This window comes from Amblyomma maculatum, chromosome 2 (genome assembly GCF_055883805.1).
Source record: "Amblyomma maculatum isolate TAMU_Amacu chromosome 2, ASM5588380v1, whole genome shotgun sequence".
Taxonomy (NCBI): domain Eukaryota; kingdom Metazoa; phylum Arthropoda; class Arachnida; order Ixodida; family Ixodidae; genus Amblyomma; species Amblyomma maculatum.
In genome coordinates this window covers 87,006,776-87,078,864 of record NC_139345.1, presented here as the reverse complement: position 1 = coordinate 87,078,864, position 72,089 = coordinate 87,006,776, and the positions used below count along the sequence as shown (strand labels likewise).

The window sequence follows — 72,089 nt, the reverse complement described above, 5'->3', positions numbered from 1 at the left end:
GCCACGTCACCTACCTCTCTGGAGATATGGTCTGGCTTTGGCGTCCACTAAGGAAGCGTGGCTTAAGTCAGAAACTGCTCGCGCATTATATCGGTCCCTATGTTATCCTCGAGGCAATTAGTGACCTCACCTATCGGATTGCGCGCCTTACCAAAAGTGGCCGACGTTCTTCACGAACTGAGCTTGCCCACGTCGCGCGTCTGAAACCCTGTCATCCTCGTGCTGACGATTAACTCGCCCGGAGGGCTTCGCCTGCGAAGGGGGAAGTGTTACGGACTTGTTCTCAAACAGAGCACGGAGGAAGAAAGAAGGAAGAGGAAGAAGAAGTGTGCGCGCCCGTTCGACCTTTGTCTTGTGGCACTTGTGTCGTCCCCGCTAGCCGTGTGTATACCCAGCGTACTGAACCGACTAGAACGTCTCGGTCGCGACGCTAAGGGCGTAACAATATATTTCAATTATTATTGTACTCAAATCCCTGTTTTATTGCAATCCTTAGTGTTAAAATTCTGGTTCTATTATAATTCTTTTTCTACAAGCATTCCATACCTCTTCGCAACAGCTAGCTTCTTTTATTGATTTTTACTGAGTCATTCCTACTAGAGCCTCTCCATCGTCTCATCTACAAATGGAGTCCCTTGTGGATCCTTCTCCACCTGGCCCCTGTCGACGTTGGCAAAATCAGCATTGAAAACCTACGCCCCATATCCCTCACGTCGTGCGCAGGCAAACTCATGGAAAAGGCAGTCCACGCACGTCTCTCCAACTATCTAGAGAACAACGAGCTACTGCCACACACGATGTTTGGATTCAGAGCACATCTGTCCACCCATGATGTGCTTCTGCAACTCAAACGCGAAGTCATTGATCCAGCACGCAGAAACAGTGACCGAGCACTTCTATCCCTCGACCTCAAAGGAGCGTTTGACAATGTCAAACATTCCACAATCCTCCAAAATCTCCAGACCACCAACTGTGGCCAGCGAGTCTACTCATACATCTATGATTTCCTTAAAGACAGAACAGTCAACATCAGCATCGGCACTAAACAAACAACGCAAGTGAAGATGGGCACGAGAGGCACTCCGCAAGGGGCAGTATTATCCCCACTTCTGTTCAATATTGCACTCCGCAATCTTCCACCTCTTCTAAATCAGATACAGGGCATACGACACGCCCTGTACGCTGACGATATAACCATCTGGACAACTAGGGGTAGTATGGGAATGATGGAAGAACAACTACAAACAGCGGCAACAACAGTTCAGAATTATGCACGAGCGTGTGGACTAACCTGCTCTCCCGAAAAATGTGAACTCCTAGTCTTCCGCCAGCGCAAAAATCAGGCCACGATCGACATCCACGTTGACAACTCACCCATAAAGGAAGTTCAGACCGTTAAGATACTGGGTCTATGCATCAATAACAAGGGCAACAACCACCTCGCCATCCAGAAACTCCGCCTCGTGAGCGAGCAAGTCGGCAGGATGATCGCCAGAATAACGACGCGGAAATCAGGGATGCGCGAAGAAGATACTCTCCGACTGGTGAACAGGGAATGGCGGCCGTTGCGGTAGTACACCAAGATAAAACAGTGGATGGACTAATATTACACAGCCATGACACACTGGCTGCGGAGGAAGTGGCAATTGCCCTAGCTGCGACACACACTACCTCAGAATACATTCTTACAGATTCACAGACAGCATATCGCAATTACCTCAGGGGCAGGATTGCACCGCTAGCAGCTAAAATCCTGCAAGATAGTTACACCCGTGGCTACCAACCCATGGATAAACACTTAGTATGGGTACCAGGTCACCAGGGCATCCCAGGGAACGAGAGCGCACACGCCTCAGCCCGAGCATTTCTCCCCCGGGCACCCAATACGGATCTCGTGGAACCTCCTATCCCATTGCTAACTTACACCGAAATACTTCAGCACTTAAGATTATCTCGCCGGGTCTACCCTCCACCGGCAAAGACACTAGATAAAGGGGAGGAGATACACCTCCGCAAGCTACAGACCAACACTTTTAACAATCCACGCAGACTACACGCAATAGATCCAGAGTCATTTGACTCACAATGCAAATTCTGCGGGGAGAAGGCGGACCTATACCATATGGTGTGGGCATGCCAGCGAAATCAGACTGTCACTATTAATAACCAGCCAACGCAGGAGGGGTGGGAGGCAGCTCTGACCAGCTCGGACGCAAGGGTTCAAAAAGAACTCATCGGAAGAGCGCGGACAGCAGCCTACGCCAATGGGGTTCCGGACTGAGGACTCCAACCGCCGCTACAACCTCCTAATCATTTTCATTAAAATATTTTTACCACCAAGTGACAGATGTAGAAGGGGAAATCTCCAAACTCCCCTTTCCGCAGCAGCCAGGTGGACACTCTACACAAATGCCGACGCCGGGTGGTTTTCGCTTTTGTGGCATCCTGAATGCCATCGGATGAAAAAAATTGTACAATTTTCTCATTCTCAAAATACTGCAAACAAAGCAAATCCGCGCCGTAAATGCGCCTTGTCGTCAGACATTGCTTTCAGAGAATCTCGGATGACGTTAACTTTGTATCACTTTCTTTTAAACTTTCTTTCTTAACTATACATATAAAAACGCCATCCCGTTTATGCAGCAAGGTCTCGCGGTTTTCGCTTTTCATGCCACTGCAGGTCTCGATGCGCTTAACCGGACAAATTTGCCTAGTCGCCTTGCGACAAGACGATGGCGGAGAAATCTCCCCATTCAAAAACTGTCTCCAAAGCTCCGTTACGTAACAGCGCTCCACGAATAACCACCTGTCGGCGCACAGCTCAGTCTTCAAAAAATCTGACAACAGCTGACGCAGGTAAAGCCTTCGCCTCGCATTAGAGCTCTGTTTTTTTTTTTTTTCTGGCCCCGTCACGCAAAGCAGTTGTGTTCTGAAAAGAAAGAAAGAAAGAAAGAAAGAAAGAAAGAAAGAAAGAAAGAAAGAAAGAAAGAAAGAAAGAAAGAAAGAAAGAAAGAAAGAAAGAAAGAAAGAAAGAAAGAAAGAAAGAAAGAAAGAAAGAAAGAAAGAAAGAAAGAAAGAAAGAAAGAAAGCTGTTTATATTTAGACCGCACTGGGTCCCGTGCTTGCTACTAGAAAATTCGATGGGCACGCGCGAGTCACCGAGTGTCGATGACGCACATCGACGGGAAAAACCTCTGCGAGCTTATTCATCACCCTCCGCACGCGCATTATTAAGCGAGATATCAACCTTGGGAGCGACTTAGCGGTCCCCGATCGGGCGGCGGTTAGGTAAACAAATGTCATCGGCGCGGTACCTCACAGTACCCACGCGCCGTTCGCATTGTCCCCACGCCCGCTGACTGCCTATTCAGCGGAAGGCGAACGCTCCGGGGAGCTTTTACTTATGACGTGCAAGCGATCGACGTGAGTGGGACGGCTAGTAAATGGATTTATGCGGGAGGCGAGGAACGTGGCCGCCGAAAGCAAGCGACCGCGTCTTAGAATAGCGCATCTTCTCACGCAGTGGGCCATTTTTGTAATAAATGGCCCAGGCATTTGCATTCACTTTCGATAAATCGGTACCCTCGCTTTGGGCCGTTCGTAATCACGATAAATAATGGAACGTGTGCGCTTGCACGAACTTATGCACGACCGCCAATGCAGCACCGCGCAAGCATCACACGTGCAGCAAAAGAATATGCTAAAAAAAAGCTTTCCTTCCTCGATCAACTTTGCCTAAATGAACCCGACTTGACACGCGTGAGACGCGTCTTACGTGAGTGGAATTCGCAAATACTGCACAGATTAAAAGCCATTCAAGCGAGTATTCATCTAACATGACGCATCAGAGCCAGTTACCTAAGTGAAGCATTACCACACGCATGTAGCACTTACGCGGCCTCTGGAAAGAAATTTAAGTTCATTATAGAAGTTACGAGGATCATTTGCTGAAAACAGGCTCCGACGTATTCGGCAATCTGTCAGGGCATGAAGTTGGGCTAGGTGGTTATTGTTCAGCAAAACTGAAATTCGCGCACAGTAGGCGTGAGCTGGTCGATGTGCTTCGTTTTCCTAGTGTATTTTGCCTCGCGCAATAGAACGTCGGTTGATTGTAGCGCTGATATCGCGTTCTGTTCTTTTTCCCTGTTCTATGCGCAATTTTCAGTTATGTTGGGTAATATTTGGCAGATTAAAAGAAGTCTAAATTGTTGGTGTTGTGAAAGACCGAAGTTTCAGAACCTTTGTCGCACTGTTTTTAGTTTTGGGGCAGTTCCAATGTGTGTTTTTAGTCTTTCTAATAAAATTAGCTGTTCTGCTGATAATTCTATTTGCGGCCAGCCACACAGGTAGAAACGCAAAAACATATTTTGTGTTACTTATTTCAACAATAAGCTTTTTATACTGTACAACCCCGTGAAAAATGGAATCAGGAGGACATCCAATGGCATAGGTTACTGGAAAGTTTACATGTTCGTAATTGGATAACGGGGAAACAATGCACTGTGTTGCGTCTGAGACTGTAAGCTCTATCATTTTTGCTTGGCGGAGTAGAGCTCCTTATTCCGCGAGTATGGTGGTTAATTTCTGAAGCAGATCCATAAATCCTGAGTTAAAAATAATTTTGCAAGTCCGTCATTATAGTTTTGTTTTTTGTTGTTGTTATTGTTTGGTTTCGTTTTTTTTTTTTTTTTTTAACTGCTATGACGAGCGCGTTATCAACGATGCTTCTGCAGGCTTGCTGTGAATCCGAAAATACAGTGTGAGGCGGAGGGTCTGTCTGTATTGATAACTATTGTATGATCTTAAAATTATTTGGGTAGAGTGGCAATTTTATCCTCATTTAGAGTTTCTACCCAATTTCAGCCAATGAACTTGTTCGAAGCTGTTGTCTTTGTCTACTAACACTGCGCGACATTTGCCAACAATTGAACCAGCATGAAAGAAAGCAACAAGAATGATTTTCATAGCCTCTGCTAAAAATCATAGGAATGTACCCGTAAGCATTCGTCTTTCCACGTCTTTCTGGATCCACACTCTTATTCGTGGTGCAAATTCTATGAAATCCCTCGAAGTGCTCTACAGACAGGGTTTGTGCAAAGGTGTTTTATTTTATGAAAGTCCGTAACCAAGAACTGTTAAAAATTGGTTTCTTTGCTAAGATTTCACCCCAGATGAAAACTGGCGTCGTTTAAAGGCAGTAGTAAATTTCATCTAGTGCTGTACTCAAACGGATTATTAGCTGCTGTTATGAGCATGTCCAGGATGACTTGTTTGCTTTTTTTGCTAGTTTCTTGGCTCTAGCTATGTATCTCCTATTAAGGCTCAGATACTGTACACATTATCGCAATCGCGACGTTCACATCGCTTCTATATAACTTGGATGGCATTAGCCTGCTTCAGCTCTTTGGCCTTTAAGGATACCATTTTTCATTACAGAGGTGATATGTTTGCCTAGTTTGAAAGGGCGATATTTTATAATGATTGTCTGACTCTTGCGCAGCGTCAGCCGTAGAATGTTCTCACACGTTTATTGATATTTTATCGAAAAATGAATGACAGTTAAATATTAGCGATGAAAACATCTCTGCGTCTTTTCCCCCAGCAAGAATGAAAAATGGTAACTTGAACGAAGCATCTAAATTGCACTGTTTCCTAAATTTACTCTAGAGGCTCCATTCATTTAAACACAAAAAAGTGACCACTTTAACATAAAAATAAGGAAATGATCATTCTACTGCTTTGTAACAAGGCTGTGGGCTACTTTATGTCACGTTGCAAATACCAAATACTGAGAAAACAAATATGCCTCATTTGGTTCAAATAGTTAAGGCGCACAAACAAAGGGCGGGAAATGTCTGACCGCTATTTCTTTTTTTTTTTCGAGAATGATGCATATTCAATGTTTCGGAAGTTTCTCTTTCAAGTTACCTATAAGGAGTCATTAATGCGCCATCGACTGATATAACTTACTTCGATCACTTTCGGCGAAAAAATAGTGCGGCAAAATATTGAGGAAAACTTGGCAACGCATCTATGTGCGTTCAGATAACTGAAAAAATCTACCAGTAAATATATTTCCGAACATCTAATTCTCAGCTTACATAGCGTTCTTGCCTAGACGAAGTGAAGTCCACTTGTCGAAACGTTAGCTCTACTTGCGAACTGAGGCCCCCTCTCAACCCTTGTTCAGTGCTCTTTCATACTGTGTAGTTCTACCCTGGATACCTTTCTTTACGAGATTCGATTTTTTTATTGTCATCATCACCAGTAGCTTCACTACGGTGAATGGAGGATAAATATCATTCCCCTTGAAGGCTCCGCCTTCTAAAAGCTACGGGTCCGCGAGCGATGGTCTCGCCTGACGAGTGAAAAACCAAGTCTTTCTTAAAAACACCGGTTTATTCCGGATCAACAGAAAAGTATTAAATAAAAAAAAAACAGCATTGGTCAGAACTGCGCTGAAAATATGCCGTCGAAGTGCACGACAATGGACTATACAGAATAAAACGGAACGTGAGCCAGGGCTTCACCGCGGCAACACAAAACACACTGCGGAGCGGTTAGGGCGAGTAGTAGGGCCAAAGCATTGAAGACGGTAGACAAGCATGATTCTCGCGTGACAGCACTCACGCTAATACTCCTAAGACATTCTTGTAGGCACCGCTTCCGTCTTCATCTGGCAGGACCCCGCTCCGTCCGTGTACACATCCCGCCGGCCTGGGACGCTGCCTCGCCCCCCTTCGCTGGCCGGCCGCCCGGCTAAAAAGCCCCGAGCCATACTTCCGACGCGCTTATCTACCCTCTGTCTCGCGCCGATAACATGCCGCCCCCGCACCGGACAGCTCGCTCATGCGTACTTGCGCTGCCCGGGCGGACACCAACACAAACAGGAAAAAGCGTGCGCAGTTTGAAACACTAAAAGGGGCTGTAGGGCCCCACACCCTATATCTCAGATATTCACCCGGTTTTGTGCTAGGTGTAGCTATACCTTAAGCCCGCAGGCTTCCATATCTCGTCCCCCACCTAACTTCATGCCGGGCCCCGTGCTACGTTTACCTTTTCTTTGAATCCAATGAGTAACAGCTTGCCATCGGTTGTATTGCCTCTGCACTGCCTGCCCTGCCTATGCAATGTTACTTGTCTTCATTTTATGGGGTCACATTACGCACAGCCGGCCGGGAAGGCGAGCTTCTATGCCAGCAACGCACAAACGTTTCTCTTACGCAACACTCCCAACCCGTGGCGCAGAGTCGCAGTCACGGCAGGTTCGGACGAAATAGGCAACGACAGAGTGCGCTAGGTAACAGTTTATTACCCTATACCGCAAGGTAAATCACAAACTGCGGAAGAATGCTCTATCCGATAAAAATACAGTTAGTTTGCGTGACCAAGTCCTCGTGGTCGTCGGCTGGGCAGGGGAAGGGGGGTCCGCTCGAAGGTAGTCCCAAGTAGCCAGAGAGCAAGAGCGAGCCGTTTTCGCAACTGTCACTTATTATATAGTGCCTCGAAAGCAGCTCACCTGCGTCGGGAGTCTCCGCGCGCAGCACGTGACCGCGGTAGACAGTTTTTGGCGTGCCGATAGCGTCTCCGAATGGGCCTAACGGATTTTATTGAACTTAAAACCGCGAAATAAAAAGACCCGCAATGAGAGAGACCGCCTTAGTTTCCATTTTCGGTTCTAAATAGGAGAAGCGTGCCAATTACAGAGCAACTTTGTGCTCTGAATTATTAACTGCTATTTCCTCAGGTTATTCGAAAGAGCTATTTCCGGATGAGCTGTGCAAGTCACAAACACAAAAATTTGGTGTTCACGAAAATTAAGCCAATTCTGACAAGAATTACCAGCATGCATAATACAGAAGAGTAAAGTTGCAATACTCATCTGTGTCGAAAAACAAAAGTGGTATTCGGTAGCAAGGCGATATCTCGTGCTATGCTTAATCTCTCTACTGTAACCACGTTCGCATCTGGCTAGGAAGGAGTGCGGGATAAACATGTGCCCCACAATTCATTTTGTGCTGGAATGTCAGTAACTCGCGCTTATTTTTTATTTTTCCTGGCTGATTGCGCTCTTTTCTTTTGTCTTTACGTTACGCTTATATTTGTTGATTCGCTTCGGGACTGTTGAACATTGCTTTAGTTTCCCCGTTATACATTTTTGGCCCGTCGATCTGCTCTACTTTGATTAATAACGGTAGCTAGCAAAATTAACACAGGAGAAGAAAACACGCAAGACACGTACGAACGCTCCACTAGCGACTAGGTTATCGGTAACAGGTTTTGCGTATTATAACGTTCTAGGCGTTTGCGCGCTACAGGGAGTACTAAACAAGCCCGTGCGTAGGTAACACCAGAAACGCATCTTATCTTTTTTTTTTTCGAGAAAAAGTCAACTTCCGAAGTGTACATAAAAATTGAATTGTCACTAATATAGATATCGCCCCTTTTCTTTTATGTGAAAGGTAGGAGTTGGTTTTTTTACCGTTTAATTCTTGCTCCTGTCTAGAATTCCTGCGCTGTCGAAACGTGGCGCGCCCTTCCTGCTCAACTGGTAGACTTGAAACAAGTCCACGCTTTCTTTATTTCTTAAATATATTTGGTTCTCCCCCAACCGGTCATTGATACACTGCGCAGTTCGGCCTTCCGTATGTTTTGGTTAAAGCGGGGCTGTATATCTACGTCAGATGGTCTATAATAAAATGCTATTTAAGTCTCTATGCTAATGAATATGTGCGGAATAATAGAGGCACAAATTAAAAGATTGTTTTACAGGTAATAAAGTGCACGTACGCGAAAGAGGATCCGCATGGGATGCCTACAAACGAGAGTCATTAGAGCTATAGCGTCATACACTTAAATTTCGAGCTTAATTGACCCCTCCTCCTCGTATCTTCCCCTTTTTCCTATCTATAGTTTTCTTTCTATAGCCACATATCTCTGGTTCTGATAGTTTTGCTAGTTTTCTGATCATCCTTCTATGCCTGCATGCATAAGCAGTATATATTTTAGCTTTTTCATGCGTGTTCTCTGTTTCTTTGTACTAGTAATAGTAAATGGCAATATGCGGCACACATATGCCTGTTTCAAAATTATTTTTTTTTTTTTGCTGAGAAAAATTATATGAGAGCTGGAGCCATAAGCTGTGGCAAAAAAAAAAAGCAAAATAAAGCGCAAAGAAATGCACAAAGATATGCGCCTAGTGACGACATGCTGACGGCACGCGAATAACTATAACTCCCATGCACCGTGGAAGTAATTCGAGGTAATTGTAGCTAAATATGGGACCACTAAAGCAAGCGCGGCCGTATAAGTGAAGAAAGAGGCTTATGAACCGATAATGGCGCGTGGGAGGTGCTTTTCATCGTGTAAGCCCCGTAATGTGCCTCTTCATCAATGAAAACACGTGCCTTCACGTAGTATGCCGCGTGCAATCCACCTGTTCTCTACTATAAATGTTCTCTGCTATCTTTCACACGAGCCGTAACGCGCTGTTCGCGACCGTTGTCACACCCTTTCTCCAGTCTCGTGTTAGAGCGCGATATCCCGCCGGGTTGCTCGATTAAAAAAGCTGCCGCGTGAGCTGCTGTTGCTCATCGGCAAACAAACAAACAAAAAAGAAGCAAAACCTTCCCGCTGGCCGCGTGTGTGGATATGGAGGTGACAGCGTGGAACAGCATGGAGTGGAGCACTGTTCTATAAGAACAACGTGGCAGTGGAGAGGAGGAAGAGAAGGAGGACTAAAAGCTCGTGGCACGCCTCTTCACAGGCGAATGACAACACGCAGTGCAGTCCCTCCACCATCCGCCATCTCTTGCACAGTGGCGCCATGGCCGACTGCCGCAGGTACGAAGAGACCCGCTTGCGATCAATCGGCACGTTTTCAGCCCATGTAGGGCCGATGCTAAAAGTAGTCACCGCAATCCGCGACTGCAAGGCGCGCGACAGATACGCTTGTTGCACGGGCTGGCTGCGAATTCGCATGTCTTCTTGCTTTCGCCATCTTCATTTTTCCTCTTCGCGGCCTTCCATACAGCTGTTGGAACACACGTGGACTGCAGGATTCCACTCGACACGTGTTTGCTCTCATTAGTGGCCGTCACGGGCGAAGGCCGAATTGACGTTGCGATGCTCATCCCGATGTCTTAGTACGTGGTGCTAATGCACTGACTTGCTTTTATGAACTGTAATTGTTTCAAGAATAATGAATCATCAGTCAGAAAGCTGTTCTGTGTCTCGGTATAGGTACTGACGCGCACGCAGTCTGTTCCATGCATAAGGACTCTTTTCTTTACTCATGGCCTGTCCATGGGAAATGCTTTGGTGGTAATTCTCGAATAGTAGCAGTAGTAGAAGCGTTGCTGTTGTGCAGACATTTAAATATAGAGCATGTATGCTACACGACTGACATGTATTACTTATCAAAAAAGAACTTAGGCTTGTCTTCTTGTCTATAACATTCTTGTCTTGTAAAAGAACATTCTTGTATATAACATGGCACGCTCAAATGTCAGTGCTCGGAAGAGTGAAAGTTTGATTTGCACCATGTGCAATGTGATAGCACAGCATCAACAAATTAAACAATTAGTCTCTCTGCGCTGACGGCCCTTCCCCACAAAGTGTTATTTGCATATTTTTCCTAATGGACAAAAACTATATGGTCACGGTGATTTTTGTCTTAAATATATATCTGAATATTGCGTCTTTAATTATCACGCCTCCTTGAAAATTACAGTGAAATCTCGTTCTTACGATCTCATTTATTACGTCTTTCGGCATAATATGATTTTTTTTTTCTCCTTCCCGGCCGACACCCTGTACAAGGGATGCATTTTCGTACGGCTAATGCGATCGTATTTTCACGCGGGTGCGGATACTACGATCGCGAAAATAAATGAAAAACTCGCATCGTTTTAGCAGCGAAGTGGTGATAGTAGCCGCAGTACCTGTAACGCTTACGGCCGATATCCCAATGCTGTTTATTCGCGTAATTAACCGCCCTCTCATGTTCAAACAAGATTTTTTTTTTTTTCAAATTTTTGGCACACCATCACGTTTAGACGTTCTCCGCGGTTTTTTCGCGAATGCGGAGTGGCTTTTTGTACGAGTTTCAGAAAAGCTTGCTACAAGAACTTCAGAAAACTTAAGTCGAGCACAAAATGACAGGTTATTCAAAGTCGGTAGTAGAAATAAGTTCTGTGCTCATTATGTGTAATTCGCAACCTTTTGGATCCTGCTTTGGATAATCCGTTTTATTTTTAAATTCTAAGAAAACTATATCGAGAGATTCCACCGTATTCCTACAGTATTTTGCAAAATGTAGGTGAAGATTCTGGCCATCCGGTAATCAGTTGGACCGAAGGATTATTCCGACCCCATTTAGCAAGCAAGGTCAGATAACTTTTATTAAGGAGTTTAACATGGGCCGATATGTCAGCGAAACAGCGGTCTTTCTCAGTCCGAGGTTGAACCCCGAGCGTAAGAAAGTATTTGTTTCTTGTGCCGCGCATTCCAGCGCGCTTCTCCATTGTGGACCGTGTGAAAGGCGCCTTCGCCCACAAAGTGGAGAGCCGGTTTTTAATAGTAATAATAATAATAATAATAATAATAATAATAATAATAATAATAATAATAATAATAATAATAATAATAATAATAATAATAATAATAATAATTTGTTCACAGGAAGGGAAAGGCGCAGTATCTGTCACACTTACTCTGTGGACACCTGAACCGCGCCGTAAGGGAAGGGATGAAGGTGGGAGTGAAAGTGGAAAGAGAGAAAGGGGAGCCGTAGTGGAGGGCTACGGAGTAATTTCGACCACCTGGGGATCTTTAACGTGCGCTGACATCGCACAGCACACGGGCGCCACTTTGTTTCGCCTCCAACCAGTTTTTACACATAATTACGTTTTAGTAGCAACCGGCCCGATCAATACGGTCTTCGAATTCAGATTTTTTTCAGAACCAGCAGTATTGACGAAATCTTGGTTTCAATCAAGGCATCAGTTTGTCAACGGACGCGATACTGCTTACGTCTATGTTGCACCTCTGGCAGGTGGTCGATGGAGAGCTTTTTCTTATATTTTTTTCTTTAAGGGGTTGACGTTGTTGCATGATGTAGGTCGGGTTAGCCTTGCATAATACGCCGGCAATTTCTCTACCGTAGGGACACTTAATATTTAGTAAAGTCCACAAATCAGGCATATACTAAGACCTGACGGATCTACCCCGTTATGCACACAATCATTTATAATTCTACACAGTCCACGCTGTTACCATCTTTGTACACAGCAATTCATAATAGCCTTATGGTTCACTCCAGCTGTCGCCATAGTGTCCAGATCCGAGTCCTGCAGGAATTTTAGAAGGCGCGAAGCCTCCCTTTTATCATGTCTGGTTTCCATGCATATCGATCTGCAATGTTCTTATGTGCACTGTAAGGGGCTCCTGTCTTCTTGAGCGAAGCGAACAACACACACCTTGGTGCGTTTTACACTGGACAACACAAAATATAATGTTCTGTATTATATTTATTGTTGTATGCGCCAATGAAAATATTTTTTGTTTTTTGGAAACACAGCGCGGAACAAGACGCAACACAAGAAAACGAAGGTAGACAGGACGGAGCGCTGATGCCCAAGCTGATGTCAGCGCTCCGTCCTGTCTACCTTCGTTTTCTGGTGTTGTGTCTTGTTCCGCGCTGTGTTTCCAAATATGGATTTGAACCAACTAGCCCAACAGCAAGTGTTGCTTTAATGAAAATATGTTTGCTTGATTATTATTGCAAAATATGTAATTGTTCCCTCTCCCGCTTGGGCAGCGTTGCTGCCTGCAGTATTTGCAAACAAATAAAAACAAGCATCAGATGTGGAACAGATTGGATATGTCTAGCCATATTATGCATTCAGAAGGAGTACGAGCAGAGCTTGGGCAAATGTGATGCATTAGAGTTACTTGGGATATTTTTAGTACCTTTGTCTCGGCGGCCGCTTTTCGATGGAGGCGAAAAGCAAGGAGCCCGTGTGCTGTACAATGTCAGTGCACGTTAAAGAACCCCAGGTGGTCTAAATTTCCGGAGTCCTCCACTACGGCGTCTCTCATAGCGTGAGTCGCTTTGGGACGTTAAACCCCACAAACCAACCAACCAACCAACCAACCAGTCCCTTTGTCACTCTGGCTTGTCGGGTGAATTTCGCAGTGTGCTGAAAAGGTTGAGCACCGTTTCTCTGCAGATTCTTTTGACATATTGGGTGCTTTTCTTAATGGATTACCTGACAGCGTTTCATGGGTGAGACTGTCAGCCACCTTATTTCCTAAAAAAAAAAACTGATTTATTTATAGGAAGGGAAAGGCGCGGTAACTGTCTCACTTGTTTTCTGTGGACACCGCAACCGCGCCGTAAGGGAAGGGAGGAAGAAGGGAGTGAAAGTGGAAAGAGAGAAAGAGGAGCCGTAGTGGAGGGCTACGGAGTAATTTGGACCACCTGGGGATCTTTACCGTGCGCTGACATCTTTCCTATTCTTTCTATGTATGACGGTACCTGAGAGAAAGTGTAAAGAGAGAAAGAGGAGCCGTAGTAGGTAAAGCGCTGGACTCGGGTTCCAAGGAATTGAGGTTCGATTCCCCGGTGGGAGGCAAGGTTTATTAATTTATTTTGTAAGTATCAGAGTCGCCACAAAAGCGTGACACTTTTGCTGACGACAACGATAAGCTAATAAAGGCTTTCGCCTCAATAATGCAGTTCGAGCCCACGTCAAAAGAGCAGGGCCATCCACAGACCCAGGCAGAGCGCGCGAACGCATGTTACCTATAACAAAATTTATCTCCACTATAGGGAGTAACGGCTCCAGTATCCACTCGCAACCCCCCCCCCCCCCCCACACACACACACACAAACACACAAATCTCTCTCTAAACTCGAGCAGATGACCTGGCGCCAGTCCCAGTCCTGTACCTTTCTATCTCCAGCTCACCTTGCCCGTATCCACCCCGGCCATTTCTTTCCTGTATGCACCCTCTGCGGGGAGCCCGGAGCAGACTTTCACCATATCGTCTACATTTGCCCTGAACTCCGGCCACCACCCGAATGGAAACAAACCGGCATAGAGCGATGTGAGGTCGCGGTGTTCAGCTCAGACCCGGCTGCACAAAAGCAGCTGATGGGCGGGGCTCTAAGCGTCGCTGCAAGCCACAAGCTTTAGCCCCCCTGCACGCTATCAAGCCGACCCATCAGTGTAGGATCGTAAGACTCAAGAATCAATAAATGTTTTCACCAGCACCGCCAAGTCAGCTTCACTGGCCGCAGCTAAGCCTCGTCTCATCCTGGCATCGTACGCATTAAACAGCCACTTTTTCGCCCTCTGTGCCGCCGTCTTCAACAACTTCCCCGCTCAGCACTTGCGGGTAGAATCCGAAATTTGAACGCGTGGCTGAATCTGCTTGTTTGGCAGCTTTGCCGTAGGCGCCAACGACCTTTCTACGTCGCTGCTGAGAAAAAGAGTAGGAATGGCAAAAAAAAAGAAAAAAAGAAAAGAAACGTACCACCTACGCTTCCGGTCCAGATCCCGACCGTATGACCACTCCGCAAGTTTTGGCGGCATGGGACCATAAGCTCACGCTGATTAGTGAGCTCTACCAATATTTTTCTTACTGCCTCGACGCTCACTAAGAATTCACTGAGTGCAGACTGCTGCACTTGAATGTTAATATCTGAACACTACTCGGCACTATGAGCCCTCTAGAAAACTTCGCTTTTTTCTGGCTTCTGTGTACTGAAAACTTTTGAACGCACTCCGTGTAGGCCCAGCGAAGAAAAAAAAAAACAAACTTTTTTCACTTTCACCCCCATCTTCCTCCCTTCCCTTATGGTGCGGTTCGGGTGTCTAGAGAAACAATTTTAAGAGAAACTGCGCCATTCAATTCATGTGAACCAGTTATTATTGAGTACACCGCACGCGCCGCAGTGTAGTTTAAGGTCGACATTCGCCGACCTTGACATACGCTTCAGAAACGTGCAAGTTCACGTTCCCGCTTACGAGGTAGGGCTCATGCGCTTGCGGGTTCGTCGTAAACAAGGGAGGCCACAACAGCCCCCCCGGGGACCAGCGGCGCAAAAATACGCGATCGTCGGAGCAGCAACGCCACGCGCTGCGGCTGCTCTGACGCCGTCTGCTTGCGACGTCGCTGCTGGAGCGGAAGCCCGGGCTCGCATTGGCGCGAACTCGCGGCACCAATTTCGCCCCGTTGCGAGAACGGGTCCAGCCTCGCAGTGTCAGTGCCAGCGGAACCCCTGGCGCTGCGCGCTGTTACGAAGCGGAGACTCCTGCTGATCGGACGGCTGCCGGCGCCGTGGCGATGGGGCTATTTCTATATCCATCCGATTAGGAGGGCTTGTGTAATGCTCGCGCTGCCATGCGCCGCTGCACGCTCGCATTCTCATCGCCGAAGCGATATTTCGCTCTAATGCGCTTTGCTCGCCTCGTCTTCCCGGTTTCCTCCTCGGTCTTCGTTTTCCCTAGCCGGTCAAATTTAAACTTGTTACACGCGCCAAACGAACAGTGCAACGTGTCGAAACGAACACGTTGTACAACGCTAACTAAACCGGTTTCTGCCATCGATAGCAGTAACGCGTCCGCGTTTGTCGAATCACACGCCGTCGACGGAAACGTGTCGACTGCGCGGCGGGATGCTGCGCGGGCCGAAACGCTCGCACTAAGCCCAAAGAAAATTAAATGATTCAGTTGCCAACTCTTGTAACTACGTAACAGGAATACTTCGCATGAAGTTCAATTTTGTGCTATATTTATTCAGCCCACATAAAAACGATCGTTTGTATGCGGAGCTTGGCAGCGAAGGAGTGAAGGCCATGATTTAACTCCGAATAATAACAGAAAATATAAGCAGGTGAAGACACAAGAGTCACTTGTGTTTAGGAATAAAAAAAATGACAAGAAAATTATTGCTGTTGAAATGTTTTCTGCTGTGCGCAGGTAATTACGGAATATCATATAAGCATGGCAGAGAGTTTACACAGTTGGCAATGCTGCGCTCATGGTTTAACTCCCTCGGTTGCTTTAGGCCACAAATGTTGTGAACTGTCCGCAGCTTACTGAAGCGAAAGCATATAAAAATTTATTTTCTTCCACAATTAGTGCGTACGACATGCCTTTATTTTTGATGGGGTGACGGCCATGATAATGGTGTTTTGACTGGGGCGAAACACAAAACGCGCCCGTTTCCTAGGCGATGTGACTTCAAAGATCCTCGGGTGGTCGAAATTCTTCCTCAGCCTACCACTACAAGGCCCCCTCACTTCCTGAACCGCAGCGGGAAGTTAAGCCCCACATACCACTCACACCACTGCAACTGATAGATGGACCTTTCCTTTTCATTCTGAGTTTTATATATTGTAGCTGCCGAAAAATAAATGTATAACAAGCCGAAATTAAGTTGCTTGTGAATAAGCAGCATTCAAAGTGTCCTCTAATGGTTAAACCTCACCCAGCGTCATAGCTGATTCTGTAGGTAGACTGGGTGCAGTTCTATGAATTTCAGGGCTGTATGCTGTTTATAATGGTTTGCGGTATCTCATATAACGATTGAATTATTTTGAGGTGAAGTGATTTATTTGATTTTGATTACGGCATTGATTATGACAAAATGCGGTTCATCAAATGTGATTTTAAAATACTTCAAAGCTGTAAAGACTGATTTTTAACGCATTTGCAACTTCTTTAATTAAGGTATAATTAGTTACGTGGCGTTTAAGCGCATAAGCAATTATGGCTATCATGCGCCATGCACAGTATAATTAATGAATTATTTCGGCAGTGTTGCAATTACTTCCTATAGAATAACAAACAAAAAGACACGTCCTCGAGAAATCAGTGAAAGCATGATTACTATTAGTTATTCTATTCGGAATTCACATCTCTGCTTCCTATCGGTTGCATTTTTTGTTTCTCATGAAATTACGAGATATGTATCATTCGCATCCAGAAATAGTTCCGAGATTAGCTGTTGACAGGGAGATATTTCATTGATGTAAATCATAACAAATGTTCCATACTTGATACCTGCAGAACACTTGTTATAATTTTTAACTTTGAATCAAATCAGTACCACGTCGGACACTCCCTAGAACCAAGTATCCTGTTTGTTGAATTATGAACTCAGAATGGTAATGTGTCAAGCTTACTCGAGATCAATAGAAGCAAGCAAAAGATTATTCCTATCAGTTTTTTTTTTGACAAGCCAGGTCCAGGAAATCCTGTAGTAGTTAAAATATTTTCATTTCTACAGAATGTGTAACCGAAAATTAAAAGTTGCAAACTTCAAAAACTGACATCATGCGATAGGATTTTCTCTAGGATTGATATAATTTTCACAACAGTCTTTACACTTACTATAGACATACACCTATGGATATCTAGAATATTACAGCTTTACTGATAAAGAACCGTGCTAAAGTTTAACTTTATTCAAATTACTACGAAATTGTTTATTCTAAACAAGTGATATTAGCGCGACTCTGTAACTGCAGTTGTTCCCATTACACCTCAAAAATAGCGGTGTAGGCGAATGGCACATTCTGATAATTGAATCGAGTGCGAATAGTGTTGCTAAAAACCAAACCTAATTGTAATCTCATTGTGCAGAAGGAAACTGAATCGAATACGAATATTTTCACAAATTCCAAGTTCAGCTTCTTGGTTTTGTTTTTGAAGTTTAACATCCCAAAGCGACTCAGGCTGTGAGAGACGCAGCCATCGACAGGGCGTTCCCTAGGATCTTAAGAACCTTTTGCAGCTAGCTACACAGTCATGGATCTGCTGACTAGTGTACGCACGCAGAGGTGCTGACAGCATTAAGGGTGCCCACGGAGACGCACACAGTGCCTCGCACGAAGAAATCTATGTAGTGTTTGCAAAATCCGAAACACTTGATTTCTCGAACAATTTGTGGAAACGAGAAATAAAACAATTGCAATAATGAAACATTTTGCAATATTTTGTTGGCGACTAGGCCCACAAGACAAGAATACGAAATAAGTCGCGCAGTCCCACCTCTGAAAGGTTTTTTGTCGGAGCGTCGGAATTCGATTTATCTAAATATAAATATAATACAACATTTTTGAAGACTTCTGTAGTGATAATAATAATTGAGTGGAAAGCTAAACTTATAGCGCTATAGTCGTTTGTTTAGCTAATTTTTCAAAAGCATCCGATACAGCAAATGCATTGCGAGCAAAAAAATATACCTTATTTTACAGTGGTTTAGGTTCACTTTTCGCCCGTCGAAGTACTTTCAAAGTACTTTCAAAGGCATGCGCGTTGATCATAAAAGAAGAAACAAGCGTTAAGTTACTTTTATCAAAAATAAAACTGCCGATGTCATGTACTTAATAAATTTAATTTACAAGATATAAGAAATAATAATACAATATTTTTCCAACATGTTATTTCTACAGAAATGTCACTTAAGAAAATTCAATCGGTGGGTGAGGGGAGGGGGGGGGGGGGGTTGAATCGACGTATGCAGATGCGATTGCTTATAAATTATGTAAAATGTACAAAAAAAATTCTAACTGGCAAAAAATAATGAAAGACGACAGACCTTGCAAACAAGAACAAAATTGTTTACCGGCAGTCGCAAGTGGTTTCGTTTGTATCTGTAGGATAAAGTGACATTGGTTATGAGGGACGTCTTAGTGGACAATCAGCAAATTTCAACCGCCTGGGTTTTTTCAACGCCTTCTCAGAAGCGGCAGTCGTGTGCCTCAACCACTGAGCCACAGCGGTGGAGAAGTAGAAATTGATACACTGTATTCCTGACCAGCCCCGCCAGGGTTTTGCAGTGGTAAGACGCCCGACTACTGTGCCGGAGTACCCGAGTTCGAACCCGACCGCATGGCTGCGTTTCGATGGAGGCGAAACGAAGAGGCGTTCGTGTGCTGTGCGATGTCAGCGCACGTTAAAAGATCCCCAGGTAGTCGAAATTACTCCGGAGCCCTCCACTAATGGTTTCCTTTCTCTCTATCCTCCTTCACTCCCACCTTCCTCCCCTCCCTTACGGCGCGGTACAAATGTCCACACAAGCAAGTGTGACAGATACTGCGCCTTTCCCTTCCTGTGAACCAATTATTATTATTATTATTATTATTATTATTATTATTATTATTCCTGACCACAGTTTAGGGCGATTAGTGCTTCCGACAAACTTACGTTTACGAGTTTTTGTTTCCGCTCTCACTTTTCTTTCTGCTTGTTTAGCGTAATTTCTCCTTTCAAGCTGTTTTTTCTTCTGTAGTACGTCGGGTTTATGGCTGCATAAAACTAGGAACAGGTCTTTCAATGTGTTTGTGTATCCGCTGATTAATAACCGGTGAAACTAACGTCTGGCCTGTCGATGAACAACTATGATGCGCGTAGAACTATAAAAATGTGCATAATACAAATTATTTTCGTAATGTACGCCTTGTCGCTTGAATTTTTATTTTCGTAATGTACGCCTTGTCGCTTGAATTTTGACGGATGGTGTAAACAGCCAAGAACACAATCTTGGTTGATTTGGTTTGTGGGGTTTAACGTCCCAAAGCGACTGAGGCTATGAGAGACGCCGAAGTGGATGACTCCGGAAATTTCGGCCACCTGGGGATCTTTAACGTGCGCTGACATCGCACAGCACACGAACGCCACTTCGTTTCGCCTCCATCGAAACGCACCCGCCGAGGTCGGGTTCGAGCCCGGGTATTCCGGACAGTAGGCGGGCGTCTTACCACTGCACCACGCCGGCGCAGTGGTAAGCAGTCGCCTTAAAGAACACATTCTTTAAGGTGACTTTCAAGCACAATTTCCGAGGGTGGATGCTTGCGCAAGTCGATAATTCATCACTTAGTTCTTTGATATCTTCCTTTGTTCTTTGTCTTTTCATTTTTTTGCGCTGTAGTCTTCAAGGGTTAATGAAAGCCTAATTACTGAAACTAGAAAACGCGCACGAGCAATAGGTATCCCATCAACCCTCTCCGTAACGCAAACATTATTGGGTTAGCTTCAGTAACTCCGATCGATCGAAAATGATGCGCCTCCTCTCCTCCCTCAACTCAGCCCACGTCAGCATGCAAGAAAAAAAAAAGAAAAAAAGAAGTCACGACGATGCCCCACCACGCCCAGTCCCGCCGGCGTAACTTGAGAGCGTACAATGAGCAAACCCCAGTGCCCCAGTGTCGTCACTGAGGAGATTTGAGCGCCGCGATGTGTCGCCCAAATCGGTTGCGAGCAGTCGCCAGGAGCACATTTTAAAAATTATTGCTAAAGTATAGACTCCACGCAAAGCTTTTAAGTTTGACTCGAACACTCACAACGACCGCTTTTATGGATTTCTTCAATAGAATATTGCCGCAACAAGCACTTCAGTGTTGTGTTGTGGCTGTGGGAAGAAGGAAAAGAAAATGCACGGGCCTGCTACTGACTCTGTAGCTGAGCCACCTCCGCTGCCTCGTGCAGATAGAGGAGAATATAGAGAAGAAAGAAAAGCAAGAGGGAAAGAAAGACGCGCGCCGCAACAACAGCCGTCGTCCACCACCAGCGGTCGTGTGCAATGACGGCCTACAACAAATAAAAATTCTGTGCTAGGCCAGGCCCCGCCGCAAGCTGCAGCGACCCACCTGCACCAGCCCCATCAGGGCAGAGCACCCACATTTGAGCGGCATCTTAGCCTTTAGGTAGTTTATTCAACGTGTAATATTACCACTTTTTGCATTCTTACTTTCCGCCGACTGCAGCTAGACAACGCATTGACGCAATGGACAGAGCTGATGGCAACTATTTCTACTAAGAAATGAAAGATTCATGGTTTTTTTTACCTCATGTTTAAGTGTTCATGGCCTATTTTTGCAATTTTAGTTCCTAAGTCAGTTGCTCCAATGATAAGTTTCAGCGCATAAACACGAACAAAGCGGCTCTACCGGCTAACCGGTGGGATTGTCGAAATACGCCTGACCACTACGACGCGCGTGCCCATGCTGCCGGCTTTACTTTTTTTTTTTTTAGTGCCAACAAGCGGTGGGAAAAAAAAAGATATATTCAGCAATATTTAGAGCAATGACTGTGCGATTGACGGAGTGCTAATGGGTCATTACTCCATCGCTCGCTTTGTTAATATATGTGTCCAGCCTTGTCCCACCGCATATCCACTCCATTATGATGCGCTGGCATACAAAAAAGTCGGTGGTTGTACGAATCGAGTAAATATCTCTTCGGTTGTAGGACAATTAGTCAGTAGCCATAGGATGTTACGTCACATTTCATCAAGCAATGTGACGAGACCAGTAAGTTGGAAGGAAGTAGGAAGAGAAGAGCAGATGTTAGTTCAGCAATATATTTTAGGTAAAGCGAGACTAAAAATCACGGCCCAGGATTTTTCTCCGTATGATTAGAACAATAAGGGGAACAAATTAGTGTTCTTGAATTGCACGCGCATTGTGCACGTTATAAGGAAACGATTAATTTCTACAACCTGGTATTCCTTAACCCTGTCAAGCCCCAGGTATTACCGTCAATAAAGAGCGTCGTAAAAATGTGGATAGTTGTCATTTCTGCGCGCAGAACTACACGACTCGCTTACACAATGACTGAAACGGCCTTTTCCAATAATTTATTCAGGGAAGGTCAAAGTGTCGGCTTCCAGAGAAATGCAGGAGACGTGGTAAAAAAAAAAAAATACATGAAGGAACTAATCCTAAACACAAAAACGCTTTAAGTTTCCACCGTTGTAGAGATGCATTTACAAGTTATGGAGCAAATTTAATATTTTCTGCTGATTTACTGTAGTTTTCCTTTGTTTTATCATGATTAAAATTTAACAATAATAAGAATTGCCATATTTTTATCAGCAGATAAACTGGCGCAAAAAAAATCGCTGTTTCGTGATATCGCACTATTAGTGTAAAATCTCGGAGGTTCAAAATTTATATCTGCAATTTTCATTATCACTATAAGACCAACTAGCACTCACATATTGCATTTTCCGCTATCGAAAGTGCTCAAGATTCGATGACGTGGGATATTTCCCGTTGGAGTAACTAACTTCTACATTTCAACAGGAGCGGAAAAACACAACCGATAGCGAAAAGAATGAACCGACGGGACAGCATGCAATTGGTTTGGTTTGGTTTGTGAGGTTTAACGTCCCAAAGCGACTCAGGCTATGAGAGACGCCGTAGTGGAGGACTCCGGAAATTTCGACCACCTGGGGTTCTTTAACTTGCGCTGACATCGCACAGCACACGGGCGCCTTGCTTTTCGCCTCCATCGAAAAGCGGCCGCCGAGGCCGGGATTCGATCCCGCGTCCTTGGGAACAGTAGTCGAGCGCCGTAACCACTGCGCCACCCCGGCGGGGGCATGCAATTCCGTCGGTTCATTTTATCACAGCCCGTTGTCTATTTCGGCGCCAGTCATACACTGAAACGAACCAACTATCCGAACTCTCTTCTTTGAGCATTGTTCCATTAGTCCAGCTGTTCGTCATGCCAATATTTTCCATGCGGTCATACGAAAGTATCCATTTATGGCGGTATTACTGGCCTATTAACCTTATATGCTTTAGTTAAGCGAGTGTAATGATATTTTAAGGTAGTACGTTGTTGATCATCGCGCACGCAATACCACGATCAAATGCCAACTTCGAAGTATCCGAAAATGAAATTATCAAAAAGAAATGCGCACTTCGGCTCAGCGCTTTTATCGCCTTTCTAGCGTTTCAGCCCGCGATCAAGGATCGTCATTTCATATTCCCACCGTAACACTCTGACCAAAAGATAAGCTCGTAACCTTTCGTCGGCATGTGAAACTTCATCGATGCAACCAGCTGAAGAAGACAATGCACATTTTGCGCCTCTCCGTCATAAAGGTTAGACGCGTTTCTGAACATCGTGCTTGCGATATTTCTTCAGAAATTTGTGATACCTGACCGCAAGCAGAGAGTTGAGCTGACACCAGCACCGCTACGAGCAACCCAACTTGAATCCCGGATTTGCGCTAAGCCGCCCTGAGCCCCGCAGCTGTACCAAGGGGTTATGAGTCATAAAATATTTACCTTCCTCGGCTCTTCGTTACCACTATGCCACAGCACCGAAGACACTCTGAAGGAGCGTTGCGTAACGGCTGTTGAAAACGTATAGAATTCATGTTACAAAACGCGAGCAGCGACCGTGAAAAATCTGTTGCCCGGGCGACCGCAGACGTCATCGAGTTGCCTGAAACTAAATCATTTTTGCGTTCTCACCGAACGACTCAGTTGCAAGGCTTGTACATCAATCCAAGCATGTTGTGTAAACCTCGCAGAATGAAGAAAACATAAGCTCGAAAAAGTATTACGGAGGACGAGTATCAGCCCCGCCGGGGTGGTGCAGTGGTAAGACGCCCGACTACTGTGCCGGAGTTCCCGGGTTCGAACCCGACCTCGGCGGCTGCGTTTCGATGGAGGCGAAACGAAGAGGCGTCGTGTGCTGTGCGATGTCAGCGCACGTTAAAGATCCCCAGGTGGTCGAAATTACTCCGTAGCCCTCCACCACGGCTCCTCTTTCTCTCTTTCCACTTTCATTCCCACCTTCCTCCCTTCCCTTACGGCGCGGTTCGGGTGTCCACAGAGCAAGTGTGACAGTTACTGCGCCTTTCCCTTCCTGTGAACCAATTTAATTTAATTTAATTTAGGACGAGTATCAAGAAGAAGCAGGAAAACAGCTACCGCTGCTAACACGCTGCTGTTGTTGAAAAGACGGCTAATATGTCTCAGCTGACATGCGCAATCATCGGCGGTCTCTTCGGTCACGTCGGGACCCATACAGAACAAAGATCTCTCCATATACTATTTAACGTACCTCCTCTTCCCCCGAAGAGGACAAACTTGCAATACCTCGCACGTTTCTAACGTTTTCATTTTCTAAATACATATACACAGACAACGCAGACACACTACTTCCTCGTCTTCTTCTTCTTCATCTTCGTAATCTTCCTCGTCTTCTTCGTCGTCTTTTTATTCCTCTTCTTTTTTCGTCTTCATCTTATTCTTATTCTTCGCCTTCTTCCACTTCTTCGTCACCGTCTTCAATTTCTTCTGTTTGGACACTTGAAACATTGTACGTACCCACATGGGGTGATTGGCCAAGGTGTAATGGCACACACAAGGAAGTTTCTGCAGGCGATTATGACAAAATATTCACACCTAGCGGCGATATTTTTTTTTAATGCAGTGTACAAACACCAACGTTGTTCTCTTCATGGCCACAAAGGGGGTAAATGTAAAAATACAGCAACATATTCAGACTACCACCAATTTCGGTACTTAGTGCAATTTTGTCAAAGAGATGAAGACGATGAAGATGACATCAATAGCGCAACGTGAAAAAGTGGCGGTTTAGCATATGAGAAAATAGGCCACTGAAGTGCACTTTAACTGACACTTTTAACTTCTTCAAGGTGAACAGAAAATAAACAAAACGAGAGATGATGATGTAGTGGTTTAATCCAGTGTACAGCGAAGCTACATTTTCGCCTCGTTCTCAGTTCGAACCCCGCTGACGCTGAGGAAGTTTTTATTCGTTTCCCATCAATTTGTTCGTTTCCCATCTTAAGAGCGCTACCCATATTGACATCTCTTGCCAATTTGGTTCGAAACTGACCGCTGATACCAACGTCGCTGCTACGCGAATCTGCAGCTTTCACACACAGATCGTTATTTTCTTTCTTTTTTTGTTTTTTAGAGTGTGAGTAGTAACCCTACTGCATTAAAATGAGAATAATATCGAAGAGAGCAGCAAGCAAGCAAGACACTCAAGATAGTCTGCATAAACTCTATAATTTTTATATTCCACCGGTATACCCGCCCTCCTAATGAACACTGCCGTAGAAGGCTGCGATTAATTTTGTCCCTAAGCGACAGTCCTATAGCGCATCAGTTTCAGCAAACACGCTTTTTTGTTCTCGGCCTCTATTAATATAGCACTCATCACGGCTGTAACTGAGTCCGCTGACTTATATTTAGCAGCACAAAATAATAGATAACGAGTAAATATAATGGGTTGCTTCGGCAATGAGACAAAACCTTCCAAATCTCTGTATTTACAAGAACCTCTTCTCTCTGTCTTGGGCACGCGTGGAAGGCCCCTTTAACCCTAAGCAGTAAAAATAAATACGGTCCCTGCCATCTGTCTCAAGCAGCCGCACGAATATTTCCGGCATTAGGGAGAGAAAAAAATAAGTAGACAGAAAAATCGGCATCGACCCGGCGCAGTGCAGAATGCCCGACCTCGATACGAAGAGGCTGCCGCGGTGGCGGCGGCCCACATGCACGTGGGGTGTTAGCACGTGTAAAGCGCACCTCGTGCGAAACGAGACACGGGTCCCGGCTGGCTTGGGTCGCGAATAGCGGCGGCTGTCATTCAACGCCGCATTCCGTTACGAGCTCCACAAGCTTTATTTGCCCGCGCTTTTCTTCTCTCGTTCGCACTACTGCAGTGAAAAAGCGTGGTCGCAATAAAAACACGCTGAATCCATCGTTGACACGGGTTCCTTTCTCGCTTTTTCTCTTGCTCCTCTTTGGTTGCCTTTTCATCTTTCAGAAGACTGACGCTCAGATAGATAAGCATGCTTTTGCGTCGAATTCCATGCCATGGCCATGAATACACAACTCAACCAGCCTCTTCTTCCATTCAACAAATATATGTCTATTACAAGAAAACCATTTATACCTTATTTTTTATTATTGCGGCACCTTATTTGGGCACGACCTGCACGTGATAGAAAGATGGAAAGTGGGAGGAAGCCTCAAAGGAGTCAGTGGCCATTTTAAGTCGAGAAAGGTAAAATACACAAACCTGAAATTGTTGCTCCGGGTTGAGTTCTAGACTTTAAGTGGTTTGCGGTTTGTGGATTTAATTCCCCAGAGCAAATAAGGCTGTGAGAGACGCCGTAGTGGAGAACTCCGGAAATTGCGACCACCTGGGGCTCTTTAACGTGCACTGGCATCACACAGCGCACGGGCGCCTAGCTTTTCTCCTCCATCGGAAGGCGGTCTCAGAGGCCGGTATTCAATCCCGCATCCTTGGTCACAGTAGTCGAGTGCCCTACCACTGCACCACCCCGGCGAGGCTAATTGTATGCACTCTACCCCCTCTTACTATAAATCTCTGGACATGTGACAGGCCCCTTTCCTTGGCCCTTTTTTTTTTCTTTCTCTCTTCCGCACGTGTAGGGTAGCCTACTAGGCATCGCCTAGTTAACCTCCCTGCCTTTCTATTCTACTGTTTCTCTCTCTCTCTCAGCGCCAATTTTTAGCAAAGACGTTTTAATGGTTTGGTTTATGGAGTTTAAATTGACATGCCACTCCAGACTATAAGGCGCGCTGTGGTGGAAGACTGCAGATAATCTTGGTCACCTTGGGTTCTTTAACGTGCATTGGCACCACACAGTACACAGACACCTTGGGATTCGCTTCCATCGCAGCGCGGTTGCCGCGGCCGACACCAAATTAGGGTCCCTCGACTCAGTACTCGAGCGCCCTAAACACTAAGCCATCACACACGGGGCAACTTTCGTGCTAACTGAAGATCTAAAATATACCCATACCTCATACCACCAAGTCGCACAATACCTCCACATTTCACCATCATCACAAATATCAAATTTCTGGGAGCCATGCACATTCGTCACAACAGGCCATATACTCCCTTCACCAAAGCACATGGCCCTCAGAGCAGTGACTTCAATGATTGTGGCGATTCGATATGGTTGGTTGATCTTATAAAGCTCTCCCACATGGCTGAATAGTCCCGTTAACATAAATTAATTAAAAGGTACCACAAAGCTTCCCTCAACAGGCAAAAAATGCAATTTTGTATGGCGTGTTTTAACTTCCTTGTCAAGCGTTTGCTGCAATAAGTCCGCGAAGAAGAATGAAACAGGGATCAATGGTCTCCGGTATTTCGACGGGATAGCGTTTCAAAAGCCCAGTTCTGCAGAAAATCTGGCATTGTTACACAGCTGATCGATGATCCAGGTTGCATGGCTGATACATTATTACATGATACGGATTATTCGGGGGATTGTGCGACTCAACGAGACCACATGCTGTCACTAAATTTGGAACTGCCAACTCAAGTTGCTCGTTTTAGGTGGGCCGGTGGGATAGGTATCACTCTCCCAGCGTTCTTGGGTGCCGAATCAGGCATGCTACGCCTTTAGGCCACGCAGGCGCTTAAATCGATGCTTTTATGGCGGGCGCTCACCTATGAACGGTAGCCGGCTAATGTGCTAGCTTAGCACTGCATGCTGATAAGAGTATATGACTACTAGATTCACTAATTACGGAACTGGTAATTGACCGACCAGAGTCTTCACGTACGTAGAAACGCAACCGAGAGGGGAGCCGCAGACGGCATCCCTTAAAGCAACCGCGTCATTTTTAGGCGCAGGTAAAGTGTCATTTATAATTTTTTACACTGGCGGCAATTAAACGTTCATGGCACAAATATTCCCTTAGCATGAAGCTATGTCTTTATAGGCAGCGTCGACATGTGCAGTCTAAGGAAAGGACGTTTTCGCATCAGAGGGAATGCTCATTCGCTTAGCACTTTTCAAAACTATGACGTCAAGAAACCGCCGATACGCGCCTCATACAAAGGTACAGGGAACAAAGGCTCAGTAACAACACGAATAAGCTGCCGTCTGGAGAGGCTATACAGCTGTTCTTGAGAAAGCACACTGTAAGCAAATTAAAGGTGTCAGCAACTTAAGGAATACTTAAAGAGCGAACGGGCAAAAGTATACGCATTTGATTTTGGGTCATGCTATGACTTGCACGTCGCCTTCCATCTTATTTGCGTGTTTACGCATACGTGCATCTGCGGCAATAGCGTAAAGTGGTTTTTTCTGTAATGTCTATTTATCTAAGTTAGATTGAAGGGCAAGAAAAAAAACTAAGCAGGCTTGTTTTGTTTTTGTTTTCGTTTTTTCAGCGCTTATTTCCGGCGTGCCTAAAAATTAAAAGCGAAATAGCCTATATATCTTTAGTTCCAAACATTGACGAATACATGTTTGTACTGCCATGTGTACGGAATAAAGTAATCAGGGTGAATGTTCGGACGAGGAGTAAATTTGCGCAGCATTAAAATGAACTGGCGGCACGTGTCCCTCTCTCTCTCTCTCTCTCTGCAGGGTGCTGCTCCGGCTGACAACGCCTGTCGAATGTCTCATACCGATGGATTTGGCGCTCCAGAGCAAGACGGCCAAGGAGGCCATCCAAAATCTGCACAGGCTCCTTCTTGAGACCAAGCGCTCTTTCCTGGACGTCCGCTCCACGGAGACCATCATGAGGGTCCTTAAGGCTAAAATGAAAACGGTGAGCTATAGCCCTGTGTCGAATACGCACCTTCCGTCGACACTTTTTCAACCTCGGCTCGTGTTTTGGTTATCGCTTGCCCCTCCCCCCCCCCCCCCCCCCTATTGTAGAAAAATGTCATATTTCACGCCACGCCAACAAGTACAGAAAAATAGTCTTAGAATACTTACAGAAAGAAAAAAAAACTCACAAAATGAGACGGTCGGACTACGAGAGTAGAACCAACACCAGGAGGGAAAAATTGCCAACATTAATTAACTTGCACATTTCTGATGAAAGCACCATGAAACGCAGGTGCAGAACACAAGCCGTCACTATAGCTGCGTCATTTTTCAGAACTGCATTGCTTCCCTTCTGCGTCTGTTTTGCTTCTGGTTTCATCGCTTCCACTGCAAAGTTATAACGGCGGACATCTCACGCCGGCGAAAGTGAAAGATAATTGCACTAAATAGTAATATAACTCCAGTAGACGTGCGGATGTAGTCTTCGTTGAATTTCATAATTCAAAATTCATAATAATTCACAATTTCGTAATCATAAATTCTGAAGGAGCGATGTTCGACAAAAATTGACAAGGGGCACTACTTCTTGAACACAACCCGTAATTTTTTTATGTCTTACTGCAGGATGCACGCCTCTATTTTTTTCCCTCTCGCTTTCTGTTGTCCTATCTGCTGTCGTCGACTCTTCATTTTATCTTCGGGGTTAATTTAAAAACGTGCATTTTCGCCCATCGTTTTGTGTTCCTTGTTTTATGAGTGTATCGTCTTGTGTGTACTTGTGTCTCTCAGTATTTACAGTTTTCTGTCCATTTTTGTGGCTATAAGCAGCCGGCTCCACTGTGCATTTACTTGTACTTTCATTTCAACAATAAAAAAAGATGCTCCATTCAGTATCGTAGAACATGAAATGCTATCAAATGACGTCGCGATAAATTTTGTATGCGGTTGACACAGCGTTCTCTGAGCTATTAAGTTACAATAAGTTTAGAAATTATGTCGCCACTGGCTGCGTCAGTTTTCGAAAGCTACACACTTCCCTACAGAGTAAAGCCTTTGTCAAAACATACAGCTCACCGAGAGTTACGCCGCATGATCCAATCAGCATCGTCAGCGTTCCTGATTTCTCGAGTTTACTCGCGTCCCCACAGCCTCGAAATCTTGGACTTTCAAAAGGACTAGAGCTCCCCACAATCAGACAGAACAAAACCCCCTAGACCATGTATTTTTGACGAGGACTGTGCATAGAAAGTTACCGTTAACGCGACAGTGTCGAATGCCTCGTTCGCCAGAAAGCCAAGCGTCAGCGTTGTCGACGTTATGAGTGAAAAATGCCCAGCATGCCTCTGGCAGGTAGTAATCGGCCGGTGGCATGGCCGGACATTGATTGGTGGCCGCATTGAGTGACGTCACGATAAACGTCACAGGACCTAGTTAGTCGGAGCTGCCTAATTGTTTCGCCCTTTTGAGACGAGAGGGTTAGATGGGAATCAAATTTTACGGGACTCTTGGATCCCTATATTAAGACACGCTGCTCTGTGGCCACGCAGGCACGTTCGTACGGCTTGGTTAGAGCGGCGATTGCATATCTATGTCGGATGGTCTTTAACATAATGCGGTGGCTTACTACTGGATGCTAATGAGTTTGTGCGAGATAACAAATGCACAATTTAACAGAATAATTATTAGGCAAGCAGCAAACTGCATGTACACTAACGAGAATCCGGAGGAAAAGCCGGAGATGGGCACCCTTAAATCTGTCGCACCGAGCCCTTAAAAGACGGAGCTTAAATGTCTCCTCATTTTTCTTTTTACGCGGCTGTACGTAGGTCGCTAAAACTGAAGGCATCATCAGTGTCGTCAGTGCAACGCGTAATACTGCATTAACAATTTGCAGTAATTGTGATAAATGATGCACTTACAAATGCTCATCTCACCATGAGTTTTGTGCCGCTGAACAGTAGTTCATACTGCTGTCTTGAGGTAATATTTCGGCTGTTCCAAGGGCATGAGGAATCGCGGAGTTTTCTTGATTTTTTTTTTCTTTATAAAGCGTTAATCTCTATTTTTAAATCAAATCAAATGTTATTTTCCTTTTCACAAAGTACAAGGATGGAGCAGCCACAAAAAGCTACTGCTACCTGCAGTTTGACGAGGAGACTGCCCTCACTCATGACAGCAGTAGAGGCATAATTTGGAACAATCTCACAATCAAAATAACAAAGGAGCGTACAAATATACTGCCATACGACACAAGATATACAGTGTCGCAAAAAAAAAATAATAATACGGAAAACTATCACTATCAAAATAACAAGGGAGCATTAAATATACACTATCATACGAGTTAACATACACAGCATCACAAGAAGGAAACATAGGATTGACAGGATCACGAGGAAAATGACGCTGAATTCACATTTCACATTGTTGCATTATTATACCCCAAGAATAAATGTTTCAAACATCCTTTAGACATCATAGTAATGCCGACGGAATGACGCGCATAACTGTTGAGGAGAACTGGCAGAGTAAAGGTTAATGACTGAAGGGCATAGTTGTTTGGCGGGGTTGGTATGTAGAACACATTTGGTAGACGTGTGTTATATTTCTGAACAGTTGGCTTCAGTGTGGCGATGTTGTAAAAAAGGTTATTATTTTTTACAGCTGTGGTGTACGATGTGGTAAGACGGTAGTTATAACATTCACAAACCCTAATAACTGCAAATTGTTTAAGAAGTTCTTCTGTGTCAGAATCATGCTTTACGTCAGCTATAATCCTTATTACTTTCTTTTGTAACAACAATAATTTATTTAGGTTGGTTTTGGTTGTAGTTCCCTATACCAAATGGGTATACGTCATTTGGGGTAGAATTAAAGAATTATAAAGCAGCAGCTTAATCTTCTAAAGGTAACACATGCCTACATTTGTTTAATATACCAATAGCTCTGCAAACTTTCTTGTAAGTGACATCAACATGTTGATCCCCAAGTTAGGTTACTGAAAAAAATGAACATCCAGTACCTTCATACTCTCTACAGTTTCAATCGAACTGTTACCAAGCGCTATTTTATGTGTGGAAACACATTTGTATTTGGGTCGGCATAGGGCCGCCTTGGATTTTTCTGTATTTACTACTAGTGAATTATGCTGCAAATAGCCGTAGTGACTCATAAGAGATTTTCCACAATTTTCCTTTCCCTTTCACTTTCACCCAGGTTCGTCTGGCAGACAAGCTCGGAAACCTATGGGTTAGTAGCTGCAAGACATTTGTTTCAACTTTTCACGTCTCAGTGTTGTGCTATGATGTTTGGATTTCGCGCAAACAGCCTCTCGGTTTATTGCAAAATGCAGGCAATAAGTTTTTGAGCGTCGAAGTGTCCGTGTAGTCAAGTCGTAAGTGTTGTGATAGAGTAAATGTACGAGCGTTTTTGCATGATGTACTTAGCAAAGCGTTTAAGAGCATTATTTGCAATGCTAATTATTGTCTCAGCTAGACTAAAGCCGTAGTGTCCTATTTAAACATGATAAGCTAAAGCTTACGCGTACTACCTCACACTCCTCCTCATAACACTTTATTAACACTCGCGTGAAATATTCATTTTGTATGCTTTCCTTTTATTAACACGGTATGTTAAACCCTTCGTAACTTCAAGAAAGCTCAAGGTGAACATCTTACTCTCATTTTAATCCGCGATAGTTCAACAACTAAAATACCTACCTTAAAGTACACTGGCACCACACACTGAAAAATGGCACATTTAGCACAAAGGCCTTTCGTGATCAGCTTTCTTTTAAGACGCACACAGTAAAGTGAACCAGCGTTAGTTGCCGTCACGTACTGTTTTATTCGAAGCATGGGTTGACAAACCTACTCTTAAATTTCCCTTGGCTAACTTATTTAACACAAATCCCAAAATCAGATGAAGGCGACTCGGGACGAACTTCATGGCTAATGCTAAACGATGCTTCAATACACAAAATCTTGGGGAATAAAGAGGTGCGGCTGTGGCCGCATTTCAAAAAAGAATCGGGAATTCGCCAAAAAGTTATGAACATAAATATTGCGAATCAGTCACCGCGCAACTAGTGCTGCTGTAACTACGTCGATATCTAGGCAGAATATATTTCCGAAGTCCGCTTGATTGCGCGTAAACCCAGATACAAACTGTTTTATTCCGGTCAAGAAAAAAAAAAAAAAAGACGGAGAAAAGTAAAGCACATCATCGTGATGTTTTAGCCTGTGTTATTATGTACTCGAACAAACAATTGCCTTCTTCCTCGTTTCACTTGCCATCTTTCACGGGTCCTTTTATTTCTGACTCAGTGCCGTTACACATAGCATAACATTACAAAGATAACACTGACTCTTTAGTAAGTGCGCAGTTGCTTCTTGACACTAGTCAGCTAGCATAGTCGTGAACGTTGTAGGCCGAGTGCCGTATGTGTTCCCTTCTGCACCATGAGACGGTTAGTGCGTTGCATGTCGCCGTTTGTAAGCTGCTAGGGTAGACAGAGGTACAGGAGGCAGAAACGCTCAGATATTGGTGACAATTATGCTGGCGGGTAGACGACAGAAGTGCGTGCCGCGGGCAAAGGCAAAAGCGAAACGTCTGTGTTTTGTCCCGCTGCCGGAAAAGGATCAGGAGCCAAAAGATCTGACCGAAAACGACCTCGAAGGCCTAAGCAATTCGTTAGTTCTGATGAGGAACCTGCTGCACGTGCCGGACAAGACCGAGTCGTCGCGCTTCGGCATCACCGAGAATACCTACGAGGACTGGCTGAGCGTCCACAACAAGCTTATTTGGTAAGATGATTCCAATAGCCCCAGCCTCTTTCACAACTCTGGTCTCGTTACAGAATGCGTGTGTTTATTGGCTGCTCTCTTTCTTCCCTCCCCCTCCTTTTGAAACACAAAGGAACCTCTTCGTGCACGGTCTCGACGGAGTTCTCATCCTTATGCTGAACAGCGTCTACAAGGTACGGCTATCTAGGCATAATTCTTGTATTCTTTTTTTCTATCTGAGGTACTAATCAAGGATAACGTTTTACCTAGGAATCAGGAACAGTTGACAGTAGGAGGTTTAACTACAACAGCACCAAGTGAAAATAATAAGTTGCAAAATATTCTCTCATAACTTGTGTGTATTGGCTCGTAATGTAGCTCGTGTAGCTCGTAATGGCTATTAAGCGCTTAATAACTGATCAGCAACGAATATTTCCTTAGAAGAATTTTGTTTTTACCCAGGTTAGTTTCTATAGATCCTTTGGTTTCCGAAGCGCAGCACAGGCCTGAGACATGAGGTATGAGGTGTACAGGGGCTTCCCTTCTTACTGCGAACACGCTAGCAGGTGGCCGCTCTCATCAAAGCATCATTGCGTCTGATGCGGCCGCATAACGAAGCGAAGTAGCACAGGCAGGTGTTGTTATGCATGCCCTGGAGGTGTTGTTATGCATGCCCTGCCACTTCACTCTAACGCGCGTACAGGTAGAGCGGCCTTGAAGAGAGCGACCACCTGCTCGCGTATTCGCACTAAGTGTGGACGACTCTGTACATAGCTCATTCGCTTGTTTTAAGTGATAGACGCCACATGATCGCCTGCTGAAACATAATTACATTCCAGGATTGTTCTGTGATCACAGGCTGAATCCAGACACCAAATCTCAACAAAAATGTGTTCTGGAACCCCCCCCCCCCTTTTTTTTTTTTTTTACAGTGAGCTCTTCAATCAAGTGTTATGAATTTCTTTCCAATGTGCACTAGAGAGTTTTCCTAACAAGAGGCTGTTATAATTGCTTCGTTAGTTAAACAGGAGTGCGAGCCTTCGCCCTGAGTATTTAATTGTCTCCCCTGCCATTACGCCGACCTTTCTCAAACAAATGAGACTTCGACAGCGCTGGAAAATGGCAAAAAAAAAAACTATTGTTACTGCGTCATTATTGTTGGCGGCGGCATCTGACACCAAGATGCCTACCAGCCTTATCACCTAATGTGTGCTATTTTCAACTGCCCGCAGGTGAACTGGGCCGTTGTCGTAGTCCAGATAATAGCACTTCTGTACAAGGACCAGGTGAGCCAAAGTCTCAACGCATTTCTTGTAAGCCATCGTCACAAATAGGATAAGACGAAAGGCGTTTATGATGCTATGGACATTACCATGCCCGAGGGAAATAAGCCTGCCCGCTTTGCCACCTCATCTAGAGCGGTGGTTGACGTGACAAAAGAAAGTTCTACATTATTGTCGCCTCAAAAACAACGACACTTCGCAGCAGAGCTAAGTTCAAGCACAAGCCTGACATTGATGCAAATACGCTGACAAATTATTTCATTCAGCGGGAACTTTAACCCCCTGTTTCAATGTACGTAAAACGGTAGTGCAGTCATAGTTCTCATGTGTCCAAGTACCGCAAGTAAGATAAGTGAATGACGCCTGCAACAGCACTTTAAACCTATGTTGCTTACACCATGGCAGCGCGATTTGGCGGTGCAGAGCGCGGCGTCCATGGGAGCTTGCAAACCTCGCCCGCAGGACGTAGGAAACTTGCAGCACCTGATCTCGAACTCGACCTCGACCTCGGAGAGCTCGGAGGATGACATCGAGAGCAATACGTCCAAGCACTCGGTCCACCACGCCAGCAGCAACGACTCGATGCAGCCGGCGCAGCCGTGTAGCGTGACCGGCCCCAACAAGGGCAGTGGCGGCGCCGGCGGCGCCATCGTGACGGGTGGAGGTGGAGGCATGCCCGCCACAGCCAGTGGGCCAGCTTCCACGGCAGGAGATTCCGGTTACTGCCAATCGGACTTCACCAGTTCCTCCAACAACAGCCGGTCATTCTCGCCCCGCGACAAGGGAGAGCTGAGCCGGGACCAGTCGTCATCCAGTGGCCGCGCAAGCGCGGACAACATGACGTCATCCTCTAACGGCCAGTCATCATCGTCGGACGAGGACGACCAGGCAAGTTTGATTTCCTGTTTAGTCTGAACCATTGCTATTGGTCTTCATCTGTGGGCACGCTGTAAAATGACATACGTTACTCGTCCGTTACTGCTGCTCAGCTGCTACAATGAAGCCCCACTGGTAGAAAGGTTGCCACTTAGCACAAACGTCTTTGCTTAATTGACAAGGGCGGTCAGAGCGCATCAACCAAGTCGCCGGTATTGGTCAGAATGAGCACCCTGTATTCGCTCGTATCACAAATTACTGTGAGACTGAATCCTAAGACTATCAAACCCCTTGTTCAAAGTACAATTAAGCGCCGACATGAAACCTACATACTCTAGTGAAATGTCTGCACTCACGCGGCCTCAGGTAAGAAATTTCTTTCTGGCAGGTGAAGGAGCACATCAAAGACCCGCACCACAAAGCATCAGCCAAACACAGGGCCATGCACTCTGCCGATAGCCCCTCTGGCAGTGACTCATCTTACGAGGACGAGCTGCTGGCTCGCTCCAAACAGCGAAACCTGGTGGTCATGTCTCGCAAGAGCAAAAGCCAGCTGAAAGGCGGTAAATGCACGCCTTCTGTGTGCCTAGAGGCCGCTGTAGCCTCGCTCGAGTCACGCTCCACACTCCGGGATCCGGTTTGGGACCGCAAGAAGACGTTGGTACTTCTGGATGCCTCAGCGCACGTCCCGTCCAACGATGACATCAGGTAAACGATCTGGCCCTGCAGAGCTGATTGAATACGCCTAGGTTTTCAGTATATCGTTGCTTATTTTTAAACAGCTGTTTTCTTTTGCCCAATATACACGTTCAAGCACTGCGGGCAAGCTTCCTACTCAAAGTTAACGTTTTGCTTAAGGTAACAACTCTTTATATTATTTATTAAAATTACAATACTGCTAGCCACATTGCAGGAGCCGCAGGAGGGGGGAAGTTTTACATCAATGAACATAGTATAGAGCTAAACAGTTGGCTGGTGATGACAGATATTCAAAAAAAAATTAACAGATATAGGAGTGGAGGTATAATGTATTCAGGAGTAACAAACTACAGTGAACAGTCATTGCAGACTAAGTTCTATCAATGTCTGGAATTTATCTACGTCATTCACTTCAGCCAATATGCTGCCGAGATCGCCCGCTCAACTTCCGAGCAAGGAAAGAATGAGTATTGAAGAAACATAGTTTTTTATCTAGAAAGCAAGCAGAATAACCGAGTTTATACGCCTTGTAGTATAACGTAACCAAAATGCGACACATCTGTGGGTTAATTTTGAACTTACCTTTCGCAAGTTTAAACAAGAAATGCATGCATGCGATGTTTACGTTTAGTGAGGTTGCGTTTTCAGTGACCTGTGTTGCCTTAATGAAGAATAACTGCTGCCTTGAGAAACTCTCTCTAGGTGTAAAATTCAGCAACATCTGGCTGCACTGCATTCTAATCGCTCTCTTCCTTGGTTACCCTTTGTTGCACCAATTACGAGAGTTGCTAGGTTACACTTGCACATACATTTCCTGAGTCAAGAATCATCCAAAGACATAAGAAGGTAGGTTTGATATACACCTCTTTTAGTAAACTGCTGCATTATTATAAGCTCTCGAAAAGTTTGTATTCGGAAGCTTTTTGTTTTACACTAATATCGGATATATGAAACAACGGTGAACCGACCCGAGGAGAAATGTGGCTCTTTTATTTTGCAAACGTATTCAGTTTCTTCACCAGGATATTGCACATGACTCTGATGACTGAAGTGGTGTTGAAGTCGCTTCGCAGTAACTACTCACGAATATAAAATCAGTTGCTGTTTTTTTGCCTATAGAACAAAGCGATCGCGCTCCAACATGTTTACCTTGTACCGATTGGTTTTTGGTACCGTACGGAAGCATTTGAGTCATGCAGGTACATTGGACTCGCAAGTAACATTTCGTGACCTCATATGATCTTTCTTTGATTCTTTTGCAGTTACCACGAGAGACATCACTTGTCTATGAAAAATATCGTTTGTTTCGACATTCATCTCATGTCGGTTGGGTCACTCGCTCACTGTTGCGATCTTGCGCCATAATAATCGCCAGACCGTCTTCTTCTTCTCTTGAAGAAATTTTCAGATCGAGGACGACCGCAACCGACGTGCCTTTGGACCGCCGCGCCGGACTCGTGTGGAAGCTAGTTGTGGAAGATTACAATGGGCATGGACGGTAAACTGCATCAGCGGGGGGCCTCATAGCCACCATTGGGCCCCGGCCGGGTGTTCGCTGCTGGCGGACGCGGCTTGCACCTACTTTGTCGGCCTCGACAACAAAATTTGCAGATCCCTAAACCGCTGCACTTTGTTCTTTTACCATACCTTACTTCCCCAAACTCAAATTATTCCCCCTGGGCCCCTCGTTAGTCTGCTACGCTCAGGCTTTTCTCCCTACCTCCTTCCCCAAAGCCCCTTTTTTTTTTCACTCCCCTCTCACCTATACTCACTCTTGCATTCTTCTACAATTATGGCACGCGCATCTTTGCCAATGTTTCCTACACTTCCCACGGCAGTCCAGGGGTGCGTTAGTACACAAAAATCCAGCGATGTCGCTTGGTCATTGGTGACTTCTGCGTACTTCATCGGGGCTTTATTCCTCTCAGGCCGATTGGCACTCCCCTTCACCAGCTAGCTTAGCCAAAACGCAAAACATTCACTTTACTTGTTGCGTAACCTTCGCACGTGGCTTTTGTTGCACCTAACGATTTTACGCACCCAACGAGGTATAAACATTTCACTTGAGTTCTCCAAAAAAAATTTAATCCGTTGTTTAAGGTTAGTCAGTGCCAAAAAAATCAGGACGCCGACAAGCAGCGTCACTGACGAGCGTACAGGAACCAGGTCGGTGGTTGGTTTGTGGTCTCGCAGCCCGTGAGGTTGTACGCAGAATACGGTCCCCAGCGATACTAGCAAGTGACGGAGCGCAGAGTCGCTGAATTTCTGTCGGTTAACGCGCCCCGGGGCGTCGCTCGACCTCGGCCACAGTTCGCGACGGAGTCCATGGACGACCCGCCGCCACTACCCGTCCTTAGCGGGCCGCCTTCTTCTCACCCGTCGCTTGCCGAAACTGCCGAGTGAGAGTTATGATCTGCTGAAGCAGTGTAATCTCAGACTCTCACGTTTCCTTGCGCAGCCGAATAGCCGAGCCTTAACGACGCGTTTTTTTTTTTTCACCTAGTTAATGTGGAAACGACTTCGGTTAAAGATGACATTGTTTCAGCCTATCACAGATCTCACTTAGCAGTCGAGAGAGAAGAAGGGCGCCGCTCTGGAAGGGTATTTTTGGCCACGTCTGCGTTTGGTTGGTTGTCCGTGAGCGTCCCGTGCCGGTCTGCGTGTTGATCACGTCCCGTCTTCGTCCCTTTTTCGTCCTTGTTGGTGTTGGTGCATGATTTTCTATGTTCCTTGTTCGGTCACTGCAACACTATTTATGCCGATCGAGTGTTTTAGTCGCCTATAATCTTGGTTGAGTTACGTTGTTTTTGCTTTAGCGAAAATGTTAAGTGATAGTACAGTCTTCCCTACAAACCTAATACGGAGAAGATGAGGTATAAAATTTTAAAGTATGACGCAAACATTGCCTGGTGCATTTAAAGACACAAAAGAACCCACTGAAAAGTATATACGCGGTAAAAAACAAGGTAACCGAAAAGAAGCAATATCCAAATCCGGACCTCCCTGCGGTCGACACACTAAAAGTTATCTTTGGTTCTGCAAAAGCACGCGTGATTCGATGTATCCACCAACCTTCCTTTAGTAATGCTGCCCATTCCTCTATACTATTTTGTACTTAAAAAGCTCCCAGTAAGCGCAGCATACTTGGCTTAATAAAACAAGAAGTTCCTACCCTGATCTTGCTCACTTAGCCAGAACATTTAACCATTAAGCGAAACCCCATTATCTGCCAAAGTGCTCGTCTGTGTCTGGAAAGGCCGTGATGACCCTGAAAGCGCCTAGTTTGTGCAGATTACGCAAAACTCAGCGGTATCTAGCTGTTTTATTCGCACTTGGCGTTATGAGATTATCTTTCTTCGTTGTCCCGCGCCTCTCTCCCATTTTTCTTTTGTTCGCCTCGGTAACTAGAGCCCGAGAACGTCGTTTAATAAGCCTGCGTGCCGCTGGACAAGGCGCACTGCCTCTCACTCATTTGCCTTTGTGCGCTCTTTTTTGACCTCTATTATACTCTATTATACCCCTGCCTGGCATATAGCGGACAGACTAGAAATAGCCCACATTTTCTGCTGTTGCTTTTAGCCTCTGCTTATTATTCTCAGAATCATAATTGATCTACCATGCCTCACATAGAGCAGAAATCATGGTCGCCATCTGCTCGAATATAATTTTACCAAAACAGCAAGTAAAAAACGAAAAACGAGGCCGCAGTTTGCTATTAAAGGGCATGCAAACAAATGATTTTGAGCATAGTTTACCAAGGCATACCCTGTTACAACGCATCATGAGAAATTTTGCCTTGACAACGACATATAGTGTTGACAATATCACCACGATACGTCAAAACAACTGGTTTAGAATTTCGATTTGCGAGCTGTTCTTTTTCCTATCTTCTTTATTTCTTGGGGAGGGGGGATGCAAACTATTTCCTTTGCGTCTTGAATACTTCATGCTCGTTCCTTTTCCTACTCTCAACTCGAGATCAAGGTTTGTAGCAAAACTAACTATGTAACAAGATGCCAGTTCAATGCTTGCGTCTTTATCTCTTTTCAAAAACCCTGAGGAATAATATATTTACTAAGTCGTAACCCTTCGTCGACGAAGATCTGTTCGGAAGCTTGAGGCGTCGCGACGGGTAGTCCGTGTTGACGCCGCTCTTCAAGCGCCCCGCCGATTCGTTCCGTAACGTTGTCGTATAACCGGGTCCGCTGTTCCCGAAAACAACCTTTGTTTAGATCTTCCGTGCTTGTCACGTTGCTCGTGCTTTGCATTCACGTGTACTTGTTCCTACTTGCGTAGTCATTCAGTAATGTGGCCTTTAATTTTGCTTCGGAACAGCGCGTTTCATTTTGTAACCTGCTATCCCATCTCTTCCTACAGCAACATGCTCCAGAGCTTTACGATCAGCTTCCTGCATAGCGGATATGGATCCCTGGTGATTGAGCTTATGGTGAGCAGTCGTGCTTTTATTCTTTGCCTGCGTTAGGTAAGCAAGGAGAAAACAATTGCTACCCTTTTTTTTTTTTCGCTTACGTTCGCCGAACAAAGCCAGTTAAATATTCTTTGTTTTCTGTTTTAGTGTTAGCTCTCAACTTGTTCTTCAGTTTCACGCCGGCATAATTCAGCTCCCTCAGTGATGGTGGTGGTAGTGGTGGTGATGACAATGATGATGGTTAAGGAATGATGATGCTGAATTATGATGATTCTACGGGGTTGAACCCATTGTATCGACCGTAGCCGTGTGAGAAAAGTTACGTAGCGGCAAATGGGAGAAATACGTATATCTCGTTGATAAATGCGTAAGTGAAAAACGAACGTGTTTTTTACCGTAACTTAATTTGAATTTAGCACATTATGATTATTTCAAGAGTTCTGAGGAATCCGTGATCACTGACTGAAAGTAAATGACAGCGTGCTTTGTTCATATAGAAATGGTATGACGTCGCCTCGCCCGGTTGCAATAGACATCCTGTGGAGGCAATGCCTACATTTCGCTATTTTATCATGTCCAGCTCATAAAACCTTTGCTTGCGATTGAAACATAGAAACCAGGTCGATATATACCCATCATCTTCTATTTGTACTCAATTCGCTAACAAATACGCGCGTGCCTGACGCATGCGCAGAGGGTGAACCACGAGCAAGGATCGAGCCTGATCGACCGCTGCCACTTCCTTTGGGTGGTCGGCTACTTCACGGGACTGGCTACAGCTCTCGGTCTCTCTTTACACCACGTGAGGCCCGTGCTGTCTGTCGAGGTCGTAGGCCTGCTCATCTTCGAGGCCATCGCCGTCTGCCAAGAGCTCGACCTCGCCCAGCACCAGTCGGCCGAGGGATCCAAGCTGCTGAAGAAAAGGTACTTCAAGTGTCCTCCCTACTGCCACATCTCCCTGGGCAGCCTCACTCTTGACTTGCTGAAACACCCGATTTGTCATGCTGGCGTCATAACAAATTTTCTTTCCTCCTTCTAAAAAAAAAAAACACATAAAGTTCGCGAGCTGATGACGTTTTCAATGGCGGAAAAAAGCAGCATGGTCAAGGTTGCCTTCCTTGCTGACTGACCCGCGTTGTTCGCATTTAGGTTTGTTCTCGAATCTTTACTATTTCCGGTTTTCTTTATTCCTGCATGTCAGCCTTTTGTAGTGCACCTTATTCACCGAAGTGTGTACTTATTCCAGAATTAAAACTATTTATCTTACAAGTCCCCTGGATAATTTTTGAAGTTGGTCAGTGTATATAGTTAAACTGATGAACAGCACAGTATATAACACACGCACATATCATCGGTACAAAAAAATGGCCGCATCGACTCGGCTTCACACCTTGTCTTTCTGCGAGAAAGGCATCCAGCTGTCGCTTTTCCCTTCCGGTGAACCAATTATTATTATTATTATTATTATTATTATTATTATTATTATTATTATTATTATTATTATTATTATTATTATTATTATTATTATTATTATTATTATTATTATTATTATTATTATTATTATTATTATTATTATTATTATTATTATTATTAACGCTCTACTTGATTTTATAGCCTTTAACTCTTTGCAGCAACACAATTTCATTGCAAACTGTTGCGGTAATATTCTTGACATCTGTCTATCGAATTTTGAAAGTGTTCGAGTCTCGAGTTCAGACATACCGCTGACTCGCTGTGACAAATTTCACCCTCCGCTTCTAGTTACTACTGCTCTCTCTGCCTCACCTTCTACTAATTCAGATCGGGTGGGGAATTCGCCCCGTTTCGCGTATGCACGTGGTGATTATGTCGGTCTTTTCAATTTCTTCTCTTCCGTCGACTGGTCCCTTTTAAATGACATTAATGATTCAGATGGACAAGTCAGTCGCTTTACAGAAATAGTTCTTGATGGTATGCGTCGGTACATACCTTTGCATACTCCTACGCTTAGGAAGTTCCCTTCCTGGTTTTCAAGGGAACTAATAACGGCGTTAAAGCTCAAGGAACGGGCCCATCGTAAGGCGAAACGCCCTGGGTTTCACAATTGGGCAGATGAGTTTCGCCGTGTGCGTTCTCTTTGCAAACGCTTATACAAGCGGGACTACGACTCCTATCTTGAGTCTTTAGAGAGGAATGCCTCAAATCGTCCTAGTCAGTTCTGGCGTTACGTTCGCAAGCGTTCCATTAAATCAGATTTAAGTATCAGCTTAGTTGACTCTCAGGGTTCGGAAATTCGGGATGTTGCCGACAGTTTTGCACAACATTTTTCCTCCGTTTACAAACATCCACATTGTGATTCCGTTTGCCTCCCATCTGGTGCACTATTTAATTCCATTCTCTTTGACGAGGAGTTGATAAGTGAGAGTCTTAAGCGTCTGAGACCTTCTTTGTCTCCTGGACCTGATGGCATTCCAGCTGCCATAATAAAAGCCTTCAGTTATATCTTCGTACCAGTACTGACTGCCATATTTAATAACTGTTTAAAAAATGCTGCCTTTCCTCGCGTGTGGAAAATGGCACGCGTGTTTCCTGTCTTCAAGTCTGGAAACAAATCTGATGTTTCCAATTATCGTCCGATTTCTCTTCTATGTGCAACCTCTAAGCTTTTCGAATTAGCTTTGCACAGCGTACTTTCCTTCCATCTCAAACATATCATAGTACCGAATCAACATGGCTTCATGTCGGGTCGCTCTACTTCTACCAACCTAGTCACGTTTATGACGTATGCCTCTGCAGCAGTCCTTCAGAGGGGTCAGGTTGACACTGTGTACTGTGATATGAGCAAAGCTTTCGACGTTGTTACTCACTCACTACTTCTTGAAAAACTTCTACTCTCTGGTGTTGAAGTCTCACTCGTAGCCCTCCTACGCAACTATCTCCTTGATCGCTTCTGCTTTGTCAGTGTCAATGGACAGACTTCTTTCGTTTACCCTGCAACGAGTGGAGTTCCTCAAGGTTCAGTACTAGGCCCGCTTCTCTTCTCCGTTTTTATTAATGATGTTTCCTCGGCGATAAAGAACTCCTCGTTTCTTCTTTATGCTGATGATATAAAAATATTCAAGGTAATACATTCTTTTCAAGATTGCGTGTTGTTGCAATCGGACATATCTGCTTTTTCTGATTGGTGTGCGATGAATCGACTTACCCTCAATTCTTCCAAAACTAGGGTTGTGTCCTTTACTCGTAAAACACATAGCTTTCTCTACCATTATTCTGTGAATTCTGTGCTGTTGGATAGGGTTGATGAAATTAATGACCTTGGTGTACTTTTTGACCGCACCCTCAGCTTCTCCTCTCACACTAACCGCATTGCTCAGCGGGCTATGCGCACACTCGGATTCGTTTGCAGACTTTCGAGAGAGTTCCATACTCCACTTCCGTTCCTAAAACTGTACCTGTCCATATGCCTGCCGGTCTTGGAGTATGCGTCGGTTGTTTGGAATGGCACTTGCAAATCGAACTTGGACAAGGTTGACAGAGTACAAAAAAAATTTTTACGGATATTTCATTATCGCTTTCCTTGTGCAACTTCCCCCTCTCGCTCCACCAGGAGCACCCAACTGAATCTTCCTTCCCTTCACTGCCGTCGTATCAGACTTGATATCATATTTCTGTACAAACTCCTTCATGGCCACATTATGTGCCCTCAGCTCTTAGAGTACATCCTACTGCGCGTTCCGCGAAAGAGCATGAGGGAATTCAGACCATTTCAGGTTTCTCCTCTTCATTCCCACTCCCCTCTGGACAGGATGCAGTGGTTATTTAACTCTTTTTGTCCTCACCTTGACATCTTCCAAAACTCGCTCTGTTCATTTACATTGGATGTTCGTAGCGTTGTATTCTAAATAGTACTTTATCACTTAAAACTCCCACTTTCTAGCCTTAAATTGTATTTACTTCACTTTTTGCTTTTTCTCCTGTTCAATGCTGTCTGTATCGTGAACTACTTTTTATCCGTTTCTTACTTATATTTCAACTTTAAACTTTATATTCGAATCTTACTGCCCCTTGTTCAATTTTACTTCTTTATTGTATTATTCTGTATTTCTAGCCTGTGTTTTAAGTACCATGCACTTGTTGCGCCTGGAAGGGTTGTTTATTTTATGTATATTTCTATATTACTATAATCAATGTCAGTTATTTGTTGTTGTTTTTTTCTTCTATCTACCGTTCTTTTTTTTTTTTCTTTATTTCCTGGTGTGCTAAAATATTCTCTCACTGTGTATATAAGTGATGCTACTCATTGTTTGCTTACTTTCCGTGATACTTTTCGTCTGTCATTTCATGTATTATTTATTTCTTTTTTTGTGTTCTCTCTGTGTGTGTAAACATGTTTGTGCTTTTTCATTTTTGTTTCTTTTTTTTTTTTATTTGTGCTGCAGCACAAAGACCACATGGTTGTTCCTGCGCACATTAAATAAAGATTGATTGATTGATTGATTATTATTATTATTATTATTATTATTATTATTATTATTATTATTATTATTATTATTATTATTATTATTATTATTATTATTATTATTATTATTATTATTATTATTATTATTATTATTATTATTATTATTATTATTATTATTATTATTATTATTATCCAGCTGTCACCGGCATCTGCTCGGGACCCCTTTTCATGCACTATTCATATCTGCTGAAGATGCTGTCAGACTGCTATTTTCTGAGTTTTGCTAAAAAACACCGACGATGAACTTCAATTCCTTCTATACTACTGTTTTTAATTGCTTTACGAAAGCGATATTTTAATTCCTGCATTTAATAAAAATCCCCCTGGTATGGCGGACTTACAGGCAAACTGCTTTACCGTGTTACCGTCAGTTAACAAACAAGGTTAAGCATGTTCCCTGGCATGAAGGGAACCTAATTTGGCTCATCGTTGTCAGTTTTGATTACTATTAAAGTACTGAGGCAGCTCTTTAACAGTGCATAATTTATCTGAAAGGGGCGATTGACGAGTAGTATTCATTAAGTAGCTTGTAGGCTGCATTAAGTATCTTGTAGGCAAAATCTGACAACTGCCTGGACAGTGATTTTGATGATGATCGCAATTTCTATCAGGACGGCTGCGTAGCTGCTTTTAAACCAACAGTTCGATTACAAGTAAACCGCGGCCTTTTTAATGATACAGTCACTTCTGCAGTCACTTCTGCACTTATGAAGTATGTTAGGAAGTTGAAGGTACTTTTTCGAACTATATCGATATCAGATGGGACGTAAATAAAACCTATCCTAATTCTGTTTCTGTAGACCTCTCTCAGCTCTACATAGACTATTTTGTATCTCGATCATTGGAAGTTAGGGGCCGTAGCATGTACAACGTGAAATATAAAGTCAATTTCGTTAACTTCATGTCTTATAAAATTACTTTGCACAGTTCTCCGCATTCTAACGCTTGAGTTTAACTATCTCTACACACCATTCGGAGCACAATCAACCCTGCAGGCAAGCGATGCCAGGCATTTCTTTTTACAGAATGACCTCCTTTCAGCTTACGAAAAATAATGCTGTGATTACGAAAAAAAAAAGTAATTGTTAGAGTTTGGCGTACCCAACATACATCATCTCTTTATAAATTTAAGCATTGCGCTGAAACAACCTTACCAGGAAACATTGATATAGTAATATTTGTTATTTGGTTAGTTTTCGCAGCAAATTTGAGCGAGAAAAGAAAGCACGTTTTGACAGTTCATTTTCAAACGCACGATGGGAAGTGAAACTAGCTGATGAATTTCGAACAAATTCTGATCTCTGCTTTGCGATAGTGCTGAGTCAAGACCGATTTACTTGTTCAGTAGCGTGGTTTTTTGGGCTTGTTGGTACATGATTCCAATACACTATAGCGCAGCAAAAGACGAGGACACAAGAGCGAGAGACGAACACCACGAGCGCTCGTGGTGTTCGTCTCTCGCTCTTGTGTCCTCGTCTTTTGCTGCGCTATAGTGTATTGGTTACTTGTTCAATTTACGCGCTTTTCTTTTCCAGACACCATCCTAGTTTGGCCGATTACAAACGTGTCACACACGTCTCCTGACACCATTCGTATTTTGTTTCAGGTACCACCTCGTGGTGCGCGCTTTCCGCGAGTTCATCGCGGCCATCGGAACGTACAACAGCCGCTGCAAGGGCGTCGGCGATGACATGCGCCGCCTTTGTGGTGAGCAGTCCAGCATGCTGGTAATGCTAATGGTGACAATGACGTCACAGATAAATATGCTGCTAGTGCCTGACATGAATCGCAGCCATAGCGCTTCCGCTCGTCATTTCTGTGTCTGGTTCAATTTTATATAATGCCTCACTAACACCATGACATGTATGGCCATATGCCAAGCAAAAATTTTATTTAAAATTTTTAAGACTACAGGCTAAGATCTGGTCACGTGTCACCTTTTCCTGACCTTTTCTATCCTAATGCAAACACTATTGATTTGAAATTCACTGACAAGTACTAAATCTCATATTAGCCACCTCGTTGTATCTGATTCCAGTTTCCCTGGCCCGGCTAGAGGACCTTCGCAACATCCCTCTACTGCTAATCCGAAAATGGAACGCCATGCCAAGTCAGGCCCTTGTGGACTTGATAATAACAAACCACCTACTGCTGCTCATCCTAGAGTATGCCCAGAAGACTGAAGGTGGCTTGGACATCGACATCCTCGGACACCTTTCTCAGTGAGTGTTGGCTGCTCTGTATTTCAACTGCAATGATACTTAGACAAGACCGGAAATTGTGCACAGTTCTAGAGCAGAAGACTGCGAACGACGTCACCGTCGCTGTCAACAAAAATAATTCCTAAATATCATAAAAATATGACAGTAACGTTCATCTAACTAGGTTTCCTATCTATGTGACCCCCCATCAATTTCTGTAAACTAATACACTTTTTTTCGGCTTCTAGCTGAATGTTTGTAACAGTGCCCCGGTAATCAAAGCTAGTCTCGGTGCACCTTGAGCGATACAAAAGTACGTTCTTTAAAGTCCTTTAGGATTTCCATAGTTACTCTTTCAACCCTTCCATTGCATTTAAAACTCTCTGCGCCGACTAGCTCACAAACGAGTTCTCAAAAAGACTGAAGTGACTGCTTAAATTATTCCGTTTAGACACAGACGCAGGAATGTGTGAAAATGTGCAGCTGGCTTAAACAGCGTGTCATTTTTGTGTTTTCTTCTAGGTTTGCGACCGTAGAAGTGATGGAAAGATATGGGGTTATACTGAAAGATTACCGCACGAACAGGTAAATTGGCAATTTTCAATCATCATATTTTTTGTGATGTGATGTCGATACCCGATTTAGAGGTATACAAATATTCAAATTTTTAAATTAGCAAATCTAACGTCTTCCTATTCAATTCGCTGAAGGAGTTAGGTAATGCATGCTCAAAATTATTCGAAAGGAATAGAATTCGTTCTCAAGTTTTCGAACTGTTTTCAAATATTTGGCATTAAGTTCAAATAGCGACGCGCAATTTTTTTCCACGCTGTTGCAAACATAGTACCCACACTTTTGCCGCACAGAATGCTGGTGCTGCCGCTTTTGGCTTTCTAGCGAATCATGGCTCAGCGGCGCGAAGTTGTCAATTCATATGGTGCCTTTATAGTGTTCGTACATAAAGTCCTCAAGCATGGGCGACGCGACGGGCATCAGTCAGGTTTACCAAACGTTGCCTTCGTACCCGCTTTTAGAGAATATGGCTCATAAATTTCTCTCCTCTCAATAAATGACATTTTGCTCTATAGATTTTTTTCGCTGTCGCCATCAGCACCGAAAGGTAATTTTACTATGCGTGTGGCATGACAGATACACAGCTAATAGAGCTTCGAGTTGCGCGCCCCTAGAAAATATAGGCGCTGTGTCATTCGACCAGGAACCTTAAGCCCGCAGCTTATATCCCAGCTACAAGCAATTTGCTGTTTCGCATAAACATTCAATTTGTATTCGTTTCGGTTCTTTCACTATTCGATTAGTATTCTATTTGGTCCTTAACTGCATTAGTCGTATTTCATTTGGATTCTAACTACATTATTCGTATTTCTTAGCAAAGCTTGACGGTTCGTATCCATTTCGGTTTTGAAAAAAATACTGTTTGTACACTCCTCGAGCTATTTTCTACGGTAAGTAAAACACTTTCCCACCACCCTAAGTTCATTAGCAGCGAAAGAACTTCAAAATATTATATGTGTCACAATTTCCAACGTTAATTACTTGCGTTGTTGCCTTCATTTTGATCTTGACGCATTAAAAACAAACATAGTATATTAAAACTTTTGTGCGTTTTCTTTTCTTCTTACAGCGTCCTCGTAAATGACTGCGTTTTCACAATGATGCACCATGTTGCTGGTGACCTCAAGCGCCCGGAAGCACTTTTTCATCCGAATATTCTTTCCTCTTTCGTCAACATCCTGAACGAAGGCGCCGAAATTCCCGAGGTAGGTCTCCAGCACTACCGTAGAAAAGGTACCGCTTGGGATTACGTTATCAAGCTAATTAATTAGGAAAAGCTAAGAAAACTGGAATGTTACTAAAGTAAAATAGGGAAATTTTGTACTTTTCATCTCACCTTTAACGCATGTAGCAAACGCCAGATTATTTTTTTTTTTCTGTTTACGTAACTTTGCCAACATTGTAACCTAATTCACATTAGTGGCGTTTTTTCTTTGCTCTAAATTCCGTACAAACCGGCTCATTCGCTGCCTGGCTGATCTCCCTCCTTTAAAAACATATGCCACTTGAAAATATAGGCGCTTCTCCGCAGAGTGCTTCTGCATGTGGCGGTGCACCCTTTACAGGCGACATGGAGAGCAGCAGGCATGCCAAGAAGGTCGCACGAGGAAGGAATACCCAGACATTGTAACCTCAAACAAAGTCCTTTCTCTACCTATTTCTCACACAAGCGCAAATTTTGAAGTAAGAGTGCCATTCTCGTAAGTATCGGAACTGTCACTAGCCATCAAGCAGAGGAAAGCAGATTGCACTGAACTGAAGTAATGAAATGGTGCCTCGGTAGATAATACAAATTCTATGCGACTAACTGCAGTTCAGAAGTGTAGAAAATTTGAGTAGGTTGAGCACCAAGAGACCTATATAGCGAGGTTTTAAGGGCAGTATATACAAAATTCGACACAAACAAACCTAATCTGGCGCGCCTGTTTCTCCTACGAATAAAAACAAAAAGGTTCAGAAAAAATGACACAGCCTATGGCATGTTCTATGGTTCTTTTTTTTATCGTATGCAATTTACGTGCAGCCTTCCTAGATGAAAAAAAAAAAATGGTAAAAGAAATGATGTCGATCATAAAAGGACAGCATGGTTAAATAAGTCAGTTTCCTGAAAAAAAAAGGACTCAAGTTTCGACATTTTATTTCCGCATTCATTCGTGAATAGATAGCCAACGTGATCGCAGGTCTTATTCACGTTCACTGCTAAGGGACAAATACTGGACCGTGCACGGTCTGTGTCGTGATCATCTAGCAGCACCGTGAAGATCGAAAAGTGTTCCTCAAATAGCAATACATGTGCGAAGAGTGAGATCTGTCTGAACTGCCTTCAGGACGTGAAGAGTCCTTATTTGTGTGCACATGACGCTTAAGCGCACGTGCGCGCCGCAGCTGTATGAAGACCTGGTGGGCTACGTGATGAACCGGTACCTGAAACTCGCCGGGCGCAACCCGGAGCTGTATTCGGAGCGAATCCCGGGCATGCAGCGCAGCGGTTCGGCTTCCAGCACGCAGCCGCTTGTGGTGCCGCCTTTCTACGACGACGACGACAGCAGCGACAGCAGCGACTGCAGTGACGAGGGCGATGACAACGCGCTCTACTGGTGCTTTCTCCAGTTTGAATACGACAGCGACCCCGTCGGCCAGATCGTCGAGCACCTGCGTCGCAACGACGTACGCCGCACCCGCAGAGAGGTAAGCGCCATGCAAACTTCGCACGCAGGACTTCTGCGAAACACTGCAGTCCCAAGTCCGCGATTTGAGTTTATATGCTTTCAACAAGTGACGATAACGAGAGAGAAAAATCCCCAAGAAGCTTGGTAGGCATGGATCAGCGAAAAAACCTACCAGGCACTAATCTTGGCACGAGATGGTCTGTTTTTGTGCTGCCTGATACAACGTTAACCATGACAGTTGCCTGTCAGAGTCTTGCAATCATTAGGGAACCGTGACTGATGAGCTTAACAGGCGGGGTTCAGCGAAGAAGTTACAAAGCACTGATCTTGTCGCAAGACGGACAGTTTTTGTGCTGTCTGGTACAACGGTAACGATAACATTTGCCTGTCAGATTATTGCAATCATTAGGGGACCGCAGTCGGTTCGGTTATTGTCACTGTCATTGCGGAAAGAAGAATATGGTTCTCCTATGCATTTGTTATTCTCAGATATTGGACCAGCTCAAGTTCAAACGGGTCATCTCAAGTACCCAGTGCGAAAGGTTGGAAGAAAAGGAAAAACAGGTGAGCAAATGTCAGGACACTTTTCACTTGATCCTTTATATCGACAAACTTAACACGTATTTTTTTTTCCTCTAGTTCTTGGAAAATTCCTCCAAACCCAAAGAACAACCAGAGACCCAAGACATCGAAAACGAGGAATGGTCAGAGATCACCGACTTAGTGCTGAAGCTGAAAGGCATGGGGTACGAGCCACAGCTCCAGTGGATTCAGAAGAAATTCTTGGAAGTTTGCTACGTCAAGCTAAGTAAGTGCTCCACTGGAACTCACTACTGTTTCTTCCCTGGCCTGGGCGATTATTGTGACTGCCCGTGAAACGAAAAAAGAGAGTGCTAACCAACGAACTTCTCTTTATGAGGAGTTAAGCTTTTACGATGAAATGTGCGCACAATATCAAACACAGTTCAAAAGAAAAACGTGAACAAGGAAGACGCAAACAATGACTTAGAATATCACTAACATCAGCAGTAGCTTTATAAGCAGCGATTAACAAGCGCGTTGTTATTTTTTGTTAAAATGACAATAACACCTGTTATTACCAACAAAAAATTTCCACGAACCAGCGTGGGTGAAAAGAGATTGGCATTATTAAGTTCGATACTACTAATGCATTATTATCATTATTATTACGGCATACACTTTGTCCTTCTCGACCACTGTCGCACCATGGCTGATAGCATTGACCCAGTATTCGTAAAAGCTCAACATAACCAAACTTGCGCAGGTACCAGCCTTTCCTCTTTGATATTAGGCACAAATCCTATAGGCAGCTATTCCAGCTTATTAAATATATTAATTGCGCCATTATCATAACGAGCCACAAAAGCAATGATATGTGCGTTAGAGAACGGTTGGGCATCCGATGAAGTGCTTCTCACCCAGTATACTACTGTCACATCAAAAAAAAAAAAAAGAAAAGCTAAAGGAACCTTTATTGTTATACCGAAGTTACTATATCGCAACTTCGCTTTCGAATTTTCTACAATATTGAGCTTTAGTAAGCCTACCCTTTAAAGGCTGCTGACACGAACTAAACGTACGCCACAAGGTAAAATGCATATCCAATTGCTCGTTCGGAGCATTATTTTTGTTTTTATTTAAAGCGCCTTTCATGGTGAGAAGCCCGAGCAACGGCGCACCTGTCAACACACGATGAGAGAAATAACGCATGCACCCCGGTAGCTGTATTGAAAACCGCAAGCCTACACGTTTTTATGCTAGAGAGGAAAACTCCACATGATATTTTGCTTTCAACTTTTAGCGGTCCCCTTGTGATAACAAACGCGCGACACATTCACGAATATGTGAACGTGCGCCAGCTAGTGAAGGTGTACTGCGCACTGCCATTGTTCATTTTTTTTTTTTAGAACGAAAAGACCAACTACCCAATGCTTGCCAATGTGAAGTTTGGCGAGCGTTCGGCCTTGACCGCAGGTGCGGCGCGCAGAGCCGGCAGTGTTCACTTCTACTACGCACACCTGCTTCTTCGTTTTCACAAACTTGCCAAACTCGCTACGGTGAGGCGCAGCTGAGCCGCTTTCTCGGCTTCGCCGCGTGACTGTGAGATGGTATTGGTTGGCTCACAGAAAAAGCAGGCGCAGTATCTGTCACACTTGATCTTTGTACACCTGAACCGCACCGTAAGGGAATGAAGGTGAGAGTGAAAGCGGGAGGAGATAAAGGGGTGCCGTAGTGGAGGGCTTCGGAGTAATTTCGACCACCAGGGATCTTTAACATGCACTGACATCGCACAGCACAGCGATGTCAGATAGTATAACTTTCTTCTTTTCGCATTCGCTGGCTCTGTCGCATTAGTAACATGTGACTAGGAGAGTCTGAGAGGGTGCTATAGCAATTGGTTCACCGGCGTTTCTCCTCAAGTTTTGCCTTGGATGGGACACATACCCAACCGAGTGCGTCAACTCTTCGATGATGGTGGTGGTGACAAACATTCATTTATTCTTTGCATAAGGAGGTGTTTTGACCGAGGCCCTATTGGCCCAGGCCCTCACAAATCTAGGTTGAGCTCCTATTCGGGAGCACCAATAGCGTCTAACGCCGCTCGCCCCCTGGCGACCAAGGTCCGCTGGGACTGTATAGGTCATGGCAGCTGAGCAGCGCCGCCTCCCAGGCCTCCCTAGAAGAGTGGGTAATGGTTGGTTGGTTGGTTGGTTTGTGGGGTTTAACGTCCCAAAGCGACTAAGGCTATGAGAGACGCCGTAGTGGAGGACTCCGGAAATTTCGACCACCTGGGGTTCTTTAACGTGCACTGACATCGCACCAGATCAGATCGAATTGGTCGAATTGGCCGAGATATCAAAGCTAATCAATAAGCGCAAGGTGGCCGATATAAGGAAGTATAACATGGAGAAAATTGAGCATGCTGTAAAGAACGGGGGAAGCCTTAAAGCAGTAAAGAAGAAATTGGGCATAGGCAAAAACCAGATGTATGCGATAAGGGACAAGGCGGGCAACGTCATCACTAATATGGAAAAGATAGTCAAAGTAGCCGAGGAGTTCTATACAGATCTCTACAGTAGCCAAAGTAGTCAGGACCGTAATGAGATTGGCGGTAGGGAAAAACAGTCAGACGTTCCACCAGTGACGAAGGACGAGGTCAAGAAAGCACTAGAAACTATGAAAAGGGGGAAATCAGCTGGAGAGGATTAGATAACTACAGATTTGCTGAAGGACGGGGGGGATATCGTGCTAGAAAAACTGGCCACCCTGTATACGCAGTGCCTGGTGTCATCGACGGTACCGGAACCATGGAAGAATGCAAACATTATCCTCATTCACAAGAAAGGGGACTCTAAGGACCTTAAAAATTACAGACCAATCAGCTTACTGTCTGTTACGTATAAGGTATATTACTAAGGTAATCGCTAATAGAATCCGGACAACCTTAGACTGCAATCAAGCAAAGGATCAAGCAGGTTTTCGGAAACGGTACTCTACTATCGATCATATCCATACCATCAATCAGGTGATAGAAAAATGCTCGGAATATAACCAGCCCTTATACATAGCATTCATTGATTACGAAAAAGCATTTGACTCAGTTGAAACCTCGGCGGTGGTGCAGGCATTGCGAAATAAGGGGGTAGACGAGCCGTACGTGAAAGTGCTGGAAGATATATATAGTGGCTGCACAGCAACCATAGTTGTGCATAAAGAAAGTAACAAAATTCCCATAAAGAAATGTGTTAGGCAAGGAGACACAATCTCCCCAGTACTGTTCACAGCTTGTTTAGAGGAAGTATTCAGAGACTTGGAATGGGAGCAGTTAGGGATAAGGGTAGATGGAGAATACCTCAGTAATCTGCGATTTGCTGATGACATTGCCTTGCTAAGCAACTCGGGGGATGAACTGCAAATAATGATTGATGACCTAGACAGAAAAAGTAGAAAGGTAGGCTTGAAAATCAATATGCAGAAGACTAAGGTAATGTTCAACAGCCTCGGGAAGGAACAGCAGTTTACATTAGGTAGCGAAATACTGGAGGTAGTAGGCGAATATGTCTACTTAGGACAGGTAGTAACCGCAGATCCAGACCATGAAAAGGAAATAACAAGAAGAATAAGATTGGGATGGAGCGCATTTGGCAAGCACTCGCAGATTATGACTAGCAGCTTACCGGTATCGCTCAAGAGGAAAGTATACAACAGTTGCATCTTGCCTGTACTCACCTATGGGGCTGAAACGTGGAGGCTAACCAAGAGAGTTCTACTTAAGTTGAGGACAACCCAGAGGGCTATGGAACGAAAAATGGTAGGGGTAACATTAAGAGATAGAAAGCGTGCAGAGTGGGTCAGAGAAATAACTCAAGTTACCGACATTCTAGTGGAAATTAAGAAGAAGAAATGGACATGGGCAGGGCATGTAGTGCGAAGAGAGGATAACCGATGATCGCTGAGGGTAACAAACTGGATTCCAAGGGAAGGAAAGCGCAGCAGGGGGCGGCAGAAAGTTAGGTGGGCGGATGAGATTAAGAAGTTCGCAGGGGTCAAGTGGATGCAGCTAGCACAGAACCGGGTTAAGTGGAGAAATATGGAAGAGGCCTTCGCCCTGCAGTGGGTATAATCAGGCTGATGATGATGATGATGATGATGATGATGATGATGATGATGACATCGCACAGCACACGGACGCCACTCCGTTTCGCCTCCATCGAAACGCAGCCACCGAGGTCGGGTTCGAACCCGGGTACTCCGGCACAGTAGTCGGGCGTCTTACCACTGCACCACCCCGGAAGGATTCGGAACGGCGGGGATTGGATGGATAGGCCCAGACTATGTGAAAAACGTCCGATAAGGTCGCTCCACACAGGCTGCGGTCCCCATCAAAGTCTGTATTGAAGTGCTTCAAGACTGTCGGGCACAGCATTGTGTCTGTAAAAATTTTGAGAAGGAGCCTTCCGTCCGCTCTCCGGAGACCTTCACAAAGTTCCGGAAAGCGGCGGTGCCGGCGGCGTCAAGCTGAGTCCGATCATCCAGCAGAGTTTTCGGCTCTGTATCTAGATTTAGACGAGTTAAACCTCCCCAGTTTTATAGTTATCTAGAAGCACAGACGAAAACCGCTGCGCAATGATTCCTGCATTCCTGTGAACGTATCCCAAATGACAAGAGAACAAGAGGTTCACGGGAAGGGTAAAGCGCAGTATCTGTCACACTTGTTTCTGTGAACACCTGAACCGCATCGTAGGGGAAGGGAGGGAGGCGGGAGTGAAAGTGTGAAGAGAGAAAGAAGAGCCGTAGTGGAGGGCTAAGGAATAATTTCGACCACCTGGGGATCTTCAACGTGCGCTGGCATCGCACAGCACACGGACGCCTCTTCGGTATTTCGCCTCCATCAAAACGCAGCCACCGCGGTCGGGATCGAGCCCGGGTACCCCGGCACAGTAGTCGGGCGTCTTACCCCTGTACCACCCCAGCGGGGCAGAGAACAATTGCTCGAAAGCATATTTCGAAAGTCGAAATGGAGGAGTCCATATTGCTTGTGTTTTTGTTATTTTCTCCTCCTTATGCAATACCCCGCCTAGGGGTCCTTAAGATATAATAAATGACGATGAACTGTTGCGCTAGTGTGCACACTACAAACAATGCTTTAAACTCACCTTTCACCTTTTCGCTAGCTTGAAGCAAAGATTTCGAGCAAGACTCGTATGTAAAATTACAGACAACTTTTTGTTTAATATTTGACACGTATTCCTTCAAGAAACACTCCACTAACAGTTCTTAGCTGTCATGAAAGAAGCTTTGTGGTCGGAGAAATGAAGAGAGCAATTAATTTATCGGGAGGTTGCGGGAAGCAGCGCGTGGGCCCATAGGAACGTTGCGCGGCGAACAGGCAGCAGCGACTGACTGATACCGCTGACGCCGCTAGCGAGTGAAGATTGATTGATTGATTGATTGATTGATTGATTGATTGATTGATTGATTGATTGATTGATTGATTGATTGATTGATTGATTGATAAACTTTATTGGGGAAAATTGGTGTTAGGGGTAGTGGGTTAGGAGAGAGCAGTAGTCGGCAGTCCTCTGTCCAGGAGTCCGTTGGCCTCAGCAGCTGCTCTGGCCCGCTGCACCAGCATGAGCTGATGCTGTGCGTTCGAGTCGGCTAAAAAGTCCTCCCACTGCTCAGGACTAGGGCTATCTATTTTAGGCATTATGGATCTTGTCCTACATCTCCATGTTGTGTGGTATAGTGTAGCAGTTTCTCCGCACCAGACACATACGAGCGTGTAGGGAGAGGCGTAGAAAGTATGCACTTCCACATGACACACTAAGCCGAGAACAAGCCACTACACTTAGGTGCCTACAAACAAACACTTATCAAAACAGAGCCCTGTACCACAAGATATAGCGAGTGAAGAGAACGCGACTCTGCGTTTCGGCTTGGGATGCACGCACCGTGATCCAGCGGCCGATGTAGCTCAGTTGGAAGAGCACCAAACACGATATTCGGAGATCGTGGGTTCGGTCCCCACCATCGGCACGTTGTTTTTTTTCTTCTACTTTGTGTTTAATTATCTTTCCCCTAAACAGATTACATTGCTTATTTCTGTGATTATCCAAGTAAAAATTTAAAAAAAAAGACATACAACATAATCCCCAATGCTTTCCTTGGCCTCGCCGACTGTTGGCTGCTTTCCTTCATATATTTATATAGTTGTGGGACGCTGTGCCCGCCTAGAGATAGACACAAAAGAATGGAGGACACCAGGCCAACACCACTTGCCCCGGCGCTCTTCTTTTGTTCTCTAACCCTCGCGCTGGCGTTCTTTTTCTGGCGCAGCGCTCCTCGGCGCGAGCCGTAACATCTTTCCAATGGGGGGAAGTGTCGGTGAGCTGCAGCAGGCGCTCCACTTATGGGGCGGCATTTCGTGGGGAGGGCAATGAGGCAGCAGGCGACGACAGTAGTGGTGATGACCCGGCATCTAAGTCGGAATCAATGCTGGCGCCGTTGACATATCGCTTCATGTTTGACACATGCTCCGGGAAAATGTGGTGCACACTGCATGGTCGATGCTCGGGGAGGTCTTCGTGGCGGTATGTCACGGGGCCGAGCTTTTAAACGACACGGTAAGGGCCGCGGTATCGGGGCATGAGCTTCGTGGCACTGCCAGTCGCGCGGATGGTGCGGCGAACGAGGACCAAGTCACCGGACCGGAAGGAGGGAAGTGGTGGTGCTGCCGCATGCACACGCGCATGAGCCGTGAGAAGGTTGCGCTGAGCGTCGAGGTGGGCGTAACGAAGTCGTTGGGCGGAGTCAGTTGGTGACGCAGTCTGATGGGGAAGGCCCAACTGCGCGGCAAGAGGGATGGAGGGTGTTCTGCCATAGACGACTGAGAACGGCGTGACATGCGTTGTTTCTTGACTCGCAGTGTTGAGTGCAAAAGCTGCCGCAGAAACAAAACGATCCCAGTTTCTGTGGGACGGAGTCACGTAGGAAGCGAGTATATCCGTGAGGGTGCGGTTAACACGCTCCACGAGGCCATTGTACTGGGGATGATTGACGGGTGTAGTGGAATGCGCAATGCCGAAGGGGCGGAGGGCTCGCTCAAATTCATGGGACATAAAGCAGATCCCACGGTCCGTGATGAGGCGTCGGGGCACACCATGCCGAAGAACGAGATGCTGTTCCACAAATAAAACGGCATGAGCGGAAGAGGTGTCTGGAACGGGCAGTGCTTCGACCCATTGGAAAAGTAGTCGATCGCAACCAGAATATACCTGTTTTCGGCGGGCGTCGTCGGGAATGGGCCCAAATGGTCCAGTCCAACCAGTTCGAAAGGTGAACTCGACGGCGAAAAAGCCTGCGGGGGCGGCTTGGTTATTCGTGTGGACGATTCCCGGTATTGGCACGTCTGGCAGGACGCAACGTGTTCCTTGACGTCTCTGGACATATTAGGCCGCCAAAAGCGCTCCGACACTCGTGCGTAGGTCTTGCCGCGACCAAGGTGACCAGCTGTGGAAGCGTCGTGTAGGCTGCGCAAGGCTTGCGACCGCAGTGTTGCTGGCACCACTGGCAACCACACGGGTGGTCGACCACGAAGCCACCTCACATGACACAAGAGATTATCTTTAATTCGATAGACCTGGCGCAGTTTACGGAGACCTGCGCCGGCGGCGGTGCTAGGAATTGGACTATGGCCGCAATGTCGGGATCTTGCGTTTGTGCCGTCAAATGTGGGTAATTCCACTCCGTCCAATGATGTACCCGCGCCGAGCACGTTATTGGCGGCTACGACAGCAGGCCCAGCGACGGCAGGGCTGGAGGCAGCGGTGGCAGTGACGCCTAAAGACTCATGACCTGTGTTCGGCTCGGCTGGCACAAGGCGAGTCGCGCCGGAGAGCCTCCATCTCCATAGCCTGGACAGTCAGACGGGCTTCCCATGCGTCCATCCGCTGAGTAACTATATCCAGGAGGCGCTCAATACCGCCATCCAGCTGCTGCGAAGGACCGAGGCCCTCCGAGCGTCTAGGTCTAGTAGCGCCAGCCGCTGCGTCGTCGGCGCCATCGCCTGATGGCAGAGTCCTGTCGTCTGGCACGTCGGGTCCTTGACTTTGGGAGCGGGTGAGCGGCATGATCCCACTTCTGACACCAAAATGTTGTGGGACGCTGTGCCCGCCTAGAGACAGACACAGAAGAACGGAGGACACCGGGCCAACACCACCTGCCCCGGCGCTCTTCTTTTGTTCTCTAACCCTCGCGCTTGCGCCGCGCGCTCGTCCCGCGCCTCTTCTTTTTCTGGCGCAGCGCTCCTCGGCGCGCGCTGTAACAATATATATATGTTCCATAAAAGTCTTCCAGGATCCAGAAATATGTATAAGATGAGGTAGGGGCGCACAAATGATAACAACGGTTTATTTCCGACGTTTTGGGCGGGGCCAGGCCGAAACGTCGGAAATAAACCGTTGTTTTCGTTTGTGCGCCCCTACCTCATCTTATATAGATATATATACTATATATATTCATGGTCTTAAAACAATGCACTTACTCTTAACAAACGACTGCTTTCGTAGGCGCAAAGTCAGCTTCTTTGCGAATCGTTCTATACATATTTTTTTTTGTGGGCCACGCTACCGCAATGCATTTCTAACTCTGATTCTATACTAAGAGGTGTTTTAAAAGTAGATTGTCTCTGCAATGACGCAGCATACTTTTTCACACACTTCTTCAAAGCGCTGACCAACGTTTGACCGGCCACCACTTTTGGTGCTCTGCGAAACGAGAAAAATGTTGCAGTAAGTTGTGTATTATTGCGAAAGCAATACTACTCTAGGTTTCGAGCCTTCAGCGTGGGGCGGCCGCACCCACGTGACGCTGTGACGTCACACCCCATGTGACACTAGGGTCTATAAACTTTGGGTGAAAGCTGGGCTACCAACTCAAGCGATTGGCGCAGCGCGGCCGCACCCACGTGACGCTGACGTCAGACCCCACGTGACACTAGGGTGAGAGCTGGGCTACCAACACAAGCGGTCGGCGTAGCGCGGTCGCAGCCATGGCGCAGCGCGTGACGTCACATCCCACGTGACACAAAAGCGAGAGATGGGCTTACAGGAGCTGCCAACTTGGGTCTCTCGTTTCATATGGGACGGTTATGTCAGAATCAGCCTGGTAGGACCCTGGCATTCACTTTACCCCTATAGGCCACTAAGGCATGTTCATTAGGCTTGGTTAAAGCGGGGCTTTATATGTGGGCGGAGGAAGAAAAAGAGAACACTCGGACACCCGCAGCTATTGTTTTCGCTCAATATTTGGTTCAGCAGCGATGAACCCTTGTAATTTTTATGTGTTTTTATGGTTCTCCCTCCCAACTCGCACCCCCATACGTTTCGCGGTGTTTTAAAAACACTTCACCTCGGTAATGATATTTCATACTTTCACGATCTGTTTTGGGATATTCATGGTTTCTATGTGCCAAATAACGACATCATAGGTGCCCTGTGAAATGAGAAGGCTGCTTTGAAATATTTCGGTTCTATGTACTCCTATGGGCGCTAACCCTACTTTTCAGCCCCAGTTGGTTCAGCCTGGCAACAGAAGCGCCACCACATCTTGCTCACTCACAGATCGGTGTTGGTCTATAAGAAATTTTCTACACTAGTGTAGGTTAAAAAAATCACCCTAACATTGCGGATAGCTTATGAATAGCTATATTATGAATAGTATGAATAGCTTATATGAGCAGAATGGAAAGTTGGGCTAGTTGAACGCTATTCATGATGAATAAGTGGGCGCGAACGGAACGTATACAAAGAAAAGTAGACGGCGCTTGTCCTGTTGTCTTCTTTTCTGTGTCCACGTTCCGCTTGCGCCCACTTTATCATCATGAACTCCCTATATGTCCTTTACCACATGTTCCTGCCACTTGAGCCCCGTTGTCCAGTGAGCCTTGACCACATTTCATTTTGCCACATGGTATGGGCTTGGCAGTAAAACTGATAGCTGGAAACGATAGCAAACCCCACAAAGGAGGACAAAGAGGCGGTGGCTCCCAGCTCCGACTTTGAGATAGGGTCGCTATGTGCCCGAGATCCACCTGCGGTTGCTGTGCAGTACCAGGGCGGCAGCTGAAGCCAGCGAATTTCTAGACTGCGAAACCAAATTCCTACACTAACGTATTCAATCAAATAAATCGATCTTACCATGACGTAATCAAGTGGTTGGATGCACCTATAATAGCATTGTTTCACGGCAAGATGGCGCTTCACTAGTGCGTCGTATAAGATTTTCAATGCAAAATTGCCCGGCGCAGTGACAGTGGCTGGAGTGCCGACTGCTGATCCCAAGGATGCGGGTTCAATCCCGGCCGCGGCGGCCGCTTCTCGAGGGAAATGTAAAGCAATTAAGACATCCGTGTAATATGAGATATCAATCCACATTAAAGGGCCCTAACCGATCGAAATTTCCGGAGCCCCTCACTATGTCATCCCTCAGTCGCTTATAGCCAAACTAAAATTACAAATCCTCGCCTCTTCAATATTGCGGTACGCGATTCTTGCATTACGATGGAAGATATTTTAATTCCTACCATAATTTCAGGAACGCGACACTCACGTTTTGATCAGTTGTCGTTCCCTTTAGGGAAATGAACGAGCTACTCCATACTAGAGTGCTTTAGATATGGGGACCCTATCGGTTAGGGGAATAGGGTGGTGGTGGTGGTGGTAAGGACTACGATTTATTTACGGGAGGGGATACAATAACACAGGTTATGTCGGCCTAAAGCTCGTGGCGACACTCTTATGGCGAATTTGAGTGGGAGAGCAGGCGCACTCGAGAGCACTTCGAAAGTGCTCGCAGACAAGCGGGCGCCCTCCGGTGAGAGAGCAGGAGTTGTGGCTGTAGGAAGAAGGAAAAGAAAATGCACGGGCCTGCTACTGGCTCTGTAGCTGAGCCACCTCCGCTGCCTTGTGCGGACAGAAGAGAAAATAGAGAAGGAAAAAGAAGAGGGAGAAAGACGCGCGCCGCAACAACAGTCGTCGTCCACCAGTGAAGCAGTGGCGGGTGCAATGGCCTACAACAGATAAAATTCGGTGGCTGGCTAGCCCCCACCGGAAGCGGCGTCGACCTACCGTCCCAGCCCCGTAGGGCCAGGAACTGCCACCCTTCACCACCTGCCCCCCCCCCCCCCAACGAGTAGAATCACTGGACCCCAATTGTAGAGGAGGAGGGCTTTTCCTCCGCTGAGAGCACCCGAGTGCACTCCCGGCTGCTCCCTCGTCTAAAGCGAGAGTAGAGGAAGTCCCGTGGCATAAAGCGTCATATTCGCGCCATTTTTTTTTCTCTTTCTCTCTTGGGTCGGCGCAAAAGGGCGGCTTCAAAACGTCGGCCATGCGCTGTATGCCGATGACATCACCCTGTGGGCCACGCAAGGTTCTCTATATTGAGGCCAACCTGCAGCAAGCGGCAACCATAGTGGACCGTTATGCTCGCCGCTGCGGCTTTCAATGCTCCCCTCAAAAATCTGAATTTGTACACATACGCCCCTCACCAAAGTGTACGGCCAAAATTGAGCTCTTTTTAGAGACAGGATCAATTCCTGAACGCACAGAAGTCCGGGTACTGGGGCTCTTCATTCATCAACATAGACGGTCGTATACTACCTTGGCGAAACTCCGTAAGGTGGGGGACCAGGTGGGCCGCATGGTCCGCCGGGTTTCTAACAAACGTGGGGGTTGCGGTGCAAAGACGCCGTGCGGCTGGCGCATGCATTCGTGACCAGTCGAATCTTGTATTCGACTCCTTACCTCCACCTTCGGAAACAAGACGAGGATGCACTCGAAGTTGTCCTGCGCAAAATTTTTAAGAGAGCCCTCGATCTCCCCGTGAACACCTCCAACCAGCGTCTACTGGGCCTGGGCATGGTGAATACGTTCCGGGAGATCCGAGAGGCTCACTTAAGCAACCAATACACACGTCTTTCTAAGACACTGTCGGGTCCCTTGCCCGGCTACACATCCAACATACCACCCTTATGGAAGATCGTGTACGCCTCCCTTTCGAGTGGAGATGCGCCCTCCACGTACGTCCTCTTCCTAAAAACATGACACGTGAAGACCACAATGGCCGGCGCCTGGCGCGGGCGGAAGCCCTGGGCCGCCATTATGGGTCGAAACCCGGCATTTACTACGTGGACGCCTCCGGCCCCCACTATTGGGGATGGTACACGGCCGTAGTAGTGGTCCACCAATCCAAAACTGTTAACGGGCTTACATTTCGCGCCCGTGACATAACCCACGCGGAGGAGGTCGCCATTGCGCTGGCAGCCACCCACACAGATTCTAAAACAATTATCTCCGACTCGCGAGGGGCCTGTCGGAACGTCGAGCAAGGCTGGGTGCCATACTTATCCTACCGACTACTTCAAAACTGCACCTACACCGGGGACCCCGCTTACCGGAATATAGTATGGGCTCCTGCTCATTGGGTCTCGAGGGGAATGAGGCAGCCGACGCCGCTGCCCGCGCGCTCTCTTTCCGGGCTTCCCATCTCGACCCCCTAGATCAGGATCTCGAATTTGAACCCGCGTATTCTTTTAAAGACATTGTTCTTTATTATCAATCTTGTCATAGCCTTTACCTTCGCCCGAGTAAAGGTCTATCTAAGACGGAGGAGCGGCTTCTACTCCGTCTTTATACCAACACTCTGCTGTGCCCGGCAGCACTAAAACATTTTAATCCCTCCTTCACGGGCAGTTGTCCGCACTGTGCGGAGAAGTCTTCGGACATCTACCACATGGTGTGGGCTTGCCCATCCAACCCAGCTGTTCCTCCTCACCCCAACCCCACTCGGGAGGACTGGGAGGCGACCCTGCTCGGCTGCTACGACCTGCAGGCCCAAAAGGCCTTGGTCGAGCGCGCCCGGGCAGCGGCCGATGCCACTGGGGTCCCGTACTAGGGACCCCACCCAGTATCTGTAAGGGCTGGATGTTCATAGATCCGGCGGATGCATACATCCACCCCTTTTGGATCAATAAACGTTTGTCACCACCACCTCTGCTCTCATCCCCCCAACCGAATGCGCCATTAGTGTCCAGATGAATAGGGTTATAGCAGGACGCTAGTGCGCATGTACCGCACCCCTCCGCATTGTCACCCCGCTATTACCCTATCATCTTAACAGGTTGGGTTCCCCTATTCTGAAACTCCCTGTTGACGGAGTATAAATGTCTTCATTTGGGCTTCGGGCACTCATACTGTTGCCAACAGTGCTTGCGGAGAGCGCATGAACCGCATCACGACCTAATTTCATACTCCCGTTTGCTGTAAAATGAACTCCCTCATGCAACGTTTTTCTCCGACCATTGCAGAAAACCGGCCGCTGGAGGACGCCGAACCTGTGGCGCTACACTACACGCTTCTGGGGCAGAGCGTGCCCATTGTGGCCTTCAGCGAGATGCAGTCAAGTGCGCTGAAGAACACTGACTTCCGGCAGCTGCTGTACAAGCTCGGCCTCGACTGGCCGGGCCCCGCACACTGTCCTTGCATCCCGGCTTCGTGGGCCGCCGATAAGCTTTACGCCACGGCTCGAAAGCTGGGCCCACTCTCATCGCGCAAGCTGGCCAGACTCTGCAACGGCACGGATAATGCCGTGCCGACGACGCCCACCGCTCTCCGTGGCTCGACGACCGACGACGCTGAAGGCACGTAGAGGCGGCCGCTTCGAACACGATGCCGCCCCCGACCCCTTCCATCTCCGCAATACAGGACTACTGTGCTTGCTTGCTTCTTGTGTGCCGCCCGGATCCGAAACGTGCAGGCTGTATGCCGATTGTTGTTGCAGGCATAAGACAGGAACACAGCCCGAGAAAACGCATAGCGCGCAGAGTGTGCAATATGGTCTGCTTGTAAGCAGTTTTTTTGTTTCTTACACAAAAAAATGCGACAAAGCAAACTCTCAAACAACATATGACCAACAGATAGGCAAAACGTGGGGTGCAAAAATGGAGAGGAATAATTGACATATTTGTTAACAGTAGTTATTTGTGCTATTCTGTCCATGTTAGCCATGTAATTAGCCTACATCGTGAGTACCAATTATACTGCAGAACGCTTAGCAAACTTGCACAGATTTCTGTGTAAACTAATTTTCACTTCCAGTGCTACTGGTAACATCCTGCATAGTTCTATAAATACAAAGAATGACCTTGTTTCCCCCATAATCTCATAACACATTCAGATCACTTGTCTGCCCTTTTATCAATACAGAACTGCAGACTACAGCAATCAAAGGTGACTCGTAAGCAGCCTTTGAAGCTTCTAATGGCAGTACTATGCCTAAATCGATAACTAAAGAGTCAAAGGCATCTATTTTAGACTAGAAGCACTCAAGACTTCCATCAATCAGTCAAGATACAAGTCACTGGTGTACAGGCAACACAGTTGACTAAGGTCAGAAATGTTAGCAACAATTAAAGACATTAAGCTAAGCCAAATTATAAGCCGACATTGCATAAATGAAAACTTTATAAGCGATGTCAGACAATGAGGCGTAAATTTCGAATCTGCACAGGCACTGACAAATGTGTCCCTTAAGTACCAGAATTTGGCTTATCCAACATTCTTGTTCATGAAAGTCATAGAGTGGCCCTTAATAGCAAATCTGCTTGCAGCTGCCCTTTTATTCACATATAAGTTGATTTATTTACAAAGAAAACTAATGTGGCTTTTATTTGGGCAATATGGGAAAATAGCAGTTTCGAATAGCAATGACATAAAAATGCTGAATTTCACACACCTTCAGCAAAAGTTCTGCACGAAAAGCTTGCCTGAAACTATTGCTTCCCCATATACACGGCCCATTTGAGCAAGTCGCCTAATGGATTAGCATGCTAACAAAAATTCTTCCAGAAACTTACGCAACTGAAAAGTGCTTTATGAATTCTTTTCATTCTCTCTGGCTCAAAAAAGTTTCGACTGAAGCAATCAGCTGGCACTGTTCATTCACTTCACATCATCAAAGTCAATATCTGCACTGCAGGTCTTTATCCTGTAGCTAAAGTTAAATAGCAGTTTAGCAGAGTACACATACTTAGCAAGAGATGGTAACTCTCTACTGAAAGTGGGTCGTCAAATACACCAAGTGCACATAAGATTCACGAACCTATGCTGCACTACCAAACCATTCGTGCAGCACCAGTGGCCCAGACATCAAATGGCCAGTTGGAAAACCTTACTTTGTTCCACGCAATAACCCCCACCATGCATAATCGACTTCCAACAATAGAACAAGTTTATTACAAAGCATGGCACATTTCATCACTGTTGTTGTCAGTGTCAATTCTGCACTTCTACAAAATCCTTGAACAGTGTTGCTACCATGGAATTCTTATTGTGCTAAGTGCAATACAAGGAAAAAAAAAGTAAAATGAAATAAGTTCTGTGATGTCTTGACTGTAAAGAGAAGAGAGTTAGCTGACAGCAGAAAGCACAAGTTGAAACAACAAGCACAATATGAAGTGCATATCTTGAAGTAGCGACAGGAAATGACAAGAATCACGGGTGCTTCGCTGTCTATACTGTGTAAAATGACCACCAATGTTTAACTATACCCGCAAGCTAACCATCCATTTTGAATGGACAGCGCAAAATGAGCAAGCCAATATATTTGTGCCAAGAGCAGTGTGATGCTTGTACATACCAACCAATGTACATCTGTCCCTTGCTAAAACCTCAAGCTACCCATGACCTTAGGCAGAGTGATATAAAATGCGTCTCTATCTGCAACATGAATCTGCTGATGTTGTGAGCATGCGATTTTTATTGACCATTTTGTATGGCTATATATATATATATATATACATACATGTGTGTGTTTTTTTTTTCATAGAGTGTAGTGGTGGAAATTCGCAGTGTATAGAGCTACATAAATTTATATGAAAGAGAAAAATACAAAAGATGCAAACTAGGCCCATCGAACAAAATACAATGTGTACAGTATATGCAACCATGCAAACCAAGTGTGTTCCTAACCAGTGCTGGCACACCAAAATATATGCTGTACAAGCTGTGAAGGCTCAGTAGCCTGTTTGTAAAGAAAAAAAAAAATTTGTATCCCATCATTTCAAATTTACGTAGCTCTATAACACATGCGAGTAGTATGCATGCAATCTCTTGTCAGCTAGACACCCCTTTATCTACATCACTGACGCCTCCTTTAAGAAGACAGCAGGTAGAGGCTCAACTTTCCTTGCATGGGGTACAAGATACAAACACAAATCCAGTGTTCACTACAGAAATGAACTGTGGGCATAAAACATAGACTGTGTCATGTTGCCAGATCCATGATTGCATGCAACCAGAACATGATGTTTCCTCATAATCATTACAACTGTGTAGTTAGATAGTTGTGTCATACACCACAAGTGCACAGCGTATCTTTGCAGGTAGCCAGAAAACTTGATTTGTTCTGTGCAGATACAGATTGTGGATGATTCATTTTGTTTCTGTGTTGACATCAACTGTAGATGACTATCGGTACAGTTTGGTGTTGTGTGGTGCCCCAAGCAAGATGAAAAATAAAATCCGTGTGAAGTGTACCACTGCGTCAGTGACATCTTTATTTCTAATAGTTTGCAAAATACAAAAAAAGAGAAGCGAATTTTAATTTCATATCGCACTGTATAAAACAACTTTTTGAAACATTCTAGCATTCTTAAACAAAAAAAAGGAGAAAAGAAAGGTACCGAATTTCCACTTTTGCATAAAAATCTCTAACGCTCAATTTTTAACACCTAACATCTTAACCGCATCCAATTCTCCTGTAATATAAATAGCAGTTGTGACTAAGTAACATTGTGCGCATGTATGCGCAGTCGAGCTCAGCGCTCTGAAATGCCTCACAAGCAATAAGCCCATGTCACCCAAAGTGCCATAACATAAAAATGCCTGCTCTAGTTTATACATGCATAGCATTAGCAAACAACAAAGAGATTTCCAGGGCATCTACGCCGCTGTACAGTCGAAGCTATTGCACAGGAACTTAGACTTTGCGCAAACACGAAAAGAAAAACCACACACAAGCTGCTTGGACTGAATGTACACAGATGCACACATTGTACTTGTCAATATATTATTTTGCAACTATAGCAGAAAACAATGTGACATTATGCAGTCATATTGTTTTCTAAAAGGCACACTGTTTTTCTACTGCGTCAAAAAAGAGTGGCTGCGCCTAAAAATGTTCTCTAAGTAAACATAGACAAAAATAAAGCAAGAGTGCACATGCCATCATCTCCACCTTACAACCAGCTCTTTGAACACGGGCAGTGTCAAGTACACTCAATTATTAAAAGAATGATACAGCACGTATCTGCTTATTACCTTGGTCAAATGATGAGTACAGTCATGTGCGAGCTACCACAGTAAATGCTTCATTTTACTCACTTGCAGTAAGAAAAGAAAAACTGCACTCAGTACCACTTTTTTCCTCTCTTTCACAAATTTCGCTGTCAAACTGCACATTCTGTGACGAACAGATCAGTGTTGCTTCGGTGGCGCTGTAGTCTCAGAGCACCGAAAAAAAGATTCAAAGTCCTATTAACTTTAACAATAAATGCTCTAAACACAAGTACCTTCCTGTAAACACCATACTGGACATTTTATTCAACTCAAGTCAGAGGAGGATCCATATTCTTTTAAATCATAAATTTTTAAAATTTAATTCAATTCTCAGAAAATCAAGCAAGAAATAAGTTAGGGTAATCCTGATCCAAGCTCTACTTAGTGGCCGCACATTAGTGCTCTTGCATTTTATCTCCACCAAACCCTGCTTGCAGCAGACAGGCACATCCCTGTTGTCAGGCTTGATTTTTATCAAAAACAGAATGCCTTCAATGCTGAAGCCAGTGCATTGGCCATAGTCAAGACATACAGAAGAGAGAGCGATATCCTGCCACTCTCATTGACTCATTTTCGTAGACTCAAAAATGTCATGAGAACTGCAATGCAGTTTACACGCACATAACCAACACACTTTGCACAGTCAGGCACACACAATCACAAAGCACTCATCACTGCAAACTTTAAATATATATTTTGAAAAGTACCAATACTTAAGACGACACAAGAAACAAGACCCCTTGCTGATAACAGGTATATTTTCACACCCAGGCAAACATAAATAGTGTATGCGGTCCACAAACACACGAGCCATTCACAGCTCAAAGACCAGAGGCAATGTAAAGCGGGAACGTTCCCTTGTAGCCTGTCCTCGTGGCCAAAATGACTGCATAAAACTGCTGCTCTAACCACAAAAAGTATAAATATAGTCTCAATAACATATCTAGCCCATCCAATGAATGCACAAGAAGAGGGCTCCCCTAATTTTTTGCACATCTGTTAAATAAAGTTACCTGGCAACGCAACACAGTTCTTTCTGCTTTTGAGGCTGCCTGTTAACTACCAAAAATAATACTCTAGAAGCTTCTCGAAGTCTCCCACCTGCCCCATTAACCTTCTAACTTGAAAAGGGTGGTAACTGAGCTCTGATCTCTCGTTCCTAAGCCCCAAGACTGGACGTGCACACAGAATTCAGACGGTGCCTACACCCTTGCCACGAGACGACGACAGAGGCAGTGGTGAAAGCTCAGCTTTGGCTGCACCCGGCAGGAAGACCCAAAAGTGTGCACTTTTGCTTGCTTTGCTTTATGCGCCCATTTCTCTGTTACAGAGAGGACAGAGTGATGCCTGCTGCTGCTTTTGCTGCATTCTGCTGGCAGCAGGCACAGATTGCCAGTGCAAAGAAAGTTACAAACAGCAGAGATACAAACAGCAGAGATTTTCAAATCTCGCTGCTCCACAAAACTTTTTCAAGCTCTAATCATGGCGGCCAGGTCTCTAGGACTATCGCTGTGCCGTTCAGGTTCATCATCTTCCTCATCTTCAGAAAAATCGTGGCAGAAGCCAGAGGCAGCACCTCGACCGAGGCGCACAGTCTTGGCAGGTGGGGAGTCTGTGTGCTCCAAGACGTAGGACGGAGAAGGGCTCCGCTGTGGGCTGCTTCCGGGTGACAGGGCATTCTTCAGCCTACCCTTGCCTTCATTCCACAGGTGGTTCTGAAGCACGCGCACAGAGAGAAAGGGAAGCACAGGGAAGGCCATGCAGTGGTGGTTAGTAATGGACTCTGGTAGGGAGCTACTAGTAGTTATTGCCTGAGTAAACACCAGAGACACATTGGGGGTTCCTGCCGCCAATGCTTGAGGTGGTGTCAGTGACCACAGCAGTCCACATGCCGATTGTAATAACCATAAAAATTAAAAATGGTTGAACATCTTCTCTGCAGTACAGTGCTCTAGAATATGGGTAGTGGGTTCAGGAGCCGGCGCGCTACATGCGATGCGGTGAGGCGGCGAATGTCAACAGGTCCCGGATGTAAGCAGTGGCGCTCTTGTAGTGTGGCTGTAAGGCTCCGCGCGCGTGGCTAGCAGTCCCACCCAGCTGCCTGCAGCTTCTTGCTGCTTTCTTGCGGTGCTTTCCTGCTCTTTCTGAGTTTGCGCACAGTATGTAATGTCACAAAAAACTATCAAGAAAGGAAACATCATTTTTCTTGATATTTCTTTGTGACTTTATGCACTGTGCGAATTTCAGCCCTGCATTTCTAGCGGGCATCTTTTGTTTGTTTTAGCGGGTTGTTAATTTTGTTATTGGTTTTATCTTAGTCCTTTTTTTAGGTTTCCGACTGCTTTTGATTCATATATTTGACTCTGCTTTTTTTTAAGATTGCCTTTCTTTTATTTTTGTTTTTGGTTTTAGGTTTTGGACTGGTTTTGCTTCTCATGTATAATACTGCTGTTACTACGATTGTTTGACACTGCTTTTACTAAGCGATGGCCCTTTCTTCATTTCTAATTTCTTTTACCAGGAATATGTTAGTTTATCTGCAGGGGTTAAAGGTTTCCTGACTGTTATCCCGATGTTGCCACTTGATTTCCACGTTGTTGGGTTCGGAGCGATAACTGCGATGAGTCTCATGCTTGAGATGAATGCATATGCCACTTTTCCGGTTAATAAATAGTTGTGAGTGTGCGCATGTGGTGTCCCTTTCTTGTTACTGTCCTTGTTGTGCTGTCGTTCATTTTATCATTGAAATATAGGAGCCATACCTGCAAAAGAGCACGATAGTGTTGCGGGGCCGCTTGTTCGCACCACCGCACTATTGGCTGTTGTTGGCCACTACTACTCCTAATTCTCTTGGTTCGCTGACATTCCATGTGTGCAGCCGCACCTATTTGCAGGATGTGTTTTAAAACACATAGCCTTGTTTATTTCTCCTACGATTATATGCAGAGTGCACAGCCACGGCACGGGGTGCCGCATTTCATACAGCCCATGCTCTGGTGGCGTCATCTGATATAGACATGAGCCGCCCACTACCCACATTCTAGAGCATTGTATCTGCAGCAACGGTTCAAGCTCTTGAACTTTTGGAGTTCACAGCAAGCGATCTTTCAAAATTGACCCCTAGAAGTCCTTCCACCAACGCTAATATCACGGCCCACATGAAACGTTACGTTCCCAATCACAGTGCCTTTTACCTTCTGAGCAAAGTAAACTCCTGGGTCTGATGAGACGGTAAATCTACCACAAGTTGTAAAAAGAACTGCTCACGTTTTTGCACTAGAGTACACATATGAAGCTCTGAACAGGAAAAAATAAAACACAGGTAACAGAAAAAATGCAATGCTCACTACCCTACTGTAAGTGCCAAAGCTACCTCTCAAAACAGCTAGTTTCATGGAGACGTTAGGTATACTTCTCAATACTCTTCCCGAGTACTGTAGAGGGTACAGATACCTTCTTCAACCAACAGCAACACAAACAGTGAAGTGTCCATCTACACGCTGTCAATCAATTTGTGGCATCCGTGGGTGAATAGACTAAACTTTGCAGTCAAGCCCAGGAAAGATAAAGCCAAATGATAAGTGCACCTCTAATCTGTCCCAAACTTAAGATGGAATGCTTAAGCTGTGATGAATTCTTTCAAAAGCAAGCACCTGCAATTTTGATGGGCATGTCCATATCAGTTGCCATATCAGATCTGGGTTCGCACTGCTCTGCCCGATTCTTATGTTGTTACCAATAAAGCTCTGGAAAAGCTG

At 45.3% G+C, this 72,089-nt stretch overlaps 1 protein-coding gene across 1 annotated transcript; it reads left to right on the top strand.

The window, feature by feature from the left end:
- Positions 1–28,255: 28,255 nt before the first annotated feature.
- Positions 28,256–65,698, top strand: tim (timeless). The gene is made up of 18 exons (XM_084594692.1): positions 28,256–28,396; positions 31,615–31,647; positions 33,037–33,203; positions 33,316–33,376; positions 34,415–34,468; positions 34,928–35,093; positions 35,130–35,353; positions 35,730–36,049; positions 40,418–40,487; positions 41,164–41,393; positions 46,577–46,677; positions 47,009–47,192; positions 47,694–47,756; positions 48,814–48,949; positions 50,130–50,432; positions 50,903–50,977; positions 51,053–51,221; positions 64,302–65,698. Exons 1-18 carry the CDS (start codon positions 28,256–28,258, stop codon positions 64,640–64,642), a joined length of 2,838 nt encoding a protein of 945 aa, XP_084450818.1. The 3' UTR covers positions 64,643–65,698.
- The last annotated feature ends 6,391 nt before the right edge of the window (positions 65,699–72,089 follow it).

Excerpts from the sequence above, each read along its gene's own strand:
- tim (XM_084594692.1), top strand. The coding sequence starts at position 28,256 with ATGGATTTGGCGCTCCAGAGCAAGACGGCCAAGGAGGCCATCCAAAAT. Across the intron at positions 35,094-35,129 it reads GACCGGCCCCAACAAGGGCA|GTGGAGGCATGCCCGCCACA; the intron begins GTGGCGGCGCCG and ends TGACGGGTGGAG. Across the intron at positions 50,978-51,052 it reads TGGAAGAAAAGGAAAAACAG|TTCTTGGAAAATTCCTCCAA; the intron begins GTGAGCAAATGT and ends TTTTTCCTCTAG.